General features: G+C 44.3%; 1 protein-coding gene across 4 annotated transcripts; it reads right to left on the reverse strand.

The window, feature by feature from the left end:
- Positions 1 to 1,925: 1,925 nt before the first annotated feature.
- SORBS3 (sorbin and SH3 domain containing 3) lies at positions 1,926 to 53,273 on the reverse strand. Of its 4 annotated transcripts, XM_087969629.1 has the most exons (18): positions 53,126 to 53,272; positions 50,668 to 50,900; positions 48,092 to 48,155; positions 45,918 to 45,953; positions 43,933 to 44,020; positions 40,782 to 40,878; positions 39,689 to 39,748; positions 35,046 to 35,135; positions 29,881 to 29,930; positions 23,269 to 23,390; positions 21,534 to 21,619; positions 19,460 to 19,506; positions 18,122 to 18,236; positions 15,694 to 15,819; positions 13,726 to 14,244; positions 10,494 to 10,591; positions 7,457 to 7,563; positions 1,926 to 5,251 (listed from the first exon to the last, which is right to left on the reverse strand). In XM_087969629.1, exons 2-18 carry the CDS (start codon positions 50,686 to 50,688, stop codon positions 5,190 to 5,192), a joined length of 1,788 nt encoding a protein of 595 aa, XP_087825755.1. In that variant the 5' UTR covers positions 50,689 to 50,900; positions 53,126 to 53,272; the 3' UTR covers positions 1,926 to 5,189. The 4 variants fall into 4 exon arrangements, with proteins under 4 accessions (XP_087825755.1, XP_087825757.1, XP_087825756.1 ...); XM_087969631.1 differs by lacking the exon at positions 7,457 to 7,563 and having other exon boundaries at positions 53,126 to 53,273; XM_087969630.1 differs by lacking the exon at positions 45,918 to 45,953.
- Positions 53,274 to 72,089: the final 18,816 nt, after the last annotated feature.

The following is a 72,089-nucleotide window of genomic DNA, read 5'->3' on the forward strand; positions in this document are numbered from 1 at the left end:
CATAAATAGTTGTTTTTTTTTCCTGACCTCTTTCCAGTTTACCTTTCCCTGTTTAATTCCTTTCACAGCACAATTGGTTTCTCCAAAATTTGTTTCTCTGCAGTACTGTACAAACAGGACAAATGAGGATCAGTCCATATAAATTACAGTCCAAAAGTCCAAAGAGACTCTCTTTCTAATCTAGAGAGTTTCAATATTGCAATATTCTTGTACCTTGTGGCAGAATTTCTGCTTCCCTGGGCATTAACGGCCCTGTTGATTGAGCAAAAGACATGTTTGGTCAGCCTTGAGAGATAATGTGGCAGTTTGGTCTTAAAACCTGTAGACAATGCTCAAGACTTGATAGAGCCTTCCTTGAATGGCTTTCAAAGATCCGAGATTTGGTCTTGTCTCCTGTGGATAAGGATATTTCAGCTCTGCTGTCTCAAACCTTAGTGAGAGGTGAAGAGGAATTTCATGCTGGCACCTGATATAGGGAATCCAGCTTACAAGTAGCCCTCAACTTACAACTGATTGTGTCAGGATCAGAAAACCAGGGTCAAAGGTGGCAATGAATTATGTGCCTTAGAGTTGGCTAGCTGTCAGGATTCTGGCAGTGACCCCCATTTAAATCATGAGTCTCGAGCCAAACTTCCAAAACTTAAAAAGGATGTATTGGGAGTTAACGTGCCGGCACTGCCTGGGTGTAGCCGACTCTGACAACACATCATTCATTGTCATCCTTGACCCTGGTTTTCCCTCCACCCCCTGGGTGTATCGTAATCCATATTCTCCAATGGGACACATCCATAGCCAAGAGTCATCAATCATGTTCTCAGGTTAGAATTTTGCGGGACAGAATCTTCAGTCACCTAGTTACTATCTTTGCAAAACATTGATGGAATGCAGTTCTGGTTTGCAAGCTGCCACACTGCTCCCCCCTCCCTTTCTGTTGTCAACTCTAAAAAGACCAGAGAAATATTTTATGAGTTGACAGATTGTTTAGCAACCAGTTGAAGTTACAGCAGCCCAGAAAAAAGTGACTTGCAACCGGTTCTTGCATTTAACGACTGTCATGGCACCCCCCCCCAGAGTCATGTGATCAAAATTTGGGCTCTTGGCAACTGGCAAGCATTTACGCCGGTTGCAAAGATCCTGCAATCGTCATTTGCAAACCTTCCCAGATGGCTTCCAATAAAAGAAGTCAATGGGGGAAGCTGGATTTGCTTAACGATTGCATGATTCACTTAAACAACTGAAGGGATCCGCTTAACCAACACTGCAAAAAAAGGTCATAAAATCTGCTGCGACTAATTTAACAACCTCGCTTGGCAACGGAAATTCTGAGCCGAGTTATGATCATAAGCCGAGCGCCAACTGTGTTGTCTTCCAACACATGCATCCCAGTGGTGGGATTTACATTTTTTTACTACCGGTTCTGTGGGCGTGGCGTGGCTTGGTGGGCCTGGCAGAGGAAGGATATACTGCAAAATCCCCATTCCTTCCCCACCCCACTAACCTGCTTTCCAGCTCCGTTCTCCTGTGCAGGGCAACCAAAGGAGACCCAGCTGATCAGCTGGGACTCAATGGGAGACAGAGAAGAGATGGGATTGGCGGGGCCAGTCAGAGGTGGGATTTGACGGTTCTCCAAACTACTCAAAATTTCCACTACCGGTTCTCCAGAACTGGTCAGAACCTGCTGAATGCCACCTCAGATGCACCCCCAATTCCGCAGAAGATTTCTAGTGTGCCACTGCAATAAACAGGAGCCGCAATGTTGCGTAAGAGAATTCCCTGTGGCCTTGTCCATCAAAGGTCTGCCCACCTAGCACAGCCATATTAGACAACTGTTTCTTCCGGATTTGTGGCACAACCACTCCTGTCTTTTGGGGCTCGTGAAACTCTGCATATTCAAAAGGCAAGCAAAGAAAACGCCACACTGGATGGTAGCTTCAGCTCGGTGAGGATTTTATTGGCAAGACAAGCCATACGGAACAATTGTAGATGCAGGCCTCTTTCCCCCTCCCCTCCAGAATTAAACTAAAAACACCCTTTCGATCAACTCTAGTGAAGCTAGGCAGTTTCAGGGGAGCGCATCCTGCAAAATCAGTCAAGCCAGGGACCCCCAACCTTTTTTTTATTTTATTTCAGAGGCTTCATCGGTAGCTTTCAAACCAGGAAAAAACAGCGGCGGCTTACAACTACGTTGGTGATTGTGGGGCAAGATCAAACTCGTGTTTTCCTCCACTCCATCTGAGCAAGCTTAGCCAGGATTCTGGGTGATTAAGTGCACCAGCTGAGAAGACACCCATAGCACCATTCACACAGAGTCCAAAGCCAGCTTAGCTTTTTTTTTTATCATTCTGCGCCAGCTGAGCATTACTGAGCATAAAAATGGCGTGAAAGGCAAGCGTTGCTTGAAAGGAAGACAGTCTACTGAGGTAGGAAGCTGGGCCCGAATCTACCAGATGCTGCTAGGCTGTTACTTACCACCAGCAAAGGACAATATCGATTGTTCATGCTGGGAAGAGAAATTGGACTGGTTCCAATGTGCAAGTTTTGACATGAGATTGTGTCTCTCCACGCAACAGCTCTGTGAAAGGACACCAAGGATGGAGGAGGCTTAAAATGTCTCGGTATCCTGACGCACAAACCATCTCCATCCCTTCCTTTTTGCCACAAACTTTGCATCCACCCATAATATTATTCTCAGTAATCTGAGCAAAGGGTTTTGGAGAAACACCCATTTCTAGATGTTTCCTGGATCTTGGCTGCTGTCTCCAGAGGTGACAGATATCACTGAATTGGGAAGAGTCGGGAGACAAAGACCGAAAATAAGAAACATCTGGTATGGGAGATGCCACCAACAATGGCTTTGGTCCTTTACTTCTGCTTCTGGAGATGGGAACGAGATTTTGGAGAAGATTTTTGGGAAGAACATGGACCTTAATGCAAAAGGAGAAGAAGGAATTGCTGGTGTCTTTTTTTAATGTGAGGTGAGCCTAATCGGGAAGAATATTTTAATCCCTTATCGTGAATACAGGTCGTCCTCGACTTACATACAGTTCGTTTAGTGACTGTTCTAAGTTACAGTGGCACTGGAAAAAGTGACATGACTGGTTTTGACACGACCATTGCCACATCCTCATGATCACATGATCAAAATTCAGGCCCTTGGCAACTGACTCCCATATACGATGGATGCAGAGTCCTGGGTATCATGCCCCCTCAGAGTCTGAATCCGAGGAGGAAGATGAACAGCTGACAGGAAGTGGGAGTGTGGCTCTGTTGGCTGTGGAGGAAACTGGGGAAGGGCAAAGCCTGGCTGGGCAGAGCAGGGAAGAGGTAGAACAAGGGAGTTCAGAGGAAGACCCAGGCCCACCCCCTCTTCATCCTAGGGCAGGGAGGAATGGAGAAGAGAGCAACGTGGGTTGCGTGGCTTATGGGGGAGGAAAGGGCCCTGATTCCCTTCATTAGCCATACCTGGGAAGACAGTTTAAAAGAGATGCAAGCTGAGTGCGGCAGCAAATGTGAGTTTATGTTGTGTTAACTGTGCTTATCTGTGTTCCTGGCATCCTCCCAACCGTGTTGAGTTATTGCCGTGCCTTCACATCTGGAATTCTTGCTTCTGACCTGCCGGACTAATTACCTCATTTTGCCTTGATTGGACTTTTAGTTACAGTTTTTGTTCACCACGTTTTGGACTTGATTCTCTGCAGCCAAAGGCTGTTCCTGGGAGAGTTTTTCTCCAACCCAGAAGGTAACCAGGACATTGGGGGCAAAGTTGGAGCTAATAAAGGGACTCCTACCAATTATCTGACTGTGTTGCCTTTGTGCCACGCCCCCTTGGGTCATCACATTCATGATCAAAATTCAGACCCTTGGCAACTGACTCTTATATATGACGGATGAGGAGCCCCAGGTTTCATGTATCTCCCTTTTGTGACCTGACAAGCAAAGTCAATGGGGAAGCCAGGTTCACTTAACGACCGTGGTTACTCACTGCTGTGATTCACTTTACAACGGTGGCAAGAAAGGTAATAAAATGGAGCAAAGCTCACTCAAGAACTTTCTCTCTCAGCCACAAGAAACGTTGGGCTCGTCCTTTTGCGGTCGTAAGTCAAGGAGTCCCTGTGCTGAAATGTTGATTGAACCTTTCAAACAGGAAGGGAAGGATAGCTCACTCTGTGGCCCAGGCAGGAGCAGTTCTAAGTAGCTTGATCGCCCCTTCAGCCAATTGCCCTCAGCTTGTGTCAAACCAAAACCACAGAAAGTGCTTCTTCCTGCGGGGCCGAGCACGAAAGAGGACAGCTGTTACGTTATTTGGATCAAAGTTCTACATGAGTCTTTGTATGGAAGAGTTATTCAGATCAAAGTTCAGCCACAAAGAGGTTAGGCAAGATACAAAAATGTGAGTGCTGGTAACCCTCCAGCTTATCTGCCTGTATTAAGTAAATTCAGTCAGAACTGAAGGAGCTGCATGGATGAAAAATCAAAACTTCTTCAAGGACAAAAAAAACCCAAGAAAGTCCAGTTGCCTTTTGGGAAGAAAAATAAAGCACCTTTGGGACAACCATGACTTGGAGGACGGAGAATCACAGACATTAAGTAAAGGGCACAATCTCTTGGTGGAAAGGCCCAGAGATTCCTTATGGGGCACACACCGAGGTTGTGTAGTCAGGTAACCCAAGTCCGTTCATCTGTTGTGTTGGGATTTTGGGTTCTAGGCCGAGCTTTCCAACCATGGTACTTTCAAGAAAAATTGATTATTATTTTTCCTGGAGGGAAGAATTAGCATAGGCTCAACAGTAGAGAACGCTCAATCTCCACTTTCCAAGGCGGTTGTAAGAACTGGCCAAAACACGGAATCCCAGGTTTAAGAGAAACAAGAGGCCAGTACGTTCTGTTCAACCCACATCCGTCATGGGAATGCTGGAATTAGCGATGCTTCATAAATACTGGGAATAGAAAGTGGGTTGTAATCGTCTTCCCCCGAGGAAGCCAAGGTGCAGAAGATACCAAGTCAAGCAGTACAGACTCCGGCTGGCAAACAAGACATATCTTGGGGGTGGGGTGGGGGCATATTAGCTTTCAGACCATGTCTTTTACTCTTTTCTTTCGTGTCCGTTGATCGTGGGTGCTTCTCCAAGAAGGGCAAGATCCTAGGAGCAGAAGATTCTGATTCAATTGCATGGAGAGAGAGCTGCTGGTCACACGGGAGTAACGTAATTCCCAGGGAAAGTGCCAAATTTCTGCGTCCTTCTAGAGACCCCTAGTGCAGGAAAAGAAAAGAAAAAAAACGCAGAAGAGATCCATGAAGAAAGAATAGAGGTTCAAGATTCAGAGGGGTTTTTTTTTTTCCCCTTGGAAGATTCTGGACCAGCCTCTTGAAATTAAAAAAAAAAAAAAAGATATCTAAAGAAGACAATATCTTACTCTGCTACCTCTTGTGCCCCAGCTTCAAAGTTTTAGACAATATTCCTTTCTCATCCTGCATATTTTATATATACAGTATATTTGCTTTGCTGCTCTGTGACTGTAATAAAGATTGATCTGATAACAGATTAACAGAGTTGGAAGGGACCTTCCAGGTCATCCAGTCCAACCCCCCCACCCAATCAGGAGACCCTACACCATTTCTGACAGATGGCAGTCCAGTCTCTTCTTGAAAGCTTCCAGCGATGAAGCTCCCACAACTTTTGAAGGCAACTTCTGTTCCACGGGTTGATTGTTCTCAGAAAATTTCTCCTTATTTCTAGGTTGAATCTCTCCCTTGATCAGTTTCCATCCATTATTCCTTGTCTGGCCTTCAGGTGCTTTGGAAAATAGCTTGACCCCTTCCACTCTGGGGCAGCCCTTCAAATATTGGAAGACTGCTATCCTGTCTCCCCTAGTCCTTCTCTTCCCTAGATTAGCCAGGCCCAGTTCCTGCAACCATTCATTGTGTGTTTTAGCTTCCAGTCCCTTAATCATCCTGGTTGCTCTTCTCTTCTCTTTTTTTATAGTGTGGTGTCCAAAACTGGATGCAGTATGATGTTTTATTTAAATTTATATTTAAATTATATTTTCTATGTACAATGAGTTTTGTTAGGGTTTGCATATCAGAGATGGCATGACCTCTGTAGATGCAATATGCTAAATTAAATCAGCAATAAAACCTGTTTGAGTGGTTTTTCGTGTGGTAGTATTGCTACTCAGGACATGGTTGAGATGGCAGGAGATCTTCTCCATTCATTCAGGTCCTGGATCAGGAATGGCAGCCTAGTAATGAGGAGCACCAATGTGTTTACAACTATCTCTTTTGGAGTCTGTCACATAATACGACTGGCCACACCTATCTTTTAATCCTATTCTTCAGGTGCCTTCAATTAAAACTAAATGCAAAGTTGGCTAGAGGCAAGCCTTTGGAGGCCTACCCTAAATCTTCTCCACTTCCAACCCTGGAGGTTTTTAAGAAGAGATTGGTCAACCATTTGTCTGGAATGGTGGAGGACAGGGGTGTCAAGATGGCAGCCCGTGGGCTGGATGTGTCATGCGCAGCCAACGCCCAGCCCAGCTCCACGAATGGGAAAAAACATCTCAAAACGTCACGTGGCAGCAAAATGACATGGCGGATTTGACACTCATGGTATAGGGCAGGGGTCTCCAACCTTGGCCACTTGAGGATGGGAGTTGAAGTCCTCCAGGCTTCAAGTGGCCAAGGTTGGAGACCCCTGGTATAGAGCATCCTCCCCTAAGCAGGGGGTTGGATTAGAACTCCAAGATCTAACTTTGTTATTCTGTTCAATAAGGCAGAGGCGCCTCATCTGAAGCTACAGGATATGTGTAGACCTCAAAAGCCTTGGATACAGCCCAGTGGTGGGATTCAAACATTTTTTACTACCGGTTCTGTGGACGTGGCTTAGTGGGCATGGTGTGCTGGGTGTGGCTTGGTGGGCGTGGCAGGGGAAGGATATTGCAAAATCTCTATTCTCACTCCAATCTTGGGGGAAGGATACTGAAAAATCCCCATTCCCTCCCCACCCCGCTAACCTGCCTTCCAGCTCCGTTCTCCTGTGCAGGGCAACCCAAGGAGATCCAGCCGATCAGCTGGGACTCAATGGGAGGCAGAGAAGAGATGGGGGCGGGGCCAGTCAGAGGTGGGATTGGCCGGTTCTCCGAACTACTCAAAATTTCCACTACTGATTCTCCAAAACCGGTCAGAACCTGCTGAAGACCACCTCTGCTACAGTCCTAGAAATCCTCAGATGCTACTAAAGTCTTACTAGGGGGGGGAAAAAATCACATCGCTGGAGGATAACCCCATGCATTATGTCTAAGCTTAATCCAACTGGAAACGTAAATCAAATGTAGATTTTATGCCAGTTTTGGCACGGGAGGGCAGCGTCTGACTCCAAAGGTATGGAAGAAATTGCAAGCTACTAAAACCTGCCACCGCCTTGCTTTGAAGCGCCCATCTCCACAGATCTAGACCTACCCACAAACCAGCCATCATCGCACTGTTGCATCACATCTACGCGATCACCTTCCTGGAGTTCCAATTCATCTTCATTTTGAGGTCGGTAATGGTAGAGAGCTTGGTACCTGCAGCACACAAGCCATGGGTGAGGACGTCTCCTTCTCTTCTATTTAACAGCATACAAGTCGTCCTTAACTTATGACAAGTTTGCTCAGTGACCATTCGAATCTGCAACAGAAACTCCCTTCTCCCAAAGTACAGGGGTACCTCGGCACTCAATGCTTCGAAACTCACGGAATTTGATACTCGGTGCATTTGATGTGAAAATTTAACCCCGGTACTCGTTTGTTTAGTACTTGACACACAAGGCTAGAACTTGTTGGCATTGACTGCCTTGTGAGCCACTGCATTATTCCTTAGGGGAAATATTTGTTTGGTAGTCTTCACTTCTGGTACTCATCATGCCTTCCAAATTAACAATGAGTACCAAGGTACCCCTGTACTTACAACCCAGTTCCGATGTTCTGATGGCCATCCCTCCACTCCTATGTCCACATGCACTGCCTTTGGGTGATTAACAACTGCAGCATTGGCTTTAATGATCACCACAAGAAAAGAAAAGATCGTAAAATGGGGGTCAATCACACGATGACTTGTTCTATGACCATCACGGCTGACGATATTATGCTCATAAGTCGAGGACGACCTGTGTACGTACGTATTAGTTTTTCCCTATACCCCAATTAAAACAGATTTTTTTTTTCTCCCCTAAAGGAATGCCAAAGGTGCTTTTTTTAAAAGAGGCAACTGGACTTTCTGGTTTTTCTTTGAAGACGTTTTGCTTCTCACCCAAGAAGCTTCTTCAGCTCTGGCTGGATGATGGAGAAGGGAAGGATTTATACCCCTTGCAGACAGCTGGTCATTTGCATTTTGCAATATAAATCCTTCCATTCCCCACTGTCCTGTCAGAGCTGAAGAAGCTTCTTGGATGAGAAGCGAAACGTCTTCAAAAGAAGAACAAAAATCAAGGAAGTCCAGTTGCCTCCTGAAAAAAGCACCTTTGGGTCAACCATGACCTGGAGGTCTGAGAATCTCTACAGACTTTTAGCTATGCAATTTGGGATGGACACCCTTGGAATGGTGTGGGAGGAGGAATGGATTTCCAGAGGAAGAAAAAAATTGCAGACTACAGGAACCATTTGCACTACTCAGGTGACCCCGAGGACACAGATAAAACCTCCAAGTGGCCTCAACGACCCTCTAAAACAGGGGTGGGCAAACTTTTTGGCTCGGGGCCGCATTGACTTTTAAAATTTGACAGACGGGCCGGGTCAGCACAAGATTTTTGGGAATCGCCCCTTTCTTCTCCTCCTTCCTCCCCTTGGAGGCCCCTGAGTCAGGAGTTGCTACCGCGTCGCGCTCCAGTCCGCGTTGCCTCGGGAAGGGAAAGGCAAAAAGGAAGAGCCGCGGCGGTGCTTTGCAACGGCAGCAGTGGCACCGGAGGGTCAGGCTCAGCGGCTCCTGGTTTTGCCTTTCCCTTCCCAAGGCAACGCTGGACTGGAGCTGCGCGGAGCCGCGCCAGCGGTAGCAACTCCTGACAGCCCCAGCCGGACACCTGAGCGGAGCCCGGGCGGAACTGCCTGTTGCTGCTGCGGGCGCTGCTGAGGGCGTCTGGCTGCCCAAGTAAAGAACCGCACCAGCTCAGGGCAACTGTGAGGAGCAAGAGGGAGAGGCAGAGAAGGAGAAGGGGAAACCCGGAGCGCCGCCGGTCGCCTCCTCAAGCAGCCCGCCCGCCCGCCGCCGGGCTTCCCTCCGCCGTGCGGCTTGGGGCCAGGCGCGAGCGCCCGCGAGGAAAAAGGAAGCCGCAAGTTGCTGGGAAGTTGCTTGGGTGCTGGGAGCAGGCTTTTAAAGTGCCGCCCGAGCAGGACCGCCGAGCCGGGAAACGGGGCACCAAGGCAGGGCAAGGCTCCACCAGCAGCGGCCTAGCTTTAGGTGGCTCCAAGCAGCCCGCCCGCCCGCTGGGCGAACCCTTCCCACTCCTCGGCGGAAGACGCTCCAGCCTGCAAACTTTGCCTTTGCAAAGTTTAAGCCTGGAAGCCCGGAAAAAAGGGGATCGGTGGGGACTCACCTTCAGAGAGGTCACACTCAAAGGTGATTTCGAACTCCCAGCCGAGGCCTTTGCAAACTTCTTCTTTCTTTCCTACCCCGAGAGCGCTCCGCACTGTTTTGCAGCTTTGGGGGCCATGTGGCACAGGGCAATACGCCACGCCCAGCTATTTTTTCAGGGCGGGCGGATTGGACAGACCAACGGGCGGATGTGGCCGCGGCCGTAGTTTGCCCACCCCTGCTCTAAAAGGATGCAAATGACCAGCAGTCTGCAAGGGGTATAAATCCTTCCCTTTCCCCCACCATCCAGTCAGAGCTGAAGAAGCTTCTTGGAAGAGAAGCGAAACGTCTTCAAAAGAAAAGAAAAAAACCAAGGAAGTCCAGTTGCCCCCTGAAAAAAGCCCCTTTGGGACAACCAGGACCTGGAATGACTTGAGAATCTCTACAAACTTTTCCTAAGGGAAATAAACTTTAAGTCGCTTCTGCAGGCAGGGCAGATGAGGGATGCCACGCTGTGTTTTGTGCGTGGAAAAGAAATGGGCAAAGGCGCGCCGTCTCCTTGCCCTCCCCGCTCCCCAAATATTCAGGGTGGGGGGGAGGGGAAAGAGGTAGAGAGACATAGACCCTGCCGCTCGGAAACCTTGAGCTTTTCCTCAGCCTTTCAAGCAGGCGTTGGCAATGCTTGGCACCGGTGAAGCAGCCAGCCGGCTTCTATTCCCCGAGGCGCTGAGCAAGCTCCTCTGAAAAAGGCCCCTTGTTTTGAACAATCCAGACACTGTCCAAGCCTGGCACTCGGGTGGGGTGGGGCGGGGGGGGGGAGTTGTCTACAGTCCTCCCCCACTCCGTCCTCCCCTCCCTATGGGTCACTTCCCAGGGAAGGTGGGGCTGGCCAGCTGCCAGCAGGAGCCCAGCTCTCCCTTCCCCGACCCTGCGAATCGGCCTGACTTACGGAGTCCACTGGATGCCGGAGGGGGACTGGTCTCTGGAGGCGTGGGGGGCGCTCCGCGGCTTTGAAGTTGGGGAAAACGCCGCTTCGAGGGCGGAATTCTGCCAAAAAAATAAAAAAAGGAAGCGCGATGAGAACACGGCGCAGCAGAAAGGAATAAAACACAGGTGGGAGGGAAGGAAGGTTGACCTAAATCAGAATCGGAATAGAGCTGGAAAGAGACCTTGGAGGACATCTAGTCCAACCCCCTGCTGAAGCAGGAGATCCTATACCCGTAATGGCGAACCTATGGCAGCCATTTGTGCAGGCACGTGAGCTCCAGCCAAACTTGCCTGTACTTGCCTGTACTGCGCATGCGCGCACCTCGCAGCTGATTTTCGGCCCGTTTGAGGCCTTGAGGTTTGAGGGAAGCCGCTGCAGCCTCGGGAGGCAGAAAAACGGGCCTTCTGGAAATACCGGAAGTGCCTGTTTTCAGCCTCCAGGGGGGTCTCTGGAGAGGCCATATTCACCCTCCTTGGGCTCGAGGGAAGCTCTGCAGCCTTTGGAAGTGACAAAACAATGGGCCTGTTTTGTCACTTCCGGTATTTCAGGGGTGTTGCGCGCACATACACGGGGGGGGTGGGGAGAGCACATTGCATTGTGGGTGCCGGCACACACGCTTTTGGTACACTATGCCAAGAAGGTTCGCCATCACTGACCTATACCAATTCCAGGCAATCCTGGCGGAAGAGCCCAGGAAAATTCAACGCAGAATGCAGGTAGTTCTGGACTGACGACCACAATCGAGCCAAAGCTTCCCTGTTGCTAAGGAGAAGGCAATTGTTGAGTGAATTTTGCCGCCTGGTGTGACCTTTTTTGGTTAAGTGAATCACCGCAGATATTAAGTTACTCGCACGATTGTCAAGGAAACTGGGCTTCGTCACTGACTTGGCTTGTCAGAAGGCCGCAAAAGGGTCAGCTGCCAATCATCCGAATTTTGATGATGGGACCACGGGGATGCTACAATGCTTGTAAGTGCTAAAAATGGCCGTAAGCCACAGTTTTCAGTGCCGTTGTAACTTGGGTTACTGAATAAATAGTTGTAAGTTGAGGACTGACTACCTGTACAGAATAACAGAGTTGGAAAGGATCTTGGAAGTCTTCTAGTCCAACCCCTGGCTTGGGCGGGAGACAGTATTGGAAGGGAGGGAGTGGAGGTGTGGCTCCGGAGGTTGTGGAGGAGGGTGGGGAAGGGCAGAGGCCGGCTGGGCAGTCAAAGGAAGAACCAGGCCCATCCCCTCTTCATCCTAGGACATGCAGCGAGGAATGGAGAAGGCAACAACTTGGCTTACGAGAGAGGAAGCGGCCCTGATCCCTCTCATTGGTTGCAGCTGGGGAGAATAGTATATAAGAGAGATGGTTAAAACATAGAGTTGCCAGAAGTAAAGCGTGTTTTATTTTGGGCTGAAGTTATCTTGGTTGGTGTCCTTCCAACAGATTGTGCCTTGTTATCTGCTTGAATTTGATAATTACTTATCCCAGGTCCGTTGTGGAAACTTCATCAGTGTAGTTTGTTTTGGTTTTTTATTTCACCTCTATCTGCTCATTAAGTTCGGACTGCATTGTTTTCTTTTGAAGACTATTTTTGAATCAGTTTTATCTCCAACTGAGAATTATTGAACAGTGGGGCCAAGTTGGAGGCATTAAAAGACACTTATTTACGTTTTGGATTTTGTTACGTTTGCATTACAGTCCGGGTCATCATAGCTACTGTAAGACACCACTAAAGTCAGAAGCTCCCAAAAGTACTTTTTCAAAAGTCAGCTGGACTTTGCTTTTCCTTGAAGATGTTTCGCTTCTCGCCCAAGAAGCCTTTTCAGCTCTTCAAAGGGCACTTCTTCTTCGGAACTGAGTTCACGGGATCAAAATTCTGTCGCTTGTCTCTTATTTATGACAGTATTGCAGTGTCCTGGGTTCACTTTTGTGACCTTTTGACAAGCAAAGTCAATCAGGAAGCCAGATTCACTTAACGTCCGTGTTACTAAAACTAACAAGCACAGGGATTCGCTGAACAATTGCGGCAAGAAAAGTAGCCAAACAGGGCAAAACTCACTGAACACGTGTCTCGCTTAGCGAGAGAATTTTTTTTTGGGGGGTCAATTGTCATAAGTTGAGGACTGTATTAAGCATGATTGTCCTTCCAGTTTCCATGAGTCATTTAAAGACACTAGAATCTTTTCTGGATTGGCTTGGCTTTCCTAGGGCAGAAACTCACACCCACGTCCACCAAAAAGGAATGCAAACTTTGTCTCCTGCTAAGAGTTGTTGTTGTTGGTTTTTTTGTTTTGTTTTGTCCACTCTTCCCGTTGCTTTGGGGTTGCTGCCAAGCCCTACAACAGGATATTAATGTCCCACATGGTTTAAAGCAAAGGTCTCCAAACTTGGCCACTTTAAGATTTGTGGACTTCAGCTCCCAGAATTCTCCAGCTGGCTGGAGAATTCTGGGACTTGAAGTCCACCAGTCTTAAAGTGGCCAAGTTTGGAAGGCCCTGGCCTAAAGTGATGCTGTATAAAGGATATTTCCACCATTGCAATGAATTAAGCCTGTGACCGTGAGATCCAAGGAGAAGGGATCAAGAAAACTCAAGAGCGATGCCAGCATTGGCCACAGTGGCACCATGCCAGCTCCATCCCTTTAAAAAAAAAATTTTTTTTCCGCATTGTTATTTTGCATTCATGCCCCACATTATGAAAGTGGCAAATCTGCTTTTGTAATTCAGAGGAGAATGCTAAGTGACTGCCTGGGATGAAAGGAAGGACACAGGCCAGCAAACAGCCACTTACTATATTTAAGCCCTGGGATATACAAATTATGCTTGGTCTCTTACACCATACATGAGAAATGGAGGCGGGGGAACAGCATCTCATCTGAGGGGGTATTCAGCAGGTTCTGACCAGTTCTGGAGAATCAGTAGCGGAAATTTTGAGTAGTTCAGAGAACCGGCAAATCCCACCTCTGACTGGCCCCGCCCCCATCTATTCTCCGCCCTCTGAGTCCCAGCTGATTGGCTGGGTCTTCGTTGGTTGCCCCGCACAGGAGAACGGAGCTGGAAAGCAGGTTAGTGGGTGGGGAGGGAATGGGGATTTTACAGTAACCTTCTCCTGCCATGCCCACCAAGCCACACCACGCCCACCAAGCCACATCCACAGAAACGGTAGTAAAAAAAAAAATTTGAATCCCACCACTGCATCTCACCTGTGGCGGAATGGAAGTCCGTGCTTGGGAAGTCAATAGAGGAGGAACAGGTCGTGGTGGGTCCTTCATCTGGACAGATGTGAGAGGCTGGGGGCTACCACTGGACATTTTCCCTGGGCTTCGACTCTGGGGACTGAAAGAGCCAGCTCTGAGTGCACCCTGGATTCTGTGAGTCGTGGTCTCGGGGTTTTCAAACTTTGGAGAGATGGGAAATGTGAATCCAGAAGAGGCAGAGGAGGAAGAGGAGGCGAGCAGGTCTGGTGCCAGAGTGTTTGGCAGGATTGAAGGGGAAGTTTCAGACTGCCACCTACTGCCCAGACTGGGCGCCTGTGCCTGGGGGGACGAGCTGGCATGGGCTGGGAGGCCCGGGGAGGAAGGATATTCCTCCGAATTCTTCACCCTTGGCTCTTTCACCACCTGGACATAGTTGGCTGGAAAAATACCCTGGCGGTTTGTGCCAGAGATGCGACCTTCATACCAGTTCTCGTCTACCCTACGGACAAGGCAGATATGTTCACCCTGGCAACAAAGAAAAGAAAAAGTTAGCATACCGTGGGAGTGTGTAGAGTCCCGAGGCTGAAAGACACACCCAAGAAGAGATTGTCTGTCCTTCTCAACAACCACTTTGAAGTTAAAGGCCACCCAGCTTGTTCCGGGCACAATAAGTATGATATTCATTTGTTTGTGTGATGTGTGTGCGTATGTGCATTTCTACGGCCTCTCCTATCAGCAGTGGGATATGGGGTGTAGGATGGGAACAGCATCTTACAGCAGTAATTCTGGGTGGTGTACAACATTAAAGCAACAATGACTCCTTAATTCACAGCACAACATCTTGAATATATCTGAAAGATCTCTCAACCAGGCCACCTGTTACCCTACAATACTTGTCCCTGTGGCCCTTTGACCGGTTGAGTAACAGCAACCAGTTTATTTATTTACTCCATTTATTTATTTACTTTTTCACATTTTCTTTCGCCATGGTGGCGCAGTGGTGAGAATGCAGTACTGCAGGCTTTTTCTGCCGATTGCCGGCTGGCTGCAATTTGGCAGTCCGAATCTCACCAGGCTCAAGGTTGGCTCAGCCTTCCATCCTTCCAAGGTCCAGTAAAATGAGGACCCAGATTGTTGGGGGCAATAGGCTGACTCTGTAAACTGCTTTACAGATGGCTGTAAAGCACTGTGAAGCATATAAGCATATAAGTCTAAATGCTATTGGTATTTACTCAGTTTATTTATTTACTTCTTCACCACATTTTCTTTTGTCCAAAAGGTCAACAATGTCCCAGACCTCCCTCCAGCTGTGGGGAGGAGAATGCTCCTCTCAAATATGATTGTTATAAATATTCTTAAGGTTTATAAAATCCTAAGTTCTGTGGGGCAAATCATTTGTTCAACAACTAAACCACCAACTTGATCTTGCAAATAGACATCCTCTGTCCTTTCTCCAGAAGCTGCTAATGGCTAGGTCTCTTTGAATTAAACATGAATTCAGAACAAAGCATTTAAATTCAGCAAAGGCAGTGCCCAATTGATCTCAGTCAAACAAAGCAACAAAAAGGAATTGTAATCTCCAGATAATTGGAGCTACCTTGTCTAATATCCAGGACTGGCCCTTGTTCCTCCCCAACCTTCTCACTGTCCAAGTCTACCACCAACTCCACTGGCGGGCCACAAAAGCAGTTTTCAGCATTGATGTTCAAAAGTGGCAGTACATGATTTATGACACCGTTCCATCGCCACAGGAGGTGCCCCTTGCCTTTTTTCTAGAGGCCCTAAAATATGACTGGCTGCCTCAGAGCGCCATTTACGAGAAGCAGAGACAGCCAACCAGCCCCATATCTGTGGGAGAGGAATGAACTGGCTTGCAGCCCAGACAAGCCACGGAAGGAGGCTCCGAAGCCTTTTGGTGGCTGGCTCCACTCTGAGCAAGAATGTATGTTTCTGCTAATATGTGGACTTCGATACCTTTCGAAAGGACAACTCTACCGCCAAGTCTCCTTTGAAGTTGTACTGGGCCACTGCTTCCCCGTACTCCAAGACTTGGAGGGAGGGCACTTTGATGGGCTTGGGAATTTCGGTTGGAGGCAGGACCTGTGTTGAAAAAGGAAGCAGCAGCACAACAGGGTTATGGCTTTAATCTGGGATACAGGTTCCTTAGAGAAAGAGCTCACCTGAGCATCAAGCCCCTTTACTGGAACACATCATTGGCAGTGAAAGTATGAAAATGTCTGCGTGTGCGACACTTTTGTCATCTGTGCAGGACATGGGCCTGCTCCGATTTTGTTCCTGAACTTCAGAACAACAGCTGTTTTCTTAGTTAAAAGGTAAAGGTTCCCCTCGCGCATACGTGCTACTCGTTTCCGGCTCTAGGGGGCGGTGCTCATCTCCATTACAAAGCCAAAGAGCCAGCGCTGTCCGAAGACGTCTCCGTGGTCATGTGGCTGGCATGACTAAACGCCAGAGGAGCACGGAACGCTGTTACCTTCCCACCAAAGTGATCCCTATTTTTCTACTTGCATTTTTTTACATGCTTTCGAACTGCTAGGTTGGCAGAAGCTGGGGCAAGTAACGGGAGCTCATTCCATTATGCGGCGCTAGGGATTCGAACCACCGAACCGCCGACCTTTCTGATCGACAAGCTCAGCGTCTTAGCCACTGAAATCCCTGTAATATAGGTAGAAGTCGATAAAATTGCTACCTTAAGCTATTCCCGAGTAGCTCTGGTTTCTTGGGTCTGACAATGCATGTTTGCTGCCCTCATTGACAATCTTTAACATATCTCTACACTACGGCATCTATTCTGAGTCACTGTTGGATTCTGCCGACCCGATTTGCCTTATCTCATGATAGGTAAGATTCATTTTTCTTCCATTCTCTCTAGCCAGCGGTGGGGAAATCAGTCACCAATCAGGTCACTGAAGCAGGAAGGCAGAGAGAGGAGTTTGGGACTTTGTGTTGGCTGGTATGTCTCTGCCTTTTCTCCCTTTACCCCCATTTGAGCAGCTCCCAAGACAAAATAATGTGCAAGAAAGCAACACAGGCAAAGGTGCCAGGCCTGAAACAGATCCAGAAAGAAGCCAGAGAGTAAATAAAATGCTAAGGGAGAGGACTGAGGCTTAGGAACACCTGAGGGAACCACACATAAAGGTTTATCTATTGTCATAACATTATGAAATCTATTCCAAAGGGAAACATATCATATAATTTTTCAATAGTTGGGAAAAATGGCTTCAAAAACTAAAAATGGTCAGATTCCAGAATTTTGGAATATAATTCAAAATAACAATAACATTTTAAATATGAAAACCTTTACTATAACCCTATATAAAACCTATAAATCTTATGCAAACTTACACATTTATAACAAACGTATGTTCCATTATTCCCACCCCCTCCAAAAAACACCAGTAATAAGTAAGCATTATGTGGATTAACATACCTCAATTTTATCTGTTGCCAACAAAAGAAAATCTGTACTAAAGATGTTTTCTGATGCCATCTTGGAGTCACAATATTCCCCACATCTACTACTGGGGCTCTGACTTTGTCTCCATGCCAATGGAAGACAGAGGAATAATTGAGCCGTGGGTCAAGGCCTACATTCAAATAGCCTTAATGAAAGGATCTTTCATTTGCTACTCATATATAGGCCAGTGATGCAAAATGAATGAAATCTCCCTAAAGGGATTTTGGGTACCACTTGAGGTCATCCAAAATTTTCACTGAATTATATTTCAGAAAGAGAAAATGGTTTTTAAAACACAGGCTAATCAGAACAATTATTTCGTGCCATTGACTAATTTTATCACATCTAAATTCAATCACACTTATCATTTGTCCAGGCCCAGCTTATTCAGAGACTAACTGTGGCCCTTGGCTCTACAATGCATGACACAACACTGGTACTCATTGAGAGACCACAACAATGTAAATTAACAGCTCCAAAGCTGCCAGCAACTCTTCTATTCCAAAATAATTGCAGTATTCATAATGCCTCAAAAGATCTAGACCAGGGCTCTTCAAACTTGACAGCTTTAAGACTTGTGGACTTCAACTCCCAGAATTCCTTCTCCAGTCATGTTAGCTTAGGAATTCTGGGAGTTGAAGTCCACAAATCTTAAACTTGCCAAGTTTGAAGACCCTTGGTCTAGGTGAATAATAGAACCATAATTTAATAATATGATAATAGAAACATAAATATAGGAAGTATGTTTGTCAACATCCAGGATGGCAAAACAAAACAAGATTTTCACTACTAATTTTGCCCTTTAGCAAGTGGGAATCCTGAATTCCCTTCCCTCCATTTCTCCTCTCTCTTCTGTATAGGTATACAAAAACCTATTTCAATTTTACTGGGGCAGCCAAAAAGTCCTGATGACCCCCAGAAGCTTACCTCCACGTAATTAGCAGGGAAAATGCCCACCCTGCCGTGGTGTTCTCCTTCAAGCCAGTTTTTATCTACTTCTTTGTGGATGTAGACAATGTCCCCCTTCTGCAGGGTCAGTTCTCTGAAAGACAAACAGGTAACAACACATAAGGACCCCTGTTCAAAATTATTTCAGAGCAAAACCTCCATCCTGGGTCTCTTCAAGCCACTCCCTGGGTTTGTACCAGCCACCCCCTGCTCAGGTGAATGGCTTAATGCCATGATGATTGAGACAAATCGAGCCTTTTGCGTCGATCCTTTCGTTGGGTCCAAAGAATGTAGCTGTGGCTTTTTTTTTTTTCCAAGCTAGGAAATATTCTGCGGAGGAGAGGAGGGTGTGTTCGAGAACACATTCTCCACTCAAGCAGAAAAACAGTGAGAGTTGAAGGATTTGGCCAAAACTTCACATAAGAAGATCATGTGACCTAGAATGGGGTGAGGAATCATGTTGCACTTGGAAAACACACGGTCTTTTCTCTGTTTGGTTTATTCGATTCCAACCCCACCTTTCGCCTCTGAATATTTATTGATTTAAGAACATTTATATGGCTCCCTACTCACTCTCAGTGACTCTGGGTAGCTTCCAACAATAAAAAAAATTGCATCTGCAATGCACCAAGGAGTTCGTTCACTGTGATACAATACAATACATTTCCTGACAAAGGGCCACAATTGACCATAATAGACATTGCCAGGGGCCACACTCCAAGAAGTGATAGCTGAAGCAGAACAAAAGAATAGAATAACAGAGTTGGAAGGGACCTTGGAGGTCTTCTAGTCCAACCCCCCTGAATAGGCAGGAAACCCTACACCACTTCAGACAAATAGTTATCCAACATCTTTTTTAAAACTTCCAGTGTTGGAGCATTTGCAACTTCTGGAGGAAAGTTGTTCCACTGATTAATTGTTCTGACTGTCAGGAAATTCCTCCTTAGTTCTAAGTTGCTTCTCTCCTTGGTTAGTTTCCATCCATTGTTTCTTGTCCTGCCCTCAGGTGCTTTGGGGAATGGCTTGACTCCCTCTTCTTTGGAGCAGCCCCTGAGAGATTGACTTCATTTACAGTTTTAAAATTTCAATACAATTCATTGTGTTCGGGCCTATATTTGAAAGCTATATCCAATTATATCAAATGCTATAATTTAGTAACCACCTTTAGAAACCTCTTGTGGCCATGCCGAAGGCTTTCAAGAGCGACCTTGGGCCTCAATTCTGTGCTACAACAATCACAATTCACCAGCGTAGCAACGGCGCCAAGGCGCTAAAATATGATACGACTGCTAAAGGCTGCCAGATCTCGCTACTTACTTTGGCGACTCCGCTTGGAAATCAAATTTGAGGCGAGCAGCTTTCATCTGTCAGGAGGAAGAGAAATAAGTTAAAAGCAGAGTCTGAAACCCAATTAAAGGGCACTCAGTTATAAAGAGAAACCGGGCACTTCGCCAGTATAGTAAAACATTAAAAAAAAAAACACTCAAGAACACAACTACAGGTAGTCCTCCATGGGTAACCACAACCATTTCTGTCGCTAAGCGAAACAGTTGTGAAGTGAGTTTGCCTCATTTTACGACCTTTCTTGCCACAGTTGTTAAGTGAATCACTGCCAGTTAGTAATAAGCCATCGTTAAGTGAATCTGGCTTCCCCATTGACTTTGCTTGTCAGAAGGTCACAAAAGGGGATCATGTGACCCCTGGGACATTGCAACCGTCATAAGTACGAATCAGTTGCCAAGCATCCAGATTTTGTTCCTGTGACTATGGAGATGCTGCAATGGTCATAAGAGTGAAAAACAGTCGTAAGTTACTTTTTTCAGTGCTTTAATAACTTCAAATGGTCACTAAATGAACTATAAACTTTACATAATTGTAATAATTGTGCATAAACTTTTATTTTTATGTGCACTGAGAGCATTTGCACCAAGACAAGTTCCTTGTGTGTCCAACCACACTTGGCCAATAAAGAATTCTATTCTATTCTATTGTAAATCGAGAACTAAGCATGCTGGTATGGCCTAGAGCAGTGGTGGCTAACCTTTTGGGGCTCCTGTGCCAAAAATTGTGCGCGTGCTTGCATGCTCGCGTTTGTGTGCCAGTACCCAGAAGGCAATGCGCGCCCCTCCACGCCCCCTATGCATACGCGTGCAAACCCTACTCACCCACCCCGTCGCCCCCTTACCTGCACTGCGCCCACAGCTGATTTTTTGCCGGTTTGAGTCCTTTTTTGGCCTCCCAGAGGCTTGAGGAAGGCTTCTGCAGGCTTTGGCAGGCCAAAAACTAGGCCTGTTTCATCACTTCTGGTATTTCCGGAAAAACTGGAAGTGACGAAATGGGCCTAGTTTTTGGCCTGCAAAGTCTGCAGAAGCCTTCCCCAAGCCTCTGGGAGGTTGAAAAAGATGTGCCAGCACAAATGGCTCTGCGTGCCACCTATGGCATGCGTGCCATAGGTTCACCATCATGGGCCTATAGAATACTGGAAGTGGAACAGGTACCTTAAGCAATGGAAAATAGCAATAGCCCTTGGACTTATATACCGCTTTATAGCGCTTTACATCCCTCTCTGAGCAGTTTACAGAGTCAGCCTCTTGCCCCCAACAATTTGGGTCCTCATTTTACCCACCTCAGAAGGATGAAAGGCTGAGTCAGCCTTGAGCCTGATGGGATTTGAACTGCCAAATTGTGGCAGCTGGCTGCAGCAGTAGCTTGCAGTACTGCACTCTAACCATTGTGCCACAGAGGCTCCTCCCAATCTAAGCTCTTTTCGAATGTTTAATTCACACCCTGATCTCACCTATTCTTGATAGGCTGACAAACACTCAATGATGCAAGGGAGGTTTTGTGTTTGCCAAATTCCTGCACAAAGTTTTACAATTCCTCTCCAAGACCTAAAGTTATCCTGTCAATCAGGGACGGAGAGGCACACTTGTATTCTGGTAAACTGGCAACGTGTGGAAAGCAAAATATCTGGATGGCAAGTCTCTCATCAATTTACTTTTTCTCTCAGTGAGAGCAGAAAAATTAAAGCAAATGAACTAGTGGTACAAATATGGCTTAGTTATTATTTAGTTCATAATAATAATAATAATAATAATAATAATAATAATAAAAAAACAGGTTAAAAGAGGTTGGAAAATTCATGGCCCTTCAGATGTCCACCTCAGATTGTAGAAGTTGTCCCAATGTATTTAGAAAAGGGGTCTCCAAATTTGGCCGCTTTTAAGACTTGTGGGTTTCATGCTGTCTGGGGAATTCTGGGAGTTGAAGTCCACAAGTCTTAAAGTTGCCAAGTTTGGAGGTGCCTGATCTAGAAGAAGCCGGACTGAGAAAGACTGACAGCCCACAAAACTTCAGTCTCCCTCCTTTTTTTGTGGAAAGTGTATCTCACCTTCTTCTCATCTCTCTTGGGGGGACTATCAAGAAGGATTTCCGAAGAATCAAGAAAGGGACTTTGCCCAGGGAGTCTCAGAGGATCTGGATGAAGAAAATAAGGGAAAGGGTGAATCTTTTGAATTGAAAGGAAAAAGGAGAGCTTAACTTTCAACCAATCATATAAACCAAATTCCAACAAGAGACTTTGCAAGGAAGAGCAAATCCACATTATGCTGAGTAGAGATATCCATCTCCAACCATCCACAATACTTCCCTTGGAGCAAACTACTCTCTTACCCCATTTCTCTTATTTTACACATTCTTTTAATTTGAACACACACACACACACACACACAAAACACAGCCACCCAAATGAGCAAGTTTAGATGGGTGGGTGGCTCAGTTCTTTTTTTGGAAGTATGTTCATTGGCCCAGAAAAGAGGGCGGGAACTGGAAGTAAAATGAAATGGAACAGAGCATGTTGGCAGGACCTAAAAGGATTAATTGGGGGCAATTTTACAATTTGTTTTCTGAGAGATGAGTGACTTGAGATTGGCTACAGCTCCCCAAACAGCAACTGAAAGGAAGCATGTATGATTCCTCTCCAAAAACCTGCTTGGTTCCCCAGCGTCAAAAAGATTATCCATCTACTCAAAATGCTTTTGTGTCACTACACTCAATCTATATTGATTAAGGAGCAAAGGAAAACATTTTAGGAGACACTTCAGTGTATTTCATCTTTCTTAACAAGAATTATCCACAACACAACAAAATAGCTGACCACCCACTATATTATGGCAAATTTCCAGAGTTGGAGGCTTCAGCCCGGGGATTTGCTGACTTAGCTGCATTTTGCATCATATTAGCATTAATATGTGAGTCAAACTGTAATGAGGAGGTGGGGAGGAAAGGACAATCTTCAGCCCAAAAGGAAAAAAAGGGCTTATTCTTAGTTTGACGTATTCTTAAGGAAATAATGTTCCATATTTGTATCTCTAAAGAGATTGCAACTCGTAGAAAAATATATATAGTGCATTATTTTAGAAGGGAGATTAAGAAAGAATATAGACTATAAATGTTTTCAGAAGTTTTTTTTTTAAAAAAAAAACACACAGTAAGAAACCTAGCAAGAAAGATTCTAAAGTATTTTTTTGTTGTCCACTTACATAGATGGAAATTAAGTGTCGCCGAGTCTCTTTCCTGTCCAGAAGATGTACAACATGAACCATTCCACCAATCTGGACAATACACTTCCTACATGAGATCTGAGAAGATCCATTTTACTTCCAGCCTTTTCTTCCAAATTGGCACGCGATTACAGAAGGTGGCAAAGCACACTCATTTTCCAGAGAATATACCGTTTCCCCGAAAATAAGACCCAACCAGGAAAATAAACCCTAGTATGATTTTTTTTCAGGATGCTCGTAATATAAACCCGGTTCCAAAAATAAGTCCCAGTTAAGATCATCAGCCAGATGGAGGCATTTAATGCAATCTTTCCCTGAAAATAAGCCCTAAAAAATTAATATAAGATCTGGTCTTATTTTTGGGGAAACATCCCCTTGAATTGTTGAATTGACATGCCCACATTGTTCCATATAAACCAGGGGTCTCCAACCGTGGCAACTTTAAGCCTGGAGGACTTCAACTCCCAGAATTCCCCCAGCTGGCTGGGGAATTCTGGGAGTTGAAGTCCTCCAGGCTTAAAGTTGCCACGGTTGGAGACCCCTGATATAAACCCTGAGCCATACCGTTCTTGGGTAGAGAGTTGCTCCAAGTACTCCTGGTGACACCTGGGCTTCCTTTCTCCATTCTTGGGCTGGCTGGTATGTGGCCCCGGGCTAAAGGATTGACACCAGAAGTGGGCGACAGGCTGCCAGGTAAGAAAAGACGGGGACGCAGTGAAAGCAAGCTCAACCCAACCAATATAAGCAATAAAATCAGATCCGCTTAATGCTTAACTCACTGACACTTGACTTACATATGGCATCTTGGACTCCATCATATATCTCCACATTGCATATCTACAATCTGACTAGGACCAACCCCACTTGTACTCCATACAACGGAGCCGTGGTGGCGCAGTGGTTAGAATGTAGTACTGCAAGCTAACTCTGCCCACAGCCAGTTCGATCCTGATAGGAGTCAAGGTTGACTCAGGCTTCCATCCTTCCAAGGTCGGTAAAAAGAGGGCCCAGATTCCTGGGGGGAATATACTGACTGAATAAACTGCTTAGAAAGGGCCGTAAAGTACAATTATAATGCTAATCTTATACATCTTCAATAAAAGGAGAAGCATACCATATAGGAAAGAGGCCTTTGCATCTTGGAGATGGGAATACAGTCAATCAATAATCCACGAACAAGCAGCACCTCTCAGGGATCCTTTCCAATATTGAAAGATTCTACTTTCCTCAACTTCTCCTCAAAATCTCCTCTATTTCTAAGACTAGCTGTGGTCCATCCAAACCTCCTTCTCTTGTCCTTGTAGAGTCAAAGCTCAGAAGTTGAGGAGGTTGTATCTCCAGCACAAATAAGTAGCGGACCTCTCTGAAAAATCTCACCAGGGGCCTCTAGAGATATCTTAGCAAGCCAAGGTCAAGCTGAACAGGAAGTGTTGAGGCAACAAGAAAAACCTGGCAAACAGCAACTATTTGGCTTGATGTACAACTTTGGCCCTTCTCAATGTTTTAATGCAGGGTCGTTCCAACCTTGGCAACTTTAAGACTTGTGGACTTCAATTCCCAGAATTGCCAAGCCATCTATGCTGGCTGGGCAATTCTGAGAGTTGAAGTCCACAACTTTTAAAGTTGCCAAGGTGGACAACCCTGTTTTCATGTTTAAAGAGACAGCATCCACTTTCCATGCAAAGTAACCCATATTTTAGCTAGCATTATATTAACCCAACCCTCAATATTTAAATAACCTTCCCTCCAAGCTACCCCTAAATATATTGAATTGGTGAAATTGAGAACTTCTTAGTTGCCTCAATTGTGAATCCCTTATTTGGTTTAGCACTTTTTTTTGGGCCATACCTTTAAGTATACTTTTACAGAATAGAGTACGTTTAAAAAAAAACCATGATAGTTATATGATGTGCTAGAAATGTATATGTACTAATAACAATTGTATTGGACAAGTGTGTGTGTGTGTCTATCTATCTATATCTATCTAGATCTATCTAGATCTATCTATATCTATCTATCTATCTATCTATCTATCTATCTATCTATCTATCTATCTATCTATCTATCTATCTATCTATCTATCTATCTATCTATCTATCTATCTATCTATCTATCTATCTATGGTATATATATAAATGTGTATATATGTGTGTGTGTGTGTGTATAATTATAATTATTTCTTGTTAAAATTATATCTTTCTTTTTCTTTTTCCTAAGTATATAGGACACCTACTCCCACCAAGCCATGCCCACAGCTGATCGGCTGGGTCTTCTTTGGTTGCCTTGCGCAGGAGAACGGAGCTGGAAAGCAGGTTAGTGTGGTGGGGAGGGAATGGGGATTTTACACTATCTTTCCCCTGCCATGCCCACCAAGCCACGCCCACCAAGTCACAGCCACCAAGCCACACCCACAGAACACCTACTCCCACCAAGCCACGCCCACAGCTGATCGGCTGGGTGGTTGCCCTGCACAGGAGAACGGAGCTGGAAAGCAGGTTAGTGGGGTGGGGAGGGAATGGGGATTTTACAGTATCCTTCTCCTGCCACGCCCACCAAGCCACGCCCACAGAACCAGTAGTTAAAAAAAATTGAATCCCACGGCTGAATACAACCAGGAAGGAGGACAGACAGCTGAGCTTCAGTGCTCAGTAATTTTATTTCTGGATCACCATAAAACAGTCCCTGGCTTCGTGCATCTAAAAAGGACCACAATCTGGTGGTTAAGTTTTGGCTCAGCAAGTTGTATGAATGCCACACTGTGGGTTGCATGTTATGGTGTACATCTTAGCGTTGCTATGCAAACCTGGCCACTAAATTAGTCAACGAGCCTTTACTAAAACAAACAATGTGTAATCCAGCCTATACACACACACATACAGTACACACACCCAGAGACTATACAGTTTCGACAAGGAACCTATCATCTTTCATCATCGTAGGATTATGAAATGGAATGGATCCTGGAGGAGGCGGGAGGGCACAGAATCTAAAATCCAGATCCCTGATCCATTATGAAGCCCTTCAAGTGATCTTGCACAGTTCAAGTGGCTTAGTGAAGGGGGCCAATTGCCTACGTTCACAAACACAAAAGCTCCTCAATTAACTGTCCCAACTGGGCCACGCTAGAGAGATAGTCCTCCACTTACGACCATAATTGAAGTGAACCCCTGCGATTGTTAAGTTAGTAACACGATTGTTAGGTGAACCTGGCTTCCCCATGGCTTGTCAGAAGGTCGCAAAAGGAGATGACGTGACTCTGGGACAGGGGTCTCCAACCTTGGCAACTTTGAGACTTGTGGACTTCAACTCCCAGAGTTCCTCAGCCAGCATAGAATTCTGGGAGTTGAAGTTCACAAGTCTTAAAGTTGCCAAGTTTGGGGACCCCTGTACAGGCATGATATTCCCCTCTGAAAAAAAAATCGGGGCCGGCCAAAAGAGACCCCCCACCGCGCACCGCTCGCACCGCCCGCCCGCCCGGGCTCCGCTCGCACCGCCCACCGCTCGCACCGCCACCGCCCGCCCGGTCTCCGCTCGCACCGCCCGGTCTCCCGGTCGCGCCGCCCGCCGCTCGCACCGCCCGGTCTCCGCTCGCACTGCCCGGGCTCCGCTCGCACTGCCCGGGCTCCGCTCGCACTGCCGGGCTCCGCTCGCGCCACCCGCCGCTCGCACCGCCCGCCCGCTCACCCGGGCTCCGCTCGCACCGCCCGCCGCTCGCACCGCCCGGGCTCCGCTCTCACCGCCCGGGCGATTCCCAAAAAAATCGGAATTCCGATTTTAATCGGAATAATATCATGTCTGCCCCTGTAATAGGATTAACCCAACTAGCAGCAGAGCTCACTGCAGGTCACCATCACCTGGGGACATTGCATCACCCAGCAAACTTCAACCAAACCTGGGACTCAAGACAACCTACAAAGTTAGCTACGACCTCTGCAACAGCCAATAGAATACATGTTCTTGCACAGGAACAGGAAGCTCAAGTGCAAAGCCCAAGAGAAGCTTCGCTGGCTGAGGAACTCTGGGAGTTGAAGTCTGCAGGTCTTCAAGTTGCCAAGGTTGGAGACCCCTGCTCTGGGAAACGGCAACCATCATAAATATGAACCAGTTTCTGAATTTTGTGACTATGTGACTACGGGGATTCTGCAATTGTCCTAAGGGTGAAAAATGTCCATAAATCACATTTTTGGGGGCCATTGTGACTTTGGTCACTAAACAAACTGTTGTAAGTCGAGGACTACCTGTAGTTACCAAACCACGCTTTAGCCTAGAGTATTCTGTGAAGAGCCACTGTCTCTCAACTTGAGTTATTTTGCAGGATTCTTAGGCAGATTAAAAAAAAGGGGCGAACCAGGTATTTTGTGCGAAAGTCGTCACAGGAGAGTTAATAACTCTATAATAGGGGATGCGGTGGCTCAATGGCTAAGACGCTGAGCTTGTCGATCAGAAAGGTCAGCAGTTCGGCGGTTCGAATCCCTAGCGACGCATAATGGAGTGAGCTCCCGTTCCTTGTCCCAGCTTCTGCCAACCTAGCAGTTCGAAAGCATGTAAAAAATGCAAGTAGAAAAATAGGGACCCCCTTTGGTGGGAAGGGAACAGTGCTCCGCGCGCCTTCGAAGGTGTTTAGTCATGCCGGCCACATGACCGTGGAGATGTCTTCGGACAGTGCCGGCTCTTCGGCTCTGTGACGGAGATAAACACCGGCCCCTAGAGCCGGAAATGACTAGCACGGATGCGCGAAGGGAAGCTTCACCTTTAACTCTATAATGAATCTGGAAAATATTTGAGATGAAGGAGTTGCAGTGGCAAAATATTAATTTTGGTATACGCTACAAATTGATATAGTGATATCTTTATGCAGATAGTCCTTGAGTTCCAACCATTCATTTACAGGAGGGAGCATTTGAAGTGAATTATTGAACAGCACTGAAAAAAGTGACTTATGACTGTTTTTCGCATTTACGATCGTTGCAGCATCCTCACGAATACATGATCAAAATTCAGACACTTGACAACTGATTTGTATCCAATTTAATTAGTGGAATTTAATTTTGCCTCCAAAAGTTGTGGATGCTGCATCACTGGAGGTTTTTAAGAAGAGATTGGACAGCCATTTGTCTGGAATGCTATACGGCCGTGATGGCGAACCTATGGCATGCGTGCACAAAGTGGCACATGGAGCCAGGTTCGGCTGGCATGCACGGCATCGCCTGTTCCTCTTCCGTGTTTCTGGCGCGCATGCATGCTTGACGATCAGCTGTTTCTGCGCATGCGGCAATGCTGGAAATGGGAAGAGATGGTCTTTCGGTTTCCGTTGTGGGCATGCGTGCTGGCCAGCATGCGCACCAGTTACTGGAAGACAAACTGTTCAGTGCTCATGTGCATGTCGGAAAGCGGAAGTTCATTTCCCAGCACACGCATGCCCACTGGGCAGCTTCTCTTCCGGGGTGCAGCCCTGACGAGCATGTGCACGCGCGCACTCCCTTTTCGGCACTTACTGCTAGAGAGCAAAGGGTCTCCAACCTTGGCAACTTTAAGCCTGGGGGACTTCAACTCCCAGAATTCCTCCTCCAGTCATGTTAGCACAGGAATTCTGGGAGTTGAAGTCCACAAGTCTTAAACTTGCCAAGTTTGGAGACCCTTGCAGTAGACCAATCCCAACTCATAGACCAAACCCCGCTCCCTTCTAGCACTGATCATATTACCTAGTTGGGTAATGAAACATCTGCAAGAAAACCACCAAGCTCAGGGAACATCAAAGACCCCATTGTTCAACTCTGAGCTACAAATATCATCTTCTATTAGGCCAGAGGTCTCCAACCTTGGCAAGTTTAAGACTTGTGGACTTCAACTCCCAGAATTCCTCCTCCAGTCATGTTAGCTCAGGAATTCTGGGAGTTGAAGTCCACAAGTCTTAAACTTGCCAAGTTTGAAGACCCTTGGTTAAGTTAGTTATAGTTTAGGCCATGCCTGAATTAATTCTGAAACTCTTGAGTTCTTGTCTGGACCATCCATTCCCCACTCTTTCTTCCCAATTCTTTCCATGTCAGAACTGGAAGGCAAGATTTCAGCCAGCTCTCTCCAAGGAGGCCATCAAAAGTTAAGGGTCGGACTCACATTCCCCAACACATTTTCTCTTCCACTCTGTCCATAGTCCCCATTAGCCAGGCTGTTTTCTCTCTCGATGACCCTAAACCGTATCTTGCTTGCTTGCTTTTTTTCTGTTTGTGTGTGTGTGAGAGAGACAGGATGTGCAAAACAGGATGAGCCCTGATAAGGATGGCCTTGCTACTTCAGACCAAAAAAAGTCCAGGGAGTTCTCTGCCCTAACAAATACTTCACTGTTTCTCCACTTTAGCAACTCTAAGAAGGGTGTGTGAACTTAAGAAGGGTGTGAAGTCCACGCTTCTTAAAGTTGCTTGAGTTGAGAAAGGCTGGGATTGCTTTATAGGGCCAGGTCTTCACTGCTCTGCTCAAGCTAAGGCAAGTACTCCTATGCCCTGCGTATTCGCTTCCTCCTTCTGCCACCCCAAACCTTCCCAGATCCATGGAATCTTCCCAGATATACAAATCTTCCCAGATACATGGAATTTTAAAGACACGGAAGCTCTTTTTCGTGGGAGTCTGAAAAGTGGCACCCTGCGGGATGCTTCAATTCGGCAGGCCAGCTCGTCTCTTAACACCCACACCCACAGACACAAACACACACCTCCTTGCAAGGGAAAGGGAGCAGCACTCCTGAATGAAAAAAAAACCCAACAACTTTCTACCTCTCCAACTTTTCCTCTTTCAACCCTCCAGTTATAAGCAACTTTCTCCAACATGCTGCGGATCGGAAATGCACTCAGAAAGCATATGAGAGCGTTTAGCGATGGAAAGCTACCCTCCTCCTCCTCCTCCTCCCTCCCTTCAGCATGCTGCTTTCCATCCCACACACCCCCCTCCCCTCTTGCAAATTTTTCTCCAGGCAGGCGGGCAGCGGATCCACCCTGAGATGCTTTCGGGATGACGCTACCCTTGCCAGCCAAGGTGTGGCTGCCGGCTGGCAGCAGGAAGGAAGCAGCAAGTGGGCAAGCCGGGCACTCGGCATGCCAGCGTCTAAACAGTTGTGCCAATCTTTACGCCCTCCCCGCCCCCCCCCAAAAAAAACCACCCCCCCCTCCAATTCCACATACTCACCAGCCGAAGGCCAGAGAAGAGGGGCAGGCAGAGGAACCAGCTGGGGAATTCTGCGTAGAGAAAGGGGAGAAAAAAAAGAGAGCTGACACAGAGAGCGGTACGGGGAAGAATCTGGTTTTGTGTCGAGGGGCGGAAACCAGCCAGCAAGAAAATAGTTAGCCAGCGGAGAGGGAGGGAGGGGAGCTAGTCCCAGGCGGGGTGCTGGGAAAACCAGGGAGGGGTGGGGGGGAAGCAGGCGGGCGGGCGGGACATAGCAGGGTCCTAAAGGCCAACTGGTCTAAAGGAGAACAGGCAGGATGGATACCCAACCGGGCATTTGGAAGAGGCGCTGGCCAAATTTCTTTTTTTTAAACTAATCCCATCAAACGTCCGGCGACAAAACAGCCCGTTTCAATGGGAAGAAATTTCTAAAAATCTAAGAAGAAATGTCCTGACAGGGAGAACAATTAATCAGCAGGACAACTTAAGCCCAGAAATTCCATCCCGGGAGGTTCTTCAGAAGAAGACAAGACACTTGTCTGAAATAGTATAGGATCTCCTGCTTGAGCGAGGGGCTGGACTAGAAGACCTCCAAGCTCCCTTCCAACTGTGCTGTAGTGTTGTTGAATCCTATTTCGTTTATTGTTCATGTTCAGGTTTCTAGTTTTAATGCTTGATGTTTTAATATTTCTAACTCTTCACTGCTTATATTTTCCTTATTTGTACCCCGCCTTTTTTTATTATTTTTACAAATAAGGCAGCAAAGATATCCAATGTGCACCATATTCCTTCCTCCTCTTCTTTTCCCCAAAACAACAACCCTGCAAGGTGGGTTGAGCCAAGAGAGAGGGATTGGCTGGAAATCACCTAGCTGGCTCTCATGGCTAAGATGGGACTTATTTATTTATTTGTTGTGTTTATGATAATTAATCTAAGATGCCTGGACTTGCTTGACAGTGAGATGGGCGGCATATAAATTGAATTAATAAATAAAAATAATATACATAAATAACGACAGCCTAGCCTGTTTCCCTTCTGCTTTCATTTGGGGGGGAATTTTAATTCTACTTCATTTGACGTTATTTATAAAACCGCCTGAGACGGTGAGAAAGACAGCATAAAAACTTAATAATAAATAAAAAAAATAATTTAATTTCAGACATTACTCTATGGAATAATTAGAATTAGAATTCTTTTATTAGCCAAGTGTGATTGGACACACAAGGAATTTGTCTTGGTGCAAATGCTCTCAGTGCGCATAAGAGAAAAGATACATTCGTCAAGAGTCAAGAATCATAAGGTGCAACACTTAATAATAGTCATAGGGTACAATAAGCAATCGAATCATACTAGGAAACAGTCAATATAAATCGTAAGGATACAAGCGACAAAGTTAGTCATACAGTCATAAGTGGGAGGGGATGGGTGATAAGGAGTGATGAGAAGATTAACAGTAATAGTAGTGCAGACTTTGTAAATAGTTGGACAGTGTTGAGGGAATTATTTGTTTAGCAGAGTGATGGCTTTCGGGGGAAAATATAATGGGGTTGCAATCCTAAAAAGGCGGATTCAATCCTGCTACTAATTTAACAACTGCAGTGATTCACTTAATAACTATGCCAAGAAAGGTCTTAAATGGGGCCAAACTCATTTAACAAATGTCTCACTTAGCAACAGAAATGTTGGGCTCAGTTGTGGTCGTACGCCAAGGACTACCTGTCCTGAGAATAACAATGGATAGCCAATAAATATACAACATACAGCATGCTGACTGGCTGGGGAATTCTGGGAGTTGAAGTTCACTCATCTGGAAATTGACATATTTGAAAAAAAAAACAATATAGAAGCCACTGTGTAAGATCCACTAACAAAAACCAGCAAAATACTGTGGACATAATATACTTAAGATTTCAGCAAGGCATTCAACAAAGTAGACCACAACTTACTTTTTTGGTAAGCTAGAAAAAAGTGGGATATATAGCACCACCACTCGATGGATTCGCAACTGGCTGACAAACCGTACTCAGCGAGTAGTCCTTAATGGGTCTAAGTCTACATGGAGGGAAGTAAGCAGTGGGGTGCCACAAGGTTCCGTCTTAGGCCCAGGACTCTTCAATATCTTCATTAACGACTTAGATGAGGGAATAGAAGGGGAATTTACCAAATTTGCAGATGATACTAAGCTGGCAGGAATAGCCAACACCCAAGAAGATAGGCTCAAGGTCCAGGTGGATCTTGACAGACTAGAACACTGGGCCATATCTAACAAAATGAAATTCAGTGTAGAGAAAAGTAAAGTCCTACACTTAGGCAAGAAAAACTAAAAGTACACATATAGACTGGGTGAAACCAGGCTCAATAGCAGGAACTGGGAGAGGGATCTTGGAGTCTTAGTGGACAACCAGCTAAATAGGAGCCAGCAGTGTGCAGCAGCAGCCAAAAAAGCCAATGCAATCCTAAGCTGCATTATCAGAGGGATACAATCAAGGTCAAGGGAGGTACTAATACCACTCTATAAAGCCTTAGTAAGGCCACACCTAGAATACTACATCCAATTTTGGTCACCACACTATTGAGTGTGAGACTAGAAAAAAGACAGAGAAGAGCAACCAGGATGATTAGGGGACTGGAAGCTAAAACACACAACGAACGGTTGCAGGAACTGGGCCTGGCTAGTCTAGGGAAGAGAAGGACCAGGGGAGACAGGATAGCAGTCTTCCAATATTTGAGGGGCTGCCCCAGAGAGGAAGGGGTCAACTATTTTCTAAAGCACCCGAAGGCCAGACAAGGAATAATAGATGGAAACTGGTCAAGGAGAGATTTAACCTGGAAATAAGGAGAAACTTTCTGACAGTGAGAACAATGAACCGATAGAACAGAAGTTGCCCTCAGAAGTTGTGGGGACGCCATCACTTGAGACCTTCAAGAAGAGATTGGACTGCCATTTGTCAGAAATGGTGTAGGGTCTCCTGTTTGGGTGGGGGGTTGGACTAGATGACATATAAGGCCCTTTCCAACTCAATCTGTTATCTGTTAAAAACAATATACAAGAAACCACACCACAATTATCTGCTTTCTGTTTTTCCTCCTCCTTGAATGTTTCAACTCCTATGAACTCATTGTTTTTTATCCTTCTTTGCTATGGCTGTGCAATATGGAATAAACAACAACACCTGACTGCATTATACAAATACAGGTGGCGAGACACAAAGAGGAGACTAGGCCGACAGAAGGCTATAAATAGCTGCTTTTGTCAACCTTTTACTTAAGGGCTCTATTTATGTTTATGCGCGTCCTGAAACAACTTCATTTGTTTTTCCTTTCGCCTTTCACAGGCACAGTTAAGCTGATCATTTCAGGAACAGGCATGCCAGGAGGTGCCCAGGATGAAACTTTTGGGGTAGACTCCAGTTAAAGGCATGAAGGTACAGCCAACAAAATAGATTATGTGTTTTTAAAATATGATTATAGGTAGTCCTCGACTTAAAACTTGTTTGGCAGTTCGAATCTCACCAGGCTCAAAGTTGACTCAGCCTTCCATCCTTCTGAGGTCAGTAAAATGTGGACCCAGATTGTTGAGGACAATATGCTGACTCTGTAAATCGCTTAGAGAGGGCTGTAAAAGCACTCTAAAGCAGTATATAAGTCTAAGTGCTATGGCCTGGCTTCCTTCCTTCCTTCCTTCCTTCCTTCCTTCCTTCCTTCCTTCCTTCCTTCCTTCCTTCCTTCCTTCCTTCCTCCCTCCCTCCCTCCCTCCCTCCCGCCCTCCCTCCCATTCCTCCCTTCCTTCAATTAATTCCTGGGTATAAGCATAATTTTGTATTTATTTATTTATTTTGTCCTATGTATGTGGTATATATTGGGGGTGGCGACCCTTCAAGAGCCTTATGCAATGAAAGTTCATTTTCATGTATGCTGATTAGTGTAGATTCAAAGGGATAATAAAGTTAGTCTAAATCTAATACGTTAAAATGAAATTTCATTCGGCTCTCAAAAGATAAACATTATGCATGTACTCCCCCCCGCCACACACACATATGACATTGGGAAAAATTACAGTCTAGCCTGAATGTATACATATACATAGAAACTAATCAAGGAGATAATCGAAGCAACCTAGAACTGAGAAGAAACAGGAAGTTAGAACAATTAACCAATGGAACAACTTGCCTCCAGAAGTTGCAAATGCTCCAACACTGGAAGTTTTTAAGAAGAGATTGGATAACCATTTGTCTGAAGTGGTGTAGGGTTTCCTGCCTAAGCAGGGGGTTGGACTAGAAGACCTCCAAGGTCCCTCCCAACTCTTCTATTCTATTCTATTCTATTCTATTCTATTTTCTGTTCTGTTCTATTCTGTTCTATTCTATTCTATTCTATTCTATTCTATTCTATTTCTGTTCTATTTCTGTTCTATTTCTGTTCTATTCTCTTTCTATTCTATTCTATTCTATTTCTGTTCTATTCTCTTTCTATTCTGTTCTATTCTGTTCTATTCTGTTCTATTCTATTTCTGTTCTATTCTCTTTCTGTTCTATTCTATTCTATTCTATTCTATTCTATTCTATTCTATTCTATTCTATTCTATTCTATCCATTCCGTTCCGTTCCATTCCATTCTATTCTTTATTCTATTCCTCTCTATTATCTATTCTATTCTATTCTTTATTCTATTCTATTCTTCCTTGTTTCCTATTCCCATTCCGTTCTATTCTATTCTACATGGCGGGGTGGGCGGGTGGGAAGAATCCGGAGAGTTCACAAGACAGATGGCTTAGGGAACAAAGCTGTTACACAATTCAGTAGTTCTGCTATAGGTACTTCGAAACCCCCTCCCCAGAGGGGAGCAACGGAGACAGACTGTGGAGGGGCTGTTTGGAGGGGATCTCTAACAACTCCATCATAACCCTGCGTTGGTATTGGTAAGGCCTAGAAAAACAACAACTGAGTTTTTGCAAATTTCAATGGTAATAAAATACAGCATATTGAAAAACACCATTCTACCCTTGCGTTTAATAATGTTCCTTTCCTCTCTTTAAAAAAAGAAAATTCAACAATATTTGGAAGGGCTTTGGAGGCTACTCTGGAGACTATGGTTCTGAGTCCAAGCCACCTTAAGAACGCAGGGCTGTGCGTTGCCCCCTGGGAGAGGAAGCAAATAAGGAGATGGGTGAGGGAAAGAAGCTTTACCTTGCGGATAAGCTGCTGCTGTTGCTCCAGGTTTCTAATATCCTTGTCCAACTCTTCGCTGAGTTGATTCAGTTCCTTCTCCAGCAACTCCTGGCAGAGGAGAAAGAAATAGGCAGCTTTAGGAGTGTAGCTGCCCGGCTGCTGCTGCTGCTGCGGAGGAGAGACCACAGTCAGAAAGCCAAGAAGCCGCTCCGGCTGTCTGGCTGAGTCAAGAGGGAAGCATGCCGAGGCTCAGTGGTGCCCGCTGCGGTGCTGGAGAGCCAGGCTCTTTCTTGGTCGTGTCAAGCACGGGTGGAGTCCAAGCTGTGCTCCCTGCTACCCAAACAGCTCCTTAAATCGGAGTTGCACAATGCCGTCCACCTGATACCTTTGCTTTACAGAAGTCCCACTTTGTTCGAAAGGGCAGCTGGTGAAAACGCCCGCAGCGGGAAGGCAGCCTCAAGGCTATAATTCAAAGATTGGAAGAAGGACCATGCGTGTGTGTGTGTGTGTGTGTGTGTGTGTGTGTGTGTGTGTGTGTGTGTTTGAGACTATCTCAGGGAATGTAAAACGGCCAGTTATAGGTGTGCATTGCCTACAAGGAAATGCGCCCTCTTACAACATTAAAAGATTCCAATATGTTTAAAGCACACACACACACACGCACGCACACAGAGTGTGCTTTTAGACAAATGTCTAGAGTGGGGTGTTTTTTCCCTCCCTCCTGGAATGTTTTTATTTATTTATTTATTTATTTATTTGATTTGCCAATTGTTTACAAGATAATAAGTATAAGTGTATACATAGTTATGAATACATGAATACATTTTCTGTGTGCAGTGCATTTTTCCATGGAGAAACCTTCAGTCAGGGTGCAGCTCGAAGCCTTTAATGTTCGTTTGTTTCCTTATGGTTTGCTTTTACTATGAACCGCAAGGCAAGGCTGCAGTTTCCACAGGGATATTTTTAAAAGGAAGGGCGAAAACTGATAAAAGGGGGTTGTACACTTGACCACATTTCGTGTACTGTGAGTTATGCAGAGTTTATAGGTCATTGTATATTCTCCCTTTCACGAGAGAGATTGCCAGCGAGGGCAGGCAATTTTTAGGTAGGCCTTCTCCTCCAGGATTCAAACCCGGCTATTAACGCGTTGCGGTGGCAAAATTCTGTGTTGCTGCAATGTCTGCAAGGAAAAAACTGGTTACAGAACTATAGCTGTCAATTTGTGACAATTTCTGGAGATAGAACAATCTTTGGAAAATGATATTTACATGCATACTTATTGGCTTTCCACTCATATAAACCAGGGAGTGACCCTAACTGTTTGAGAACAGGTATTTTCTTAACAGGGATGTTATTATCCACTATTAATGTACTATAATGTGTCAGTACCATTTTTTAATATATTGTAAACAGTGATGTCTGTTGCTGGTCTAAGACCGTAATAAAGTCATATTCTGGATGCTCTCTTTATACCAGACTTTGCCTAAGGGAGGGAGGGAGGGAGGGAGGGAGGGAGGGAGGGGAAGGAAGGAAGGAAGGAAGGAAGGAAGGAAGGAAGGAAGGAAGGAAGGAAGGAAGGAAGGAAGAAGGAAGGAAGAAAGGAAGGAAGGAAGGAGGGAAGGAGGGAAGGAGGGAAGGAAGGAAGGAAGGAAGGAAGGAAGGAAGGAAGGAAGGAAGGAAGGAAGGAAGGAAGGAAGGAAGGAAGGAAGGAAGGAAAAGAAGGAAAGAAGGAAAAAGGTAAGGGAAGAAGAAGAAAGGGAGGAAGGAAGAAGGGAAGGAAGGAGGGAGGGAGGGAGGAAGGAAGAAGGGAAGGAGGGAGGGAAGGAGAGAGGGAGGGAAGGAAGGAAAAAGAAAGTGAGGGAGGAAGGAAGGAAGGAAGGAAGGAAGAAAATGAGGGAGGGAGGAAGAAGGGAAGGAGAGAGGGATGGATGGATGGATGGATGGATGGATGGATGGATGGAGGAAGGAAGGAAGGAAGGAAGGAAGGAAGGAAGGAAGGAAGGAAGGAAGGAAGGAAGGAAGGAAGGGCAAAGATGCCAGCTCCGTTGTTTGGGACCGAGAGAGCAAAAGAGTCGTAGGGGAAAGTATCTTGAAATGTTGTTTGGTCCTCCCAAAACCTTGTTGAGGGCTTCTCTTCCTGGCCGCACCACTTAGGTTAACTTCATTGGAATGGCACTGATGCCTGAGTTTTGGAGTGTAGTAGAAGAGACCTCAGAAAAGCTGAAACATTTCTGGGAATGCATCACATACATTTTTCTTTTCCTTCTGAGGTTTCATTTTGAATTTAATCCGGTTAGGCTGCAGCTGTGCATTATATATGAAGTACACAGTCCTGCTTACTGGTTTATAGTGCAACATGGAGGGAGCCAGTTGGTGCAGTGGTTAAAGGAAGCAGGCCAGAAACTGGGCGACCCGACTTCTAGGCCAGCCTTGCAACCCTTGCTGGCGTGACCATGGGCCCATTCTCCTTCATCCCTGGAGGTTTTCAAGAAGAGCCTGGATAGCCGTTTGTCTGAAATGGTATCGGGCCTCCTGCTTCAGCAGGGGGGTGGACTAGAAGATCTCCAAGGTCCCTTCCAACTCTGATATTTTGTTCTATGTTATCTCTAAGCCCTCCCTGGAAAAAGGCAAGAGCAAACCACAACCAAAAATCTTGCCAAGAAAATTTGCAGGGATTTGTCCAGGCAGTTAAGGAATTAAGACTGATAGGAAGGAAGGAAGGAAGGAAGGAAGGAAGGAAGGAAGGAAGGAAGGAAGGAAGGAAGGAAGGAGGGAGGAAGGAGGGAGGGAGGGAGGGAGGGAAGAGGGAAGGGACGGAGGGAGGAAGGAAGAAAGGAAGGAAGGAAGGAAGGGGAGGGAGGAAAGAGAGGGGGGAGGGAGGGAAGAGGGAAGGGAGGGAGGGAAGAGGGAAGGGACGGAGGGAGGAAGGAAGGAAGGAAGGAAGGGAAGGAAGGAAGGGGAGGGAGGAAAGAGAGGGAGGGAGGGAGGGAGGGAAGAGGGAAGGGAGGGAGGGAGGGAGGGAAGAGGGAAGGGACGGAGGAGGGAGGAAGAAAGGAAGGAAGGAAGGAAGGAAGGAAGAAAGGAAGGAAGGAAGGGGAGGGAGGAAGAGAGGGAGGGAGGGAGGGAGGAAGAAAGGAAGGAAGGAAGGAAGGAAGGAAGGAAGGAAGGAAGGAAGGAAGGAAGGAAGGGAGGGAGGGAAGAGAGGAGGGAGGGAGGGAGGGAAGAGGGAAGGGACGGAGGGGAAGGAAGAAAGGAAGGAAGGAAGGAAGGGAGGGAGGAAGAGAGGGAGGGAGGAGGGAAGAGGGAAGGGAGGGGAGGGAAGAGGAAGGGACGGAGGGAGGAGGAAGAAGGAAGGAAGGAAGGAAGGAAGGAAGGAAGGGAGGAGGAAGAGAGGGAGGGAGGGAAGAGGGAAGGGAGGGAGGGAGGGAGGGGAAGAGGGAAGGGACGGAGGGAGGGAGGAAGAAAGGAAGGAAGGAAGGAAGGAAGGAAGGAAGGAAGGGGAGGGAGGAAAGAGAGGGACGGAGGGAGGGAGGAAGAAAGGAGGAAGGGAGGAGGGAAAGGAGGAAGGGAGGAAGAAAGGAGGAAGGGAGGAGGGAAAGGAGGAAGGGAGGAAGAAAGGAGGAAGGGAGGGAGAAAGGAAGGAAGGAACGTAAGAGCATCATCACCCTGATGTGGGAGGCATCAAATATTTTCAAACTGACCCTGGAAAGAATGGGATAATTTGATGTGTCTATAAAAATGTTCATTACTGTGGAATCTGTATTGGCTGGAACTTAAATCCTCTGGAAGCATTTTAATTTACAACCACCCTTTTAGTTTTTCCTGGTCTTCCTTTTTTTTTTCCTGCATCAGAAAAATATGACTCTCTCTCCACTAAGAGTCATTTGTGGAGGCACCAATCTCATGTGTTCTTCATTACATCGTAGGCCGGAGTTAGAAAAAACCGGGTAAATAAGGGAACGCTTTGTATTTAGGCTGAAATTAAGATTACAGTGAAGTTGATCGTTTCAGAAACAGAAATTATAATGCTTCGATGCCGCAGGGTACTATCATATCTAGTTTGGATGGTAGTGCAGCATGACGATGAAGGCTAAACTCAACTTTTCCAAACCTCCCTATTTATTTAAAAAAACAAATATTTCTACTCTAGTAGATTTCAAAGTAAATGTTCATCATCAAGAATGGAAACTGGCTTTTCCTGAACCGTACAGGCAGAGACAATTTTAAAAAATAAATACATCAAAAAAGACTGCGGATACACGATTTTAACTCGAGCACACAAAAAAAGGGGCACCTGGCTTTTAAGAATCATAGGCAGCCCTGTATCTCATGCGCTCTAATCCCTGACCTGGTGCATTCTTGTCTGAAGTTCTTGGCAGCCTATTTGCAGTGTGCAGCACAATCTTCAAGGCAGAGGAGGAGGGGAGAGGAAATAACAAAGAATCCTGCTCCATGGAAGCCAGTAAACACAGCTGCACTCCAGGCGCCTTGGGAGAACCATCCCATCTTGCTGGCTACGTTAGCCACCCAAACCTCTGTGTGTGTGTGTGTGTGTGTTGTTTTTTATTCCCCAAGGAAGTGGATAGCATACGCTTGCTTGGCTGACTTAACGTGGCCAGAGGCTAAATGTGCATTTCCCTTGCTTTTCAGGAAGGACTCACCTCGATTGGCAGGGAGGGTGATGGGCTCCGTGCTGAAGAGGGTGTGAAGGGCTTCTTGGCCTGTAACGGGCAAATTAAAGCTTCAATGAAAAAGAATGCCGAGTTAGAAACGATTCAAATTTGGGACAATCAGAATAGAGGTGGAAGGGACCTTGGAGGTCTTCTAGTCTAACCCCCTGCTCAAGCAAGGAGACCCCATACTATTTCAGACAAGTGACTGTCCAGTGTCTTGTTTAAAAACTTCCAGTAATGGAGCACCCACAACTTCTCAAGACAAGCTGTTCTACACTGGTTAATTGTCCTCACTTTTAGGAAGTTTCTCCTGAGTTCCAGGTTGATTATTATTTTTTATTTATTTTGTTTGATTTGTCAATTGCTTACAAGATAATAGGTATAAGTAAAAACCATAGTTATGAATACATGGATACATATAAGAAAAATAAAAGAAACAATTGGACAGGGACGGTAGGCACGTTGGTGCGCTTATGCACGCCCCCTATTATTTTATTTTATTGTTTAATATTATCGATTAGTTTCAATCCATTGTTTCTTTCCTTGCCTTCTGGTGCTTTGGAAAATAAATTGACCCCCCCTCTTCTTTGTGGCAATATCTCAAATACTGGAATATTGCTATCATGTCATCCCCTGGTCCTTCCTTTCTCTAGACTAGCCAAACCCAAATCCTGCAGCCATTCTTCGTAGGTTTTTGCCTCCAGGCCTTTAATCTTCTCAGTTGCTTTTCTTTGCACTTTTTCCAAAGTCTCAACATCTTTTTTTTTTTTTTTTTGTAATGTGGTGACAGTTAAATAATGTGGGACAATGGTCCTTGGGCTTGAATTAGGAGGATGTAGAGCACGATGGGATTTCCCACTCCAGAGGCCAGTTTCCCATATGGTGTTACAACTATTGTTCAACCTCTGTTTTTCCCTTATCTTCAGTTTGAGCTCAGAAACTTGCGAGCACGCATGGCGCTCTTGAATGCTTCTTGAGGTCACTGTGATTTCCTCGCCAGAAGCAGGCACGAGATCCCTATTTCTACGGATGGTTCTATCAATGGACCCTCTGCCACGAACTAAGCTAGGGATCTGCATACCCAAGTAGGATTCTCAAGGATGGACGACTTCCCCGGTTCATAATCAAAAATGCTCCTGGGCTCATTGCTGGTGGCATCTGCAGTTTCCCAATTTCTCCTGCAAAACAAAAATGTGGAATCTGATTATGTGTGTGTGTGTGTGTGTGTGTGTGTGTGTATGTCATATATAGTAGTTAAAGGATTATTGTTAATGTAGAATGTGGTAATTAAAAATGGCTATATTGTTATAAATTTTTATGATGGGTCAAAGAGACTAAAATGGGGAAAATGTATAAGGTAAAGGGGTGGCAAGCTTGAATTGACAATGAAAGGGGATAACTTTTGGGCAATAAAAATTAAGATGAATTTTATTGAACAATGAATGGAATAATAGAACGTGATAAAATTTGCAAATTTGACGGATATAAGAAAATGTGTGTAATGAATATAGACACTGAATAAGACTGTAGATAATATTGCAAAATGATGCATGAGAATATTTAAAGAAAAATGAAATAAGCAATAATACGATATGAAATTGGATATGAAAGCTGAATATGTAATCATGGTCATGTTTGTATTGAAATGTAAAAACCTGGAACCACATTGTTCACCTAAAGAGATGTTTATTAAAATAGAAAAATTAAAAAAAATTACTGCAAAAAGAAAAAAAAAGGAAAGAAAAATGGGAGAACTTCAAATGCTCTGCATGATGTGCCTTCTCTCCCTTTTGGCCCCAATGACTTCCTGCCTTGTATTTGCAAAGATCTACTTTAGCAGAGACTGTTCCCAGCATGAAAGGATTGTTGCAACAGTCCAGACCAAGCTGGCTGGGGAATTCTGGGAGTTGAAGTCCTCCAGGCTTAAAGTTGCCAAGGTTGGAGAGCCATTTTTGTGCCTTTACAGCTACATTCCCTCCCTACGTATCCTCTGGGAGTATCAAAACACCCACATTTTTTGGTAAATGCTAGATGGGGGGGTGGGGGGGGCCTTTTGTTTTTTTGTTGGGGGGGGGGGGGGTGGTTGGTTTTATATTTTTATTATAAAAAAAAAATAAAATTTTATTTTTTTAAATTTATTTTTTTTTTAATTTTTGGGGGGGTTGATTAAAACAACGGGGGGGTTTGTGGTTGATGTGGGTGTTGTGAAACGGCAAAGCGGCAACCACCCACGCATGGACCTTCCACTGTCACCTGATAACACTTCAAACATAAGCAGAGTGGTGCACGTATTCAGCAGAAAATGACTGAGAGATAACTCATGGAGATAAATAACAGCAAGGGCACATTTATACATTTTACAGATAAATCCATTTCATGTTAAAATCTGACATCTCCCTCTAGTGTCACAGTTGGGCACTGGAATAGGCATGGATTCAAGCTGATGAATTATTCCACGGAGGGACTGATTTTAGATTTATTTATTTTATTTTGTCAAGCATGTTTTAGATAACAGATATAATTAGGAATATGATTATGAGTACATGAAATGAGTACAAATAAAAGGGGACATTAGGACAGGGGTGGTAGCAGAGGTGGTATTCAGCAGGTTCTGACCAGTTCTGGAGAACCGGTAGAGGAAATTTTGAGTCGTTCGGAGAACCGGCCAATACCACCTCTGGCTGGCCCCGCCCCATCTATTCTCCGCCTCCCATGTCCCAGCTGATTGGCTGGGTCTCCTTTAGTTGCCCTGCACAGGAGAACAGAGCTGGAAAGCAGGTTAGTGGGATGGGGAGGGAATGGGATTTTGCAGTAACCTTCCCCCAGGAGTGGAAAGGGAATGGAGATTTTGCAGTCTCCTTCCCCTGCCACGCCCACGAACCCATGCCTACCAAGCCACGCCCACAGAACCGGTAGTAAAAAAATTTGAATCCCACCACTGTATGGTAGGCATGCTAGTGTGCTTATGCACACCCCCTTACAAACCTCCTACGAATGAAGTGAAGTGAGGTCAACAGTAGACAGTCTAAGCTTAAAGTTTTTGGGGTTTGGGGAAAAAAACCACAGAGTCAGGTAGTGCATTCCAGGCATTGACCACTCTGTTGCTGAAGTCGTATTTCCCGCAATCAAGTTTTGTGCAGTTTACCCTGAGTTTGTATCTATTGTGTGCTCGTGTATTGTTGAGATTGAAGCTGCAATAGTAATTGACAGGTAGGACATTGTAATGGATAAATTTATGTACTACGCTTAGGTCAGACCGAAGGCGGCGTAGTTCTAAGTTAGACTTACAGGGTCTAATTATTTTTTCAGTCCATTGTTCAGAGCCAGATATAAAACACAGATGAGATGACACAGAATTTGGGAACAAGGATGTCCTCCAATATTTCAGGGGGCACTTAGTTTATTTTCCTCAAATTCTGTTGAATGTGGATTCCCAAATATTCCATGCTTCCCTAAAGTCTCAAATTCACTTGTACTAAAGTGCCACTGAAATGGACCTCACTTAATAGTAACATATGTACTAATAACAATAGTAGTAGTACAACAGAATGATTTTAATCATCTTTATAGTTATGTTAGCTTATTTGTAATCCTATTGATTATATTAGCATATTTATAGTTTTAAAAAATGTTCATGATTCATTTGTATATAGCAATGCTCTTCATCTAATTTCTACCTCTTATCTCTAACCATTGATAAAACCTATTCCACATTAAGTAATACACTGTATCTCCTTTATCTTTTATTTTCAATGTCAAGCTATCCATCTCTGCACAGTCCAATATTTTCTGGATTATATTTTCATCTAGTGGGGTGGTTCTCATTTTTCCAATATTGAGCAAATACAATTCTCGCTGCAGTCAGTACATGTAAAATTAAACATATTTTGTCATAGCTTTCTGGTATTATACCTAACAAAAATATTTCTGGTTTCTAAATCTATATGCTGCTTAATCATCTTTTCCAACCATGTGTGTATTTTCATCCGGTATTTTCTTGCCTTCATACATGTCCACCACTGAAATGGACCTCACTTCTGAATAAATGCAAGGGGTTGAGTTGCAAATAAGCTTACATTCATAATGCCAGGGAAGTGCATGGTCTCGTGTCTTTATATTCAACCCCATATTTATTTCTGATGTTCATAGGGCTTTGCCACCCTTCTGTATGTTGGTGGGTTGCCGTCCTTCACATCAGAGGAGAAACTCACATCTTCCATGTTTCTACTCACCAATCCAAGCCATTCTTTTGGCGGGAGGAACTGCTTGGGGTCATCAGTGGAGGTTGGTTCTTCTTCATGAGCTCTGGAGGGTCATGATCTGGAGGAGACAAAATGGTCACTGTGTGCGACAGGCCATCCTTTCCAAATGGAACAATGGGTGATCACTTTGATCTCTTCCCAGAACCACCACATCTACACACGTACACACTCCATTTACACATTCTCTCAGGCCGCCGATGGACAACCGAAAAGCCTTAGTGTTGGAACAAGTCAAGAATCTCCTTTTTGCTATCTCAGAAACCCCACGTGACCATGCAGCTGAACCTGGATGGTACAGTTTGCTGTTGATCTGAAAATTAATGGTACAGCTTCCTGCTAATATTAATCGGGAAACATCACAACCATCGTTTAAGATTTAAAATAGCTTTGTTTCTTTATTTAGTTTACTTTATACACTTCGTACAATGAAATCAAACACCATCTTCAGTGCACATCATGACCATGAAAATAAACACAAACACACATCCTTCATACTCCACATTGAATTGAAAACCCCCGACACCACATCAACACTGCACTATACAGGAGAATTCAACAGAGCCACTGCCCTGGGATAGAAGCTGTTTTTCAGCCTACTTGTCCTTGTTCTAATTATCCTGTGCCATCTGACAGATGGTAATAGTTCAAAAAAAAAGGGGGGTTCCCAGGATGAGATGGATCTTTGAGAATGTTTTAGAGTTTCTTAAAGCAGCGGGAGCTATAAAGCTTGTCCAAAGAGGGGAGAGGGCAACCAATGATCTTCTGGGCAATGATGTTAACCCTCTGGAGTGCTGTCCTATCTGCCCCTGTGCAATTGGCAAACCGTACATAGGTGCAATAAGTTAAGATACTCTCTATGGTGCAGCGGTAGAAGGTCACCAGCAGTTTTTCATCCAGTTGTTGTTTCCTGAGAAGCCTCAGGTAGTCTAATCTCTGCTGGGCCCTTTTGACCACGGCTGCAATGTGAGCCCCCCAGGTCAGGTCCTCTTTTAGGGTAACACCCAGAAACTTAAAACTGGCCACTTGCTCCACTCGGTCTCCATTGATAAGCAAGGGCTGGATGCCTGATCTGTTCCTTCTATAGTCCACTCTAAGCTCCTTGGTCTTATTGGTGTTGAGGACCAAGTTATTGTCTCCACACCTCGAAAGCAACCAGTCTACCTCATCTCAGTAGGCAGACTCATCCCTCCCAGAAACGAGTCCCACCATTTTGTTTATAAGAAACAAAGAAACCTTGAATACCAGAAAACCCCAGCATTAATCACATCTGTAACCTGGTTCCTCTTATCCTGCCTATGACCTCCTGTAAAAATATTAATTATGGTTCCTACCACCAACTTCTTGCCTACTTTGTATTAGGCACTTTGCCAGTGGGAGAGAAATCCCACGGCTACAACGTTCATGGTGGGAGGACCATTTCTTAGCCTATTCACAGGCAGAAGCCCAACCAGTTGAGCATTACGCATTAAGAAATCTCCACGAAGCCATGAGTCTGATGTCTTCAGGCCCTTCATTTGGCTGCTAAGGGCCTTCTAAGCATTGTCCCAGGCAAGTGTGTGTTATTCCCACATCAGTTACTTCCACAAAGTCAGGAGAAAATATTAAAAGAGTCAAGAACAAAGCCCAGCTGTACTACGGCATTTGCAGATGACCAATTTTGAACTCCACAGAGTTGTTTCTACAAAATAGACCTAAGACAAGAAGCTCTGAATATTTTATTGGTGCAGTAGAATGACTCCAAGATGCATTCCTGGGGGGCTTTTGCTTCCTTCTTGGTACAAGTTCTTGTCCCATAAATGAAACCTCTTCTATTATCCTTTTCACTCAACACTAGAACCCCACAATTTGCTGTTAGGATGCCATTTCTGGGAAATCCTTTGTGCAGCATACAATGACCAAACATTTCCCAATAGATAGCCAGGGAGCGTGTTCAAAAGCATGAGAAAACCATGTACCTCTTGGTTTGTAGGGATCCCAATCCAGGTCTGAATCTGAAAGAGAAGAGACAGATGTCCATGGGAGGTGGGCTCCATATTTGAGAGGACTAAAGCTAATGGATCCCCTTCATGGCTTACAAAGTTGCAGTAGTCAGAGCAGCAATAAATTGTTGGGTTTAAAAACCCTATGAAGCTCCAAATTAAATTAATATTCTAAAGGACTGCTAGGTTGGGCAAATCTGGTGGGATCTATTTAGAGTGCTGGTCAGAAAGAAGAAAAAAAAAGAATCACGAGATGCCTAAACCAGCTATTAGCTATGGCCTCACCGTGGCTTATTAGTTGCTGAAGCCGTGTGGCAAGAAACAAGCCATGTTTCCAATGTGCAAATAGGGAGTTAAAAAGAGTGGGCATCTCAGTTTGCATCTAAGCTTCATTTGGCAGACAAAATAAGATGATGATGTGGGGAAACTCCCAGGAAAAACAACGATTGTACAGAATAGAAATTGTTATCCACTAGAGGATGCACAATAATTGTGTTCCTTGCTGTTTTTATCTCTCTAGGTCAGGAGTCCCCAAACTTGGCAACAATATAGCTGGCTGGAGAATTCTGGGAGTTGAAGTCCACAAGTCTTAAAGTTGCCAAGTTTGGAGATCTCTACTCTAGGTAGTCAATTCCCAAGTTATGGTTTCTAAAGCCACTTTCTCACTATTGAGTTAAAGTGTAATCCATATATCTATGTGTCTTCAGGAAACAAAGACATAATCAAATTATCTGTCCACATTGCAGATTCCTGACCTTTTCTGCCTTTGTTGTGATCCTCTGTCAAATCTTATTGGTTTTATTGGCCTGAAATAGATGAAAGAGTTGCAGAGAAGAGCAACCAAGATGATAAGGGATCTGGAAGTTAAATCATATGATGAATAATTGAAGGAATTAGGTATGTCTAGCATATCAAAGAGAAGGATTGGGGTGCGGAGGCACATGATAACTGTCTTCCAATATTTGAGGGGCTGTCACAGGGAAGAGGAGGTTGACTTATTCTCTAAAGCACCAGAGGGCAGGACAAGAAGTCATGGGTGGAAGATCATTAAAGACAGATCCAACCTAGAATTAAGGAGAAATTTCCCGACAGTGAGAACAAATGAATCAGTGGAATAGCTTGCTTTCAGAAGTTGTGGGTACTCCATCACTGGAGGTCTTCAAGAAGAGACTTCCATTTGACCAAAATACAAGGTCAACCACCTTGAGCTAGATGGCCTCCAAAAATAAGGTTCAAGAGGGAAAGGCTATTTTTGTCCTGGTTATACAACATGAAGAAACCATGTGTTTTAACGCGTGAACCAAGAATGAAATGAGGTGAACATCATGCAGAAAGGGAGAAAATGGAAGTTATCAGGGCATTGCTATGCGACTTTAAACTGCAAATGGACAGAGTCTAAAACGATTGAGACGGTTTTTTAATCTAAATTACTGTTTCTCAGCCTTTCGTATGTGTGGACTTCAACTCCCAGATTTCTCCATCTGGCTGTGCAGGCTGGGGAATTTTGGGAGTTGATACAGAGATAGAAAATTAGCTGTGGTGGTACAGTGGTTAGAATGCAGTATTACAGGCTAATTCTGCCCACTGCCAGCAGTTCAATTCTGACCAGCTCAAGGTTGACTCATCCTTCCATCCTTCCAAGGACAGTAAAATGAGGACCTAGATTGTTGGGGGCAACAGGCTGACTCTTAGACCGCTTAAAGAATGCTATAAAGCACTGTGAAGTGGTATATAAGTCTAAATGCTATTGCTATTGCTAAAATTAACAGGATGCTTCAGAAAAGTCCATACCTGGTAGAATGTGCAGAAATGGATAGATTAACACTTAAAGTTAAGGAGAAGGATGAAACTGAATACTTCTTAACATGGAATTTGTTTTATCAATGGCTAACTGGCAGAAACAGAAGTTAGAAATTTAAAAGCCTAAGAGAATGATTAATCACATGAGGAAGGTTCACTAAAATGGATAAGCAAATGCTACTTTATTATGTGATCACTATTAATGTTATGAATATTATTGTTACTATTATTATTATTTCTTAAAATTAACTGTACCCAGAGACAACACACTGTTTATGAAGACATTGAATTTTTTATGTTCAATAAAAAAAATTAAAACTTAAGACAAAGAAAAAAGAAAAAGTCCATACCTGGAAGTTTACTGTGGATTTGCTGGAACATGCTGCGGTACCAATCCCTAGGACTGTCTACACTCTGCAATACAAATCAAATATATAAAATCAGTAACAGGAAAGGAAAGATGGAACAAAGGTACACATACTGTGAAGGACTAAGCAACATCTTTGCGCGGAATTCGACAATCCTGTATCATGACGGAAAAGTAAGAATCTCTCAGGAGTGCAAGAAGACTTTGGCGTGGTGGTTAGAATGCAGTCTTGCAGGCTAACTCTGCCCACTGCCAGCAGTTCGATCCTGACCGGCTCTAGGTTGACTCAGCCTTCCATCCTTCCGAGGTCGGCAAAATGAGGACCCAGATTGTTGAGGGCAAGAGGCTGACTCCATAAATTGTTTAAAGAATGCACTATGGTGTGCTATATAGGAGCTATATAAGAGCTGCGGTGGCGCAGTGGCTAGAAGGTAGTATCTCAGGCTTACTCAGTGCTCACTCCAGGAGTTTGATTCTGACTGGCCCAAGGTTGACTTGAGCCAGTCATCCTTCCAAGGTTGGTAAAATGAGGACCCACATTGTTGGTGGCAAGAGGCTGACTCTGTAAACCGCTTAGAAAGGGCTGTAAAAGCACTGTGAAGCGGTATATAAGTCTAAGTGCTATTGCTATCGCTAATATGCAATGCACAGACTACCAGGAATCCGGCTTTTTCATCTCTATGCAAAAACAGGCACGTAAATGATGAACTCTGAGGATGGGTGGAGGCTATATCTGACCTATGAAGTAAATGTTGTACAAATGTAAAGTGTCTTGCAAACTGGAGCCCCTGGAGCTTCCTTCTTTGCTGCAAAGTTAATAAGAGAATGCAAGGGAATAAGAGCTGTGATGCAAACATCAAATCTATGATCAAGGGCTAAGAGAAACAGAGAATCTCCCCAGGGGAGTAATCGCTAATGGGCAAAAGAGCACTCCCTCTTAAGGTTGGCTTTCCATTGGTACACTGCAGTTTATATTAACCCAGCATTAGATTTTTATGCCAACTCTTGCAAGGAAAGTATTTTTATGTCAATGAGACCACAGACACCACTCGATGTCAGATCAATATCTGGATAATTTTAAATCCTGGGTGTCAAACCTACAGCTTTCCAGATGTCATTGGACTACAAATCTCTGCAGCTTCAAGCATGAGCCAATGGTAAAAGATGCTGAGAATGGTAATTGATGGACATCTGGAAAGTCACTCTTTTTTTTTTGTCATTTCTGCACAGATGGCTCTCATTCATTTGCCAAATTATCTCCAGGTTTTCATGGCTTGGGAATTAATCCAAAAGGTCCCCAGCCTGTGACAGCTTGGCAATAATCTGGGATTATTGCAGGGATTTTTAAAATGAAGAGGGGTGGAATTCTTTGTCTATCTAAGAAGGAAATAAAAGGGCCAGAACTCATCCTTCCCAGTAGCCAACACCTAGATAAGCAGGGATTATTAACACCAGACAAACAAGCAGAAACAATAACTTAATCAAAGGAGACAAACAATCAAGCAAACAATCAGTCAGTAAACAATAGTTAAGGGACTACCAAAGAGTAAACCATACCCCCACCAACACTGGCAGGGCAAGCAATTGAATATAAACAGGGAGCAAACTCCACACTCACTAGCACAGATGATATTACCTAGTTGGGTAATGAAATGTCGGCAAGCAAATAATCTGGCTCAGAGAGCCCCAAGGACTGTACAATTCAAACCTGAGCTGCAAATATTTTCTTCTATTGGTACCCAAAAATATACGCATTGCACCACTTTGACCAATTAGATGCGCATAACTTTATATATTTAGAACAATCTGTATTCTTGATAGTATTGACTGCAGTATGAAACAGGAATGTTATCTATCAAAAATGAAGGGAAAAGCATCACAATAGGGGGTATGAAGGCCAACTCGCCATGGCCAACTTGGTGCAAGACAACTCGCCATAGCTAACTCGTCACGGGACAACTTGCCGTGGGACAATTTAACAATTCAATTTGATTATTCAAAATAAATAAACAAATATTTTAATTTTTGTTATTCACATTTCATTCTGTCCTTCCTTTTGCGTCCTTTGTTGAATAGCACTAGCAATAGTACTTATATACCACTTTAAAGTGCTTTCCAGCCCCCTCTAAGTGGTTTACAGAATCAGTCTATTTCCCTCAACAATCCTCATTTTTACCGACCTCAGAAGGATGGACGGCTGAGTCAACCTTGAGCCTGGTGAGATTTGAACTGCCAAATTGCAGTCAGCCGTCAGTCAGCAGAAGGAGCCTGCAGTACTGCACTCTAACCACTGCGCCACCATGGCTTAATGATTCTATTCCACCATTTCTCTGGTATTATTGTAACTCATGTCCCATAGCGAAGTGTCCCATGGCAAGTTGGCTGTGGCAAGTTGGCCATGGTGAGTTGACTTTGGCAAGTTGGCCATGGTGAATTGTCATAGACCCCACTCTGAATTCATTCACACAATTAACAGTTCAACCCTGAGCTCCATATAATGAAGAAGGATACTGAAAATTAGACTTTTCCTTCCTGTTTACAGTTACTCCAAGGACTCACCGATCGAGAGGCAAGGGGCATCCCAGACTCATCCACTGGCCCGATCCCATCGTACTTCACCCAACGTTTCTCTCTCCTCTTGCCATCTTTTGTCCAGGTGGCTGACCAGCTTGGTTGTGCTACGCCGTTCACAGTCGGGTAATTGGCTGAACCAGCCAAGTAAGAAGAATGAGCAGGATCAGTTTTCAGTGGTCTAATTTCTTTAGCAGGCCAGGTTGGGTACCAATTATTCACTGCCAAGAGATGAGGTCAGGTCATAATGAGAGAAAGATCTAATTGAGCATTACGTCCTATCCCTGTCTCCATTGTCTCTAATACTGCTACCTTTAGAACAAGCAATTTGCTGCAGTTCCTGGACAAAAATTGCATTATTTGGCAATTTCATGTGGGTTGGTTTTAAAAAATCATTTAAGTTGGCCTGAATTATCAGGGAAACAGATTAAGTGGAACTTGGAGTAGCCCAAATAAGTTCGACTAACAATTTCGGATGGGGCGGGTGGTTCTATGCTATACATCACCGACAAGCAAATATAATGTCAGGATTCTGGCAGTTACCCCCATTTAAATCATGAATCTTGAGCCAAACTTCCAAAACTTCAAAAGGATTTATTAGGAGTAAACATGCTGGTATTGCCTGGGTGTAGCCGACTCTGTCACATCATTCATTGTCACCCTTGACCCTAGTTTTCCCTCCACCCCCTGGGTGTATCGTAATTCATATTCTCCAATGGGACACGTCCATAGCACAAAAGAAACAAAGTCACAAAAGTAGGTAAAGTCCCTTAATAGCAATAGCACTTAGGCTATTGCTTTATAGACCTCTCTAAGTGGTTTACAGAGTGCTTTATAGACCTCTCTAAGTGGTTTACAGAGTCAGCATATTGCCCTCAACAATTTGGGTCCCACCTCGGAAGGATGGAAGGCTGAGTCAATCTTGAGCCTTGGTGGGATTTGAACTGCCAAGTTGCAGGCAGCTGGCTTCAGAAGTAGCTTGCAATACTGCACTCTAACCACTGCACCACAGAGGCTCCTGTTAAGGCCTCCAACTTGGCCCCCAATGTCCAGTTATCATCGGTTGGAGAAAAAACTCTCCCAAGAACAGTTTTTAAAAGGAAGAAATTCAGTCTGAACCCAAAGTACACCTAAATTATAAATAAAAACCAACACAAACCACAGCTGCAGCAATTAACGAGACAGGGCAGGATAAGGAATTGAAGACTTCAAAAGATAACGAAAGACACACAGTTGGGAGGATGCCAGAACCCAGATAAGCCTCGACAAACAAATATAATTCATGTTTTGCTTCCAGCAAGGTGCTGTGTGCAAACACCCTTTTAAAATCCTGTTTTCCCAGCTGCAGCTAATGTAGGGAATCAGGGCCCTTTTCTCCCCTGTAACCCACGTAACTCACGTTGCTCCCTTATCCGTTCCTCCCTGTGTGCCCTATGATGAAGAGGGGGCGGCCCTGGGTCTTCCTCTGAATGCCCAGCCGGACTGTGCCCTTCCCCCGTTTCTTCCACAGCCACCGGAGCCACACTCCCACTCCCTGCCAGCTGCTCAATCTCCCCCTCAGAATCAGATTCCAACAAGGGCATGACAATTTATTTGATTTGTCAAACGCTTACAATATAATAGAAATAAGAATAAACACAAGTTTAAATATAAGAAATAGGAACGGATAATTGGGGACAATGGGACAGGGACGGTAGGCACGAGGGTGCGCTCATGCACGCCCCTTACAGACCTCTTAGGAATGGGGTGAGGTCAATAGAGGTTAGTTTGAGGGTAGAGGAGTGGGAGTTTGATCAGGTGACAACAGAGTCAGGTAGTGAGTTCCAGACAGTGACCACTCTGTTGCTGAAATCATACTTCCTGCAATCAAGTTTGGAGTGGTTTACATTCAGTTTATATTTGTTGTGTGCTCTTGTGTTGTTGTGGTTAAAGCTGAAATATTCATTAACTGGTAAGACGTTGTAACATATGATTTTATGTACTATGCTTAAGTCCAATCTTAGCCGGCATAGTTCAAGGTTGTTTAGGCCTAGAATTTCAAGCCTGGTGGTGTAGGGTACTCTTTTGCGAACAGAGGAGTGTAGTACTCTTCTAGTAAAATACTTCTGGAATCGCTCAATTGTATTAATGTCTGATAAACAGTGCGGATTCCAGACAGCAGAGCTGTATTCAAGTATTGGTCTAGCAAAGGCATGCTGCTGAATTTAAACACTGTCTTTTACTCAAAGCTCTGCTGTCAAAAAGGACCACCAAAGGCTTCCAATTCTTCCCCTGGGAGGAGGAAGAGAAAGCTAGCGGAGCTTTAGAAGTGGGCCTGGCTGTATTTAAACATAAAAGATTAAGCACCAACGGATAACAGGAAGATAAGACGGCAAGGACTACAAAGTGTTCTCTGTCGCTTGCCAAAGAAATCTATTATCATCCCCATTCTTGGCTGGAGTATTACCTGAGCTCTGCTGAGTTGTTTTCCATGGCTGGGATATTCCGTTGTACACTTGCCGGGGAGTTGTATCGTGGAATTCAAAATTTAGGGTATTCGACCCACAACTGTGAATCACGGGAACCTATGTATATATGTATATATGTATATATGTATATATACAGGACAGATAAAAGAACATCCTCCATTAGTACGCAGCTTTGGCTCTCTTTGGAAAACCTCCCCGTTGTAAAAAAAGGGAAGACGTTTTTCATTGCTCAACTGTGCCCCACGAGAACATGGCTAATCACAATCTGAGGCACGCCTTCCGCCCATGTTGTGTATTCCTTTTACCCTAGGAAAGTTCATTAGGCTGAGGGATTGGGAAAATGCTTTTATTCTTATCATTTTGGGAGAGTGAACATTTACTTCACTATCTTTTCTCTTCTTTTGCCTGTCACACTTCAGAAAAATAAGGCTTGAATTCAAAATTACCCGTAAAATTTTACTAAAAACATCAATCCTATTATGTAGCATTATTTTACTAATTTCTCATATTGAATCCTAATAAAATAAGCTGTAAGATAACCAAAGTCAATGTTCAGACATTTATAGCGTGTTAATGTTAATTTCCAATCCTTTCTGAAAACAATTTTCCTCCTCTTTTTTTAAAAAAGGCCTTTGATCTTTCCAGATAGATTTATATTGTTTGCCTTATGAATTACTTTACCAATTAAGACTGGCGAAAGTCCAACTGTATTGTATTACAGATTTCTGTGTAATTTTCTCAATGGTTTTCCTTGGAATCGACCAGCAACAGACATTGAATGTTGCAATGGAGGAACTAAGAAAAGATCAAGGGTGAGAAAATATACAACTTCCTCTGCACATTTTCGTGCTGTGAAGACTAATTTAAGCAAGCACAAAGTAACTTGTTCTTCCTGGGGCTGGAGATAACAACAATTTTAATTAAATGTCCTCAGAGCTGATATGTAGAAATATGTAAAAATGTGTGCTTAACTCAATTCACATAATTAATTTAGTTTGACTCTTAAACTTTATCTAATTTCTCCCTTAGTTTTGATAGGGGGGAAAAACACATTATTTTTTATTATTTTCACAAATAACTCAAGGCAGTCAACATCTCCAACACACCTTCCTCCTCCTATTTTCCCCACAACTCTGTGACATGGATTGGACCGAGGATGAGTTCGAAGGCTCGAACTGGCTCGAAGTCACCCAGCTGGCATTCATGGCTAGGTGGGATTTGAACTCATGGCCTCTTTCTTTCTAGGTTCCTTAACCTGGCAAGTTTAAGACTTGTGGACTTCATCTCCCAGAATTCCTGAGCTGGAAGAGGAATTCTGGGAGTTGAAGTCCACAAGCCTTCAAACTATCAAGGTTGAAGACCCCTGCACTAGACCAAACTGGCTCTCATATTTCCATTTATGGGGAAGAGAAAGGGCCAGCAGATCCAATGAATGAAAAGATCTGGTATTATAAAGCCGATCGTATCCTCCCCGTCTGCCTTTTCCCACCAAAGCTTCCAGAAGTCAAAATAGAACAGAATAGCAGAGTTGTAAGGGACCATGTAGGTCATCTAGTCCAACCCCCTGCTCAAACAAAAAAACCCTACACCATTTCTGACAGATGGCAGTCCAGTCTCTTCTTGAAAGCTTCCAGGGATGAAGCTCCCACAACTTCTGAAGGCAACTTCTGTTCAGTGGGTTGATTGTTCTCCCTGCCACAAAATTTCTCCTTATTTCTCGGTCGAATCTAAGTTAATCTAACGAATGAAAAGTCATCAGTAAATTAAATGGAACTGGGTACTAAAGTACAGTTCAAGCAAATTCTCTGAATTTATCAGAGCCCAGCACAATCGATATCTCAGGTTTGTTGTCGGGAAAATAAGCACAGCTGGCTGGAGAATTTGGGAGTGAGACAAGCTTTACGTTTGGGGACCTTGAGCTAAACAAATAAACGCCTTTATAGGAAATGGAGATGAAATGTATGAACAACAAAAATGAGGGATTTTTTTACCACTTGGGTGGCAAAATAATTTGGTTGAGCTAACAATCAAGCTTGGAACACCAACACGTGGCATAGCCTTCAGGCCTGACCTTTGGAGACAGCCATCTCACCAAGACTCCAGCCCCCAGCTTCCTGCCTTGCTCAAGAAAGCAGACCAGCTGTGCTGGCTGGAGAGAGGGTCTGGAGAGGTGAGGCTCCCAACGCACGAGACGGGCTCTGGAGGTGCCAGGAAGTATCCAGCCTAAGACCCAGAGCTAAGACCCCGGCCCGAGGATGTGGGAGAGAGCAAAACTGGATCCTCGAGGCAATTAAAGGAGCTGGACACCTGTTACTGGGAGGCAAATGAAAGGAATGGTGAGATGACAAATGATATGTAGATGACAGATAGACAGATGAGAGATAGATTTTTTAGCCCACTTTGCATCAGGGGCTCAGACTTTTAACATTATTACATAAGCATGGCAATGGTAAGGGAAAGGAAAGGAAGAGGCATGCGGTTTTGCGGCAGAGTTTGGGCATGAGGCTCACAGCTTGTTTGGAACACCTGAGCACGAATGCCGGGCTGTTGAGCCCCATTCATGGCCTGACCTTCTTGGAGAACAAGCCATCTCACCAAGTAACTCCTAAGCCCCCAGTCTTCCTGTCGGCTCGGCTCAAGGAAAGCAGACTCAAGGGGAAACTTGCTGGAAGTTGCTCGGTTCTTCAGGTTAAACTTGCAAGGCAAGTTTCAGGCTGTTCCGCCAGGAGCAGAGGTTCGTGGGCGGGCGGCGTTTGGAAGAGGCGACGGCTCCGTTTCCCTTGCCACTTTGGGGCCAAGGCGTGAGCGCCCGCGAGGAAAAAGGAAGCTGCAAGTTGCTGGTGAAGTTGCTCGGCGGGTGCTGGGAGCAGGCTTTTTAAAGTGCCGCCGAGCAGGACCGCCAAGCCGGGGAAGCAGGGCACCAAGGCAGGGCAAGGCTCCACCAGCAGCGGCTAGCTTTAGGTGGCTCAAGCAGCCCGCCCGCCCGCTGGGCAGACCCTTCCACTCCTCGGCCGGAAGACGCTCCCGCCTGCAAACTTTGCCTGCAAAGTTTAAGCCTGGAAAAAAAGGCGCAGGGATTGGCGGGGACTCACCTTCGGAGAGAATCGCACTCGAAGGTGATTCGAACTCCCAGCGAGGCCTTTGCAAAGTTCTTTTCTTTCCTACCCAGAGCACTCCGCACTGTTTTGCAGCTTTGGGGGCCACACGGCGTGAAGGCAATCGCCACACCCAGCAATTTTTTTTTTTTCAGGGGCGGGGGCCGGATTGGACAGACCAACGGGCCAGATGTGGCCAGCGGGCCGTGATTGCCCACCCCTGTAATAGATAGATGATAGATAGATGATAGATAGATAGATAGATAGATAGATAAGAGATAGGTAGATGCATAGATAGATACATGATAGATAGATAAGTAGATACATGATAGATAGATAGATAGATAGATAGATAGATAGATAGATAGATAGATAGATAGATAGATAGATAGATAGATAGATAGATAGATAGATAGATATAATACATAGATGATAGATAGATACTGATACATAGATGATAGATAGATAGATAGATAGATGATAGATAGATAGATAGATAGATAGATAGATAGATAGATAATAGATAGATAGATAGATAGATAGATAGATAGATAGATAGATAGATGATAGATAGATACATAGATACATAGATAGATAGATAGATGATAGATAGATAGATAGATAGATAGATAGATAGATAGATAGATAGATAGATAGATAGATGATAGATAGATACATAGATACATAGATAATAGATAGATGACAGATAGATAGATACATAGATAATAGATAGATGATAGATAGATGGATAGATAGATAGATAGATAGATAGATAGATAGATAGATAGATGATAGATAGATAGATGATAGATAGATAGATAGATAGATAGATAGATAGATAGATAGATAGATAGATAGATGATAGATAGATAGATAGATAGATAGATAATAGATAGATAGATAGATAGATAGATAGATGATAGATAGATAGATAGATAGATAGATAGATAGATAGATAGATAGATAGATAGATAGATAGATAGATAGATAGATAGAATGAATTCTTTATTGGCCAAGTGTGATTTGTCTTGGTGCAAATTCTCTCAGTGTACATAAAAAGAAAGGATACATTCTTCAAGAGCCAAGAATCATCAGGTACAGCACTTAATGATAGTCATACATTACAATAAGCAATCAAATCATACTAGGAAACAGTCAATATGAATCATAAGGATACAAGCGACAAAGTTACGGTCATATAATCACAAGTGGGAGGGGATGGGTGATAAGGAGTGATGGGAAGATTAATAGTAGTAGTAGTGCAGACTGGAACTTCTTCAGCTTCAATCACAATAATACACCGGCAAACAACCGATACAAACTCAAGGTAAACCACTCCAAACTCAATTGCAGAAAATACGGACTTCAGCCACAGAGTGGTCAACGCCTGGGACACCCTACCCAACTCCGTTGTTACAGCCTCAACCCCTCGCAGCTTCAACCTCAAACTGTCTACCGTAGACCTCACCCCATTCCTAAGAGATCCTTAAAGGGGGTGTGCATAAGCGCACCAGCATGTCTACGTTCCTGTCTTACCGTCCCCATTTACCTGTACTTATTCCCTTTGTTCTTGTTTATGGTCATACCTATACTTGTTATCTTATACATATTTGACAAACAAATAAAAAAAAAATTGGAAACTATTGATGTCGAGGTGGTATTTTTGTTTTGTATCCCAGGATTCTCTCTGTTGTCATTCTAGATCTCCTGGTTACAACTAGAAGGACGTTCCCACGCTCTGCTGCTGACCTTTTGTTTGGGAATGCCCCAGATTCTAATGGGGATTTCCTGTGAGCAGAGAAATGGTGGTTTGTTGATCATTTAGTCCTTATTTCATAGGCTCTTCCTGGACATCATGAACAAGCAGTACCAGGGCTTCCAACCTGCCCACGCCTTTGTTTTGGAGATCAAATCATCCCAAACACATCATCATTCCTTCCGTGGGAAGCTGAGAAGGGAATGCCTACTTTTGACTCTGGACATGCCTGTCTAGAAGGGCCCATGCGAGATTATGGCAGTGCCCATTATTTGTCATAACCCTCAATGGCTCCTCTGGGATCTATATCTCACATCCCTGATATCAGCTCAGAAAATATTTCCTGTTACTTTTTAAAAATCACAATGCATTATGCAACATCAACACTAATAATCTCATGGTAATTTGAAGCATAGACACTCACGTTTGGGGGACGAAGCATCCCGGATCGGAGTTGTCAACCACCATCAAAATTTGTCCGATGCTAAACTTTCACCTTGAGCAGGAGGATCAGCTGAGGGTTGTTTACTCCTGAGTAAACAGAGAACAAACCTGTTGTATGAAAAGGGCTTGGAACTGCATTAGGAGGTCATACTCTCTGCACTCCTGAGTTAGAGCATCCTCTTCCCTAACTCTGAAGGACCTCCCACCCAAAAAACCATAGTACGTGAAGATGTTCACATAGCAAATATAGAACATAGTACATCATAGACTAGCAGAGTTGGAAGGGATCTTGAAGGTCTTCCAGTCTGCTCAAGCAGGAGATCCTATACCAGAGGTCTCCAAACGTGGCAACTTTAAGACTTGTGGACTTCAACTCAAAGAATTCTCCAGCCACTTATGCTGGCTGGAGAATTCTGCGAGTCGAAGTCCACAAGTCTTAAAGATGAGAATTCTGGGAATTGAAGTTCACAAGTCTTAAAGTTGCCAAGTTTGGGGACCCCTGTCCAGGGGTGGGATTCTACCAGTTCGCACCTAGAACCGGTTGTTAACATTCTAAGCAGTTCGGAGAACCGGTTGTTAGAAGAAATTACTGGCCTAATCCTGTAAGGAAGGCAGGAAGGAAACATTCTGGGGTTGCTTACGGAAACTGCCTCTCCGTTAACCCTTATTACATTCTTGGCAGGACTAGACTTCCTGTCTTAGGAACTTCTCTGGAGTTTTTTCCCCCCTCCTTTGCTGGTACTTTGCTTGTGCGGAGTGACCATTCAAAGTTACAATGACACTGAAAAAAGTGACTTATGACCATTTTTCACACTTACGACTGTTGCAGCATCCCCACAGTCATGAGAGGCCAGGCGAGGAGATGCGTGCCTCGATGTGAATGATATTGAGTTGGCCACGCCCAGCCAGTAACATGACCACCAGTCACATGACCCAGTCACATGACGACCAAGTCATGCCCACCACCTAAGCCACGCCCACAGAACTGGAATCCCACCCCTGCCTCTGTCCTATACCATTCAAGGACAAATGATTGTGCCATCTCTTTTTGAAAGCCTCCAGTGATGGAGCACCCACAACTTCTGAAGGCAAGGCGTTCCACTGATCATTGTCAGGAAATTTCTTCTTATTTTTAGGTTGATCTCTCTTTAGTGTCTCTTCCACCCGTTACTTCTTCTCCTGCTTTGGTGCTTTGGAAAATAAGTTGACTCACTTTTCTCTGGGACACTCCCTGAGATCCTGGAAGGCTGCTATGATATCACCCCCCGTCCTCAAGAATATCGAAAGGATACCAAGAATCCCACCCCTGCTCTGCTTTGTTTGTTTGACACTCAGGGACAGTCTTCAGAGCACAAAAGCTGGACGAGTCTCTCTCCCTTCCTCTGTTTCATGTAATTACTCTTCGGTTTCTAGCCAACTTTCCGGCACATCACAATAATGAATCATTACTACTAGCACTTAAAGGAACCGTCGCGTTAGTCACCCCTGTCAAAATCTTCACTGAACTGTGCTACAACTCTTCGTATTTTTATATATAGAAATAGAATAACAGAGTTGGAAGGGACCTTGGAGGTCTTCTAGTCCAACCCCATGCTGAGGCAGGAAGCCCAACACCACTTCAGACAAAGGGTTATCCAACATCTTTTTAAAACATTCCGGTGTTGGAGCAGCCACAATGTCTGGAGGTAAGTTGTTCCACTATATCAGGGGTCCCCAAACTTGGCAACTTTAAGACTTGTGGACTTCCAGAATTTTCTATGCTGGCTGGAGAATTCTGGGAGTTGAAGTCCACAAGTTGTCCTACCTTTCAATGAATACTTGTCCTACCTTTCAATGTCCTACCTGTCAATGAATACTTCAGCTTCAACCATAACAACACAAGAGCACACAATAGATACAAACTCAAAGTTAACCGCACCAAACTTGATTGCAGGAAATACGACTTCAGCAATAGAGTGGTCAATGTCTGGAATACTCTACCCGACTCTGTAGTCTCTTCCCCAAACCCCAAAAACTTTAACCTTAGACTGTCTACTATTGACCTCACCCCTTTCCTAAGAGGTCTGTAGGGGGCGTGCATAAAGCGCACCAACGTGCCTACCGTCCCTGTCCTATTGTTTCTCTTATTCTTCTTTTATTTTTCTTATATGTACCCATTTCATGTATTCACAACTATGTATACACTTATACTTATTATCTTGTAAACAATTGGCAAATCAAATAAATATAAATATAAATATAAGTTGCCAAGTTTGGGGACCTCTGAACTATATGATGGTTGTTGCATCCAAGCATTTCTTTTAAAAGCAGGGCTGATATAATGAAACACGAATTAGCCAACCTCATTTAGCTTAATGCCTTCGGTGAGCTGAGCCAGCTATTGGTTTACACCTCAGCTTGTCATCCAAGGAGAAACAAAAAAAATGGGTTCAATCCATACGCCACGGTGGTTAGCTTCAAAACAAATACATGCAGCATGCACAAAGATGGAACCACCCCAGTCCCCATAAGGTCCTTTCCTTGTCACCGCCCATCTCACCTCAGATGGCCAGTGCGAATGAAGATGTCCCAGATAAGGGCTGGTTTGAGCTGCAGGATGAATAGCCAGGATACACACTATAGTCTTTGCAAAGGGTTGCTTCTCTCGGATCCAGGGACTTACTGGAGCAGGGCATCTCAGCTATTCTCGGTTTCTGACACGGATGGACACTGGGCAAACAAAGCTCCTTTTCTACTGTTGGTCCCGTGCCCAGTCTGCCAGCACATCCAGGATGGAAGGAGGGACTGACTTTTGTTGCAACAGTGACCACGCAAATAATTCGATATTAATAATTCAGCCCCAAACAAGACGCTTACAGTTTGCTGGAGTGCATGCCCAGATTCTTGTGAGGGTGTCAAGAGAATTGGCACAGTGGGACAGGAAGAAGAAGCCAAAGTTTACGAGAGTGGGAGAGACACGCATCCCGGAGAGTTAACAACTTGACGTGGGCGGAAGCAGAGGGAGGAAATGGAGGGGTTGTTGGTGGTAGAACTCACGGCTGATGTGTTGGGACATGAGGAATACTGCAACCCATTTTGGTCACTATACTACTTAAGAGATGTTGAGACCTTGGAAAAAGTTTGGAGAAGAGCAGCTAGGATGATCAAAGACTTGGAGACTAAAAAATATGAAAGACGGCTGCAGGTTTTGGGGTTGGCTAGCTGTCTAAAGAAACAAAGAATGAGGGGTGACATGATAGCAGTATTCCAGTATTTGAGAGGCTGCCACAAAGAAGAAGGGATCAAGCTATTCTCCAAAGCACCGGAGGGCAGGACAAGAAATAATGGATGGAAACTAATCAAGGAGAGAAGCAACTTAGAACGAAGGATAAATTTCCTAACAGTGAGGACAATTAACCAGTGGAACAGCTTGCCTTTAGACGTTGTGGGCGCTCCATCACTGGAGGTTTTTAAGAAAAGAGTAGACCCGTGATGGTGAACCTATGGCACGCGAGGCACAGATGGCACACAGCCATTTGTGCCAGCACGTGAGTGAGGCAAACTTACCTCACTGCGCATGCGTGCGCCTCACAGATGATTTTCAGCCGGTTTGAGGCATTTTTCGGTCTCCCAGAGGCTTGAGGAAGGCTTCTGCAGGTTTTTCAGGATGAAAACTAGGCCCGTTTCGTCACTTCCGGTTTTTCTGGAAATACCGGAAGTGATGAAACGGGCCTAATTTTCAGCCTGAAAAGACTGCAGAAGCCTTCCTCAAGCCTCTGGGAGGCCAAAAAAGGCCTTAAACCTGCCAAAAATGAGCTGTGAGGCGCAGTGGAGGTAAGGGGGCAGCGGGGGGTGGGTGGGGATGGCACGTGCATGCGTGGGGGAGGCGCGCATTGCCTTCTGGGTGCTGGCACGCAAGTGTGAGCATGCAAGCGCGTGCACAATTTTTGGCACAGGAGCCCCAAAAGGTTAGCCGCCACTAAGGTTAGACAGTCACATATCTGAAATGGTATAGCTCTATTCTACTCTAACTTAACAGATTCAATCTGCAGCATCTCCAAATAGGGCTGAGAAATCCAAGACATAGAACCAGCTGTTGGCTGAAACTATCCAGGAGAGAACAAAACTAAGGAAGGTTTGTTCCAGACAATATATGGGTAGTCCCGGGGGTGGGATTCAAAATTTTTAACAACTGATTCTGTGGGCATGGCTTAGGTGGTGGGTGTGACTTGGTGGTCATGTAACTGGGTGGGCGTGGCTTGGTGGCCATGTTATTGGCTGGGGGTGGCCAACTCAATATCACTCACATCGAGGCACGCATCTCCTCGCCTGGCCTCTCGTGATTGTGGGGATGCTGCAACAGTCGTAAGTGTGAAAAATGGTCATAAGTCACTTTTTTCAGTGCCATTGTCACTTTGAATGGTCACTCCACACAAGCAAAGGAGGGGGGAAAAAACTCCAGAGACATTCCTGAGAAACCAAGAATGCCAAGAATGTAATAAGGGTTAACGGAGAGGCAGTTTCTGTAAGCAACACCAGAATGTTTCCTTCCTGCCTTCCTTACAGGATTAGGCCAGTAATTTCTTCTAACAACCGGTTCTCCAAACTGCTTAGAATGTTAACAACCAGTTCTAGCGAATAGGTGCAAACCTGTAGAATCTCACCCCAGGTAGTCTTCAACTTACGACAGTTCATTTAGTGACCATTTCATGTAACAACGGCACTGAAAAAAGTGACTTATGACTGTTTTTTTCAGAGTTAGGAACTTTGTAGCATGCCCATGATCATGTGATCAAAATTCAGACAATTGACAACTGACTCAGATTTATGACGGTTGCAGTGTCCCGGGGGGGGGAGGTCATGCGATCCCCTTGTGCGATCTTCTGACAAACCAAGTCAATGGGAGGAAGCCAGATTCAATTCACAACCAGGTTACTAGCTTATCAACTGCAGTGATTCGCTTAACAATGGAGGCAAAGAAAGGTTGTAAAATGGGGCAAAGCTTGCTTAACAAATGTCTCACTGAACACCAGAAATGTTGGGCTCAATTGTAAGTCATAAGTCGAGGACTACCTGTAGTGGATTAGAAAGATTTGGGTCTAATTCAGCATATAGGTAAGTCCTCACTTTACAACCATACTGTTCTGACCCAAACCCTTGTCCGATAAAACAAATATGAACCAAAGGGAACAGAAACCTTTTAATGATTCTTACGAATCCCCGGTTAAAAGGCTGCTGCAAACTAATTAACTTTGATAAGCACAAGCCTCGACAAAACTGTACGAGGCTGCCAAGAATCAAGATAAGAAATATTTCACAACACAAGAGTCTTCAAATACTAAATTAAAATACTGTAATGTTCACAAGGCTGCGTTTCAAACGTCTTTGCTTCCTGCAAAGAACATCCGATTCACAGCTGGCTTTTATCTTCTTGAAGGAGGGGCCATTACCTTGCAGCCTTACTCCCAAGTCGCCCGTGCTGTTGCAGCTGCTCTTTCCTGCGAGCAGCCCTGCGCGCACGCACACTTGGCACAGGCTCCTTGGGAACCTCCTCATCGCTGCTGCCAGCCCTCACAATCTCTGAAGGCAGCAGTCCACTCCCTAATGGTCCTGGCCCCTCATCCGAGTCCTGCTCTCCTTAGCCATCCGCACCTGCTGCTGGCTAACCACAACACATACGTTTCGTAATTGTTTGAAGTTACAGCGGCACTGAGAAAAGTGAATTACAATCTGTCTTTGCACTTACAATTGTTATAAGTATCCCCATGGTCACATGATCAAAATTCAGACACTTGGCAACTGGTATTTACAATGGCTGCAGCATCCTGCTGTTAAACAAAGTCAATGGGACAAGCCAGACTGGCTTAACAACCACAGAATTCACTTAACAACCACGTTAAAAAAGAAAAAAACAGTTAGCTGTCGCACATAGAACAACCGCTTTGCTTAGCTGCCTACATTATGTTGTAAATTGAGGACTGTCTGTAATGCAGCTTGTTAAAAACCTGTTCTGGGTAGAAACCAGAGTAATGCAATATTGCAGAAAGAGGATGGAATAGAATAAAATATGGAATAGCAAATGGAATGTGGAATGGAATGGAATGGAATGGAATAGAATAGAAAATGGAATAGGAAGGGAACGAATAGAAAATAGAATACATAATACAGAAAGAATAGAGTAGAGTGGAGTAGAGTAATACAATACAATACAATGCAATGCAATGCAATGCAATGCAACACAACACAACACAATACAATAGGAGCTGAGTGTAAGGGACCTTGGAGGTCTTCTAGTCCAGCCCCCTTCTCAAGCAGGACAACCTATACCATTTCAGATAAGTGACTGTCTAGTCTCTTCTCTAAAACCTCCAGTGATGGAGCGTCCAGTGACTAATTTAGAGCTTCATAGCAATTAAGCCTTTGTTGCAAACCAGTTCTTTGTTCAACATTTATTTATTTATAAGACAGCGTACAAAAGCTCATAGACCCACGTGTGTTCTTTCCCCTCTCCCCACTGCAGCTGCGGATCAAAGACCCCCTTAAAATGGCTCAAATGCCATTTGGAAAACAACAAAGAATTAAAATTGCTAAGTATGTAGGGCTCTGACCATTATAAATCAGAAAACATTCTGGTTTTTGAGAATCTATTTGAGGTTGCCCATAAGAATTAATCACTTTATTTCTCTTTTAAAATCACACCCATGTGCTGCAACTTTATATGAATTTTGCTAAGACCTACGGTTGCAAATAAATGTTTCAAAATTAAAATAATCCAGTCAAGATTCCCCAAAAGCTGAAGAACACAACTAAATACCAGGTTTGGTAGAAATGTACTACGTATCCTGCCTAGGCGACATGCAGCAGAACTCTGCATTTAAAAGAAAACAATTCAAGGTAACTCAACATTTGTGTATCTGGAAAAAGCTTATCTTTATAATAGTGTGAAATTTTTTTAAAAATTGGCAGAATTTGTGTATATTTATGGCTTAATTCTTGCATAAGACACAATAGATCTAAACACTAAGTAATTGAAGTGATTCTTCCGTTTACGATGTATTGGATGGAGCCTGCCCATCACAGTTGTAAGTTGGGACAGTTGTAAAATGGGATTGGTCGCATTTTATGACCTTTTTTTTTTTTTTTTGCAGTGGTCTTTAAATAAACATGGCGGTTGTTCGGTCAATGAATGGTTTTCTATGGGAGTGGTTTTCCAGAAAACCATAAGTAAATTCCAATGTTTGTCAAAACTGTCGTAAAATGAAGTCACATAACTGTGGGATAAACGACTTTAAATCAACGCAGCCCAGTTACCAAATGCCGCAAATTCTGTCACATGACCGAAGGAGGAGCCCATCGTAATTTCAAATCTGGGTTGTAAGTAATCCCATAGTAGGTTCATCAGAAGAGTAAATAAGTCGAGGGCCACCTGTATGGCACAATATTCGAAGGCAAAACCAAACCAATCACATTGTAGCCGAGTATGTACTCTAACCCAGCTGAAAAGTTTTGCAAAGAATATCACCAAGCATGACATGTATTTAAACAAAATTATCCTCCAAGCCTAACGTTTTTCTTATGTGACCCAAAATAGAATATATTATTTTGTTCTTGCCAATTAGATTGGAGAGTGCAGACGACATATTGTCTGTAGAATTACTCAAAGACCAAATGAAGACTCCCCCCCCCATGCCAGTAAAGCCATTATTAGAAGGTCAACTGAATGAAATAAGGCCACAATTTACATGAAATCCAGAGGGAAAGAGACCAGTCAATCAGCTATAGCAAAAAGAAAGCTTTGAAATAATAGCAAATATGTCACAAAACCGGCTTTTACAGCACTCAAAAGCTAAAAACCTAATAAGTATGTTATTTTCTAAGATGCCACAAACCTGAATCCTGATCCTTTGGCAGAATTAAAAACGTTATTATTAGTAGTAAATTTATAAAGGTTCATAAAAATACAGAGGAAGTGTGATACCTCTACAAGAAGAAAATTAGAATTTAAATGCACAGTGAATTTGAAAGGAGCAAAAAAAGAAGAAAGCCAGAAAAAATCAGCTAGATGTTTGAGACATTACTTTTTAAATCTAGAAATAAAACATATGGAGCATTGTTAAATATTGTTTTCATCCTTCTTCCTGCCATTTCTCCATCTTAAAAAGTACCTTTTCACAGAAGTTGCCACTTGCTATATGGAAGGGAAAATAACACAGAATATAGAATAAAATAATGGGAAGGGACTTTGAAGATCTTCTAGTCCAACTCCTTGCAAGAGACTCTGTTTCATTGTAGACTAATGGCTGTCCGGTCTCTTCTTGAAAACCTCCAGTGATGGGAGCACCCACAATTTTAAGCCTTTATACCAGGGGCCTTCAAACTTGACAGCTTTAAGACTTACAGTATAAAACCAGATCTTTTCATTCATTGGATCTGCTGTCCCTTTCTCTTTCCCATAAATGGAAACATGAGAGCCAGTTTGGTCTAGCGCAGGGGTCTTCAACCTTGGTAGTTTGAAGGCTTGTGGACTTCAACTCCCAAAATTCCTCCTCCAGTCATATTAGCTCAGGAATTCTGGAAGTTGAAGCCAATAACTTGCCAAGTTTGAAGACCCTTGCTTTATACTGATTAATTGTTCTCACCGTCAAGAAATGTAACCTTAGTTCCAGGTTGGTTCTTTAATTATCTCGCACTCATTCTTGTTCTGCCTTCTCTTTGGAGAGAAAACCAACCCTCCCTTCTCTGTGACAGCCCCTCAAATACTGGAAGACAGCCATAATATCACCCTTAGTCCTCCTCTTTGTTTGACTAAACTTACCTAGTTCCCTTAACTGTTCATTATATGATTTAGCCTTCAGATCCCTTACCATCTCTGTTGCTCTTCTCTGCACTCTTTCTAGATTGCATCTGGTATCCCCATTTTCTCTGCAAGAGCCAATCGTATCTTCTGAAGAAGGAAACTTCATGCAGAAAAACTACACATAAACAAACCTTAATCCCATTTCTGAATTCAATTTTTCTCTCTATAAAGCTACCTCTTTTTTTTTTTTAGGAGGAGAGCCCACGTCTCTTTGCCAAGGGCGTGTTTCTCACCCTTGGCAAAGATATCTGGAGACCACACGTTCAGTTCAGAAAACTGCACTAAGTGATAAACATCAGTTGGTGGTGAAGCCGTTTTTTCCCCAGTGTTTCTTCTTGCACCCATCTTTTTTCCCCCCAACTTTTCCGGCCTTGCTCTTTTTAAAACGCTATCTGGTCCATCTTTCCTTCCTGCTGCTTCTAACTTCTTTCCACAAACATTCTTAGACGAAATGCTGAACATCTGACACCCAAATGGGTGGAGATGTTTACAACTGTAAGAGGCAGAAATGCCTTGGCTGTAGTTAAAACAGCTTGAACACATTGCAGTCCTCACCAGCTCAAGGTTGACTCAGCCTTCCATCCTTCCGAGGTCGGTAAAATGAGGACCAAAATTGTTGGGGGCATGAGGCTGACTCTATAAACTGCTTAGAGAGGGCTGGAAAGCAGTATATAAGTCTAAGTGCTATTTCTATTGTCCTTCCTTCCTTCCTTCCTTCCTTCCTTCCCTCTACCCACTGCCAGCAGTTCAATCCTGAACTGACTCAAGGTTGACTCAGCCTTCCATCCTTCCGAGGTCGGTAAAATGAGGACCAAAATTGTTGGGGGCATGAGGCTGACTCTATAAACTGCTTAGAGAGGGCTGGAAAGCAGTATATAAGTCTAAGTGCTATTGCTATTGTCCTTCCTTCCTTCCTTCCTTCCTTCCCTCTACCCACTGCCAGCAGTTCAATCCTGAACTGACTCAAGGTTGACTCAGCCTTCCATCCTTCCGAGGTCGGTAAAATGAGGACCAAAATTGTTGGGGGCATGAGGCTGACTCTATAAACTGCTTAGAGAGGGCTGAAAAGCAGTATATAAGTCTAAGTGCTATTGCTATTGTCCTTCCTTCCTTCCTTCCTCCCTTCCTTCCTTCCCTCTACCCACTGCCAGCAGTTTGATCCTGACTGACTCAAGGTTGACTCAGCCTTCCATCCTTCCGAGGTCAGTAAAATGAGGGGCCAGATTTTTGGGGGCCAGAGGCTGACTCTGGAAAAGCACTGTGAGCGATATACTATAAATCTAAGTGCTATTGCTATTGTTATTTGTGGCTCTTTAGTTTGCAAGAGCAAAACAACCTTCTCTCTTCCATAAGATTTGAAGTCTAACATCCACAGAAGCCACCTAGTTAGGGAAGACGGTCCTAATCTATTTACTATAATTGTGAAAAAGAGTGACCTGCTCTAGTAAACATACCAAGACTAAACCATGGTCAGAAAGAAATGCCATGAAATGGTTGGGAAAGAATGGAATGGATGGAAATGAATCAAGGATTCAGCCTAGAAACGTGATGGCGAACCTATGGCACATGTGCCACAGGTGGCATGCAGAGCCATTTGTGCCGGCACGCGAGCTGCAGGCAAACTTACCTCACTGCGCATGCGCGTGCCTCACAGCGGATTTTCTGCCGGTTTGAGGCCCTTTTTGGCCTCCCAGAGGCTTGAGGAAGGCTTTGGCAGGATTTTCAGGCCGAAAACTAGGTCCGTTTTCATCACTTCCTATTTTTCTGGAAATACCGGAAGTGACAAAACAGGCCTAGTTTTCGGCCTGGAAAGCCTGCAGAAGCCTCTAGAAGCTTTCCTAAAGCCTCTGGGAGGCTGAAAAGGCCTCAAACCAGCCGAAAATCAGCTGTGAGGCACTGTGCAGGTAAGGGGGCAGCGGGGGGTGGGGGGATTGCGCACGCATGCGTAGGGGGAGTGGGGGAGGCGCCCATTGCCTTCTGGGTGCTGGCCCGCAAGCGCAAGCATGCAAGCGCACGCACAATTTTTGGCACAGGAGCCCAAAAAGGTTAGGCACCACTGACCTAGAACTAAGAAGAAATTTCCTGACGCTGAGAACAATTAACCAGTGGAACAGCTTGCCTCTGGAAGTTGTGGATGCTCCAACACTGGAAGTTTCTAAGAAGAGGTTGATCAGCCATTGGTCTAAAATGGCCTTGGGTCATCGAGACCTCCAAGATCCCTCCCAACTCTATTATTTTGTATTCTATTCTGATAATACTTTGACCTGTGTGCATTTGTGTGTCCCTGTGTCCCTGTGTGTGTGTGTACACACATGTGCAAATAGCTGTTATACAATCTTCATCCCTGAAATCAAATAATGTTTACCGACTAGAAAACAATTACTGCTACGAACAAAGGTAGGCAGTGTTTGCATTTCTATACAATGCTGCTCTGTTTCTTTATCAGATAAATCTTAAACGTTATGGAAATGAAGTGCCTACACTTGTGCTGTGTAATTCCTATGGCCATAGTCCAATAGAAAATATTCAGTATAAGTGAAACAATTGGGGCCCCAAAATGTAATAGAATCCAGGAACTCCCATTTCTTTTGTTAGGACAACTTAGCCTGTCTTCACATGTTTAATATCATCTCAACTGTTGGTTACCTGGTGAATTTGAAATGGTCATCTTTCATGGAAAAGTTTGGATTGAATTAAAAGCAGCAAATTTTGCATTGCCAGGTGCTATTTAAACAGAGCAACCACTCTATACCGTAATAGCAATAGCAAGAGTACTTAGACTTATATACTGCTTCACGGTGCTTTACAGCCCTCTCTCTAAGCGGTTCACAGAGTCAGCCCCTTGCCCCCAACAATCTGGGACTTCATTTTACCCACCTCAGAAGGAAGGAAGGCTGAGTCAACCTAGAGCTGGTCAGGATTGAACTCCTGGCTGTGGGCAGAGTCAGCCTGCAATACTGCATTCAAACTACTGTGCACCAAGGAAGGAAGGAAGGAAGGAAGGAAGGAAGGAAGGAAGGAAGGAAGGAAGGAAGGAAGGAAGGAAGGAACTGTTGGCAGCCAGAAGTCAGCAGAATTAGCCTGCAATACTGCAGTGCTACCACGGCTTTTAATATTTTATTTTACTGTATATTAAGCATGGTAATGCTTAATACTTTCATTTAAAAAATAAATGTTTCCTCTGACTAGTCGTGTCCAACTGCACAGCATAGAATCTGTCTGTCTATCATCTATCTATCTATCTATCTATCTATCTATCTATCTATCTATCTATCTATCTATCTATCTTATCTATCTATATTTCTGTATCTCTATCATCTCTATCTCCTGTCTGTCTGTCTGTCTGTCTATCATCTATCTATCTATCTATCTATCTATCTATCTATCTATCTATCTATCTATCTATCTATATTTCTGTATCTCTATCATCTCTATCTCCTGTCTGTCTGTCTGTCTGTCTATCATATACCACCCATCTCACTTCTAAGCAACTCTGATGTATCAACTCTTTCAACCAAAGATTATTAGAAGAGGTGTGAAACAGGAGATGTTGCTATGTTTAGATATAAAGTAAATTTGGTTTAGGATGACAGTTAAGTAGTCCCCCATGTACTTAATGTTGTTTTTTTCTTCTGTTCCATTAAAATTACAACTTGGTGACAGTTTCTGAAAGGGTTCACACAGCATACATACTTGGTTTAGAATGGATTTCCTATGTAACGTGGAAGACCAGGCAGCCAATTAACTGATCTGTGTGGACAGAAGGTGCTTAATTCCGCCGTCTGGTCAGAGAATAAGAGGATCCCTCCTTATTCTATGGCAGTTGAGTGGAGACCGCTGGACCCTACTTCCAAACTGGTGATAGTTCTCACATAGATCTCTCTGCTGGTCTTCAAAAATGTGTGCATCGTTTGAACCGGTTAAACCAGGGGTCCCCAAACTTGGCAACTTTAAGACTTGTGGACTTCAACTCTCAGAATTCCTCAGCCAGCTTTGCTGGCTGAGGAATTCTAGGAGTTGAAGTCCACAAGTCTTAAAGTTGCCAAGTTTGGAGACTTCTGGGTTAAACATTCATAGCCTTTCAATTTTTGTGGACTGCAGTTCACCCTACCCGAAGTTAGCAAGCTCATTATGATTAATAAGTTTCCATCATGGTTTCTCAGGAATTTTCTCAGGAAAGTACTCAGGACATTGCTTCCATAGAATCTCAAGGGCTGGGCAATTGACTTCTTCTTCCTCTTGGGCCCTATCCATCATTGGACGTTGGCGATCGTGTTGGTGATCCTATTTTGATCAACAGCCGCATTAAAAAAGGCTGCTCAGTTTTGTCCAAACCGACCCCTTAGATTTTGAAGCCATGATGTTCTTCTTCTGTCTGGACCTCATTTGCTTCCAATCTTTCCCTGGAGGATTAAGCGAAGGATGCCATATTTTTCCATCCTATGTTCAAAATATTCTAACTTTGGCTTTTGAATGGTTTTGATGATTTCCCTTGGCTTTCCCAGGCAGCTTATCACCGCCTCATTTCTGATTTTGTCAACCCAGCTTATACGTAGCAGCCGTTATATAAATCCACACTTCAAATGCTTTTAGTCTCTCCAAGTGACTTTCTGTCCGAGACACATTTTTCACACTGATGACTATTGCAGCATTTCCATGATCATTCAAATAGTATTTTTGAGTACAGGTAATCCTCGATTTACCACCACAATTGAGCCCAAAAATTTAGTTGCTAAGCAAGTGAGTTTTTAAATTGAGTTTGGCCTGATTGAAACCACCTTTCTTTTTCCAGAGTTGTTACTAACTTAACA

This window comes from Notechis scutatus, chromosome 7 (genome assembly GCF_049901735.1).
Source record: "Notechis scutatus isolate UNSWTSFEM ecotype Mainland chromosome 7, rNotScu1.2, whole genome shotgun sequence".
Classification (NCBI taxonomy): domain Eukaryota; kingdom Metazoa; phylum Chordata; class Lepidosauria; order Squamata; family Elapidae; genus Notechis; species Notechis scutatus.

Excerpts from the sequence above, each read along its gene's own strand:
- SORBS3 (XM_087969629.1), bottom strand. The coding sequence starts at position 50,688 with ATGCCCCTTGCCTCTCGATCG. Across the intron at positions 29,931-35,045 it reads AGCAGCAGCTTATCCGCAAG|AATTCCCCAGCTGGTTCCTC; the intron begins GTAAAGCTTCTT and ends TTCTCTACGCAG. Across the intron at positions 10,592-13,725 it reads GGACTTCCATTCCGCCACAG|AATTCCGCCCTCGAAGCGGC; the intron begins GTGAGATGCAGT and ends TTTTTTTGGCAG.